Genomic DNA, 62,641 nt, shown 5'->3' on the forward strand with positions numbered 1-62,641 from the left:
ATTTTTGCTTTCTGCTTCAAATTGTTTTTGCTACCGTGTTTACTACGGTGACCTACTGTACACAACCCTAGCCAGACTAAACCAGGCCATAGCGGGCCGAAGTAGGCCAAAGCAGGCTAGAGGGCCTTGCAGTCTTAATAGGGCCTTGCTGTGTTAATATGCAGGGTTTTGGACCTCCCCAGGTCGAAAGTGCTTCCTTGTGTGAATCATTAGATGTTGGTGGTCGGCAGGGTTGTCCAGAATACCATTATGTTTTCTATAGCCACATCTGCCCGGGCAAATATAATAGTATCTGGGGATTAAGTTTAATAACAGTTAAACAGAGCTTCTTACTAACAGGCTAATAACACTCCGCCTCTCACTAACACTGGCCTCATTCATTCTCCTTTTTCTCCTCCAGTGACTTCCAATGTTTCTCTGATTTTCACTGGCAGAGTAAATTAAATGACTTGATTTACTGCACTTAACGTTTCTGAAAATTAAATCTGAACTCAATTAGATAACCATAAACAAGTAACAGACACACAAATATACTGTAGTTGTTCAAAGGCTGATGTTGGAGTGTTGTAACAGGGTTGTTACCGTGATGTGAATGTAAGTGACTCTAGGTAGTGTCGTCAATCATACATACACTACCGGTCAAAAGTTTTAGAACACCTACTCATTCAAGGGTTTTTCTTTATTTTTACTATTTTCTGCATTGTAGAATAATAGTGAAGACATCAAAACTATGAAATAACACATCATGTAGTCAGGCATCAGGAATCATGTAGTAACCAAAAAAGTGTTAAACAAATCAAAATATATTTTATATTTGAGATTCTTCTAATAGCCACCCTTGCCTTGATGACAGCTTTGCACACTCTTGGCATTCTCTTAACCAGCTTCATGAGGTTGTCACCTGGAATGCATTTCAATTAACAGGTGTGTCTTCTTAAAAGTTAATGTGTGGAATTTTTTTCCATCTTAATGTGTTTGAGCCAATCAGTTGTGTTGTGACAAGGTAGGGGTGGTATACAGAAGAAAGCCCTATTTGGTAAAAGACCAAGTCCATATTATGGCAAGAACAGCTCAAAATAAGCAAAGAGAAACGACAGTCCATCATTACTTTAAGACATGAAGGTCAGTCAATCCGGAAAATTTCAAGAACTTTGAAAGTTTCTTCAAGTGCAGTCGCAAAAACCATCAAGCGCTATGATGAAACTGGCTCTCATGAGGACCGCCACAGGAATGGAAGACCCAGAGTTACCTCTGCTTCAGAGAATAAGTTCATTAGAGTTACCAGCCTCAGAAATTGCATCCCAAATAAATGCTTCACAGAGTTCAAGTAACAGATACATCTCAACATCAACTGTTCAGAGGAGACTGTGTGAATCAGGCCTTCATGGTTGAATTGCTGCAAAGAAACCACTACTAAAGGACACCAATAAGAAGAAGAGACTTGCTTGGGCCAAGAAACACGAGCAACGGACATTAGACCGGTGGAAATTTGTCCTTTGGTTTGGAGTCCAAATTGGAGATTTTTGGTGCCAACCGCCGTGTCTTTGTGAGACGCGGTGTGGGTGAACGGATGATCTCTGCATGTGTATTTCCCACCGTAAAGCATGGAGGAGGAGGTGTTATGGTGTGGGGGTGCTTTGCTGGTGACACTGTCTGTGATTTATTTAGAATTCAAGGCAGGCTTAACCAGCATGGCTACCACAGCATTCTGCAGCGATACGCCATCCCATCTGGTTTGGGCTTAGTGGGACTATCATTTGTTTTTCAACAGGACAATGACCCAACACACCTCCAGGCTGTGTAAGGGTTATTTTACCAAGAAGGAGTGTGATGGAGTGCTGCATCAGATGACCTGGCCTCCACAATCCCCCGACCTCAACCAAATTGAGATGGTTTGGGATGAGTCGGACCGCAGAGTGAAGGAAAAGCAGCCAACAAGTGCTCAGCATATGTAGGAACTCCTTCAAGGCTGTTGGAAAAGCATTCCAGGTGAAGCTGGTTGAGAGAATGCCAAGATTGTGCAAAGCTGTCATCAAGGCAAAGGGTGGCTATTTAAAGAATCTCAAATATAAAATATATTTTGATTTGTTTAACACTTTTTTGGTTACTACATGATTCCATATGTGTTATTTCATAGTTTTGATGTCTCACTATTATTCTACAATGTAGAAAATAAAGAAAAACCCTTGAATGAGTAGGTGTTCTAAAACTTTTGACCGGTAGTGTAGCTGCAGGTGAGGCCTGATTTCCTGCCACTTGTGTTTAAATTAGCACTATCATGTGCTATTAGTGGTATTAACTAAAGTAATATGGTGTTAGAGGTTATAAAAACTAAACTGCTATTTAAGTGGCTCCACGGTAATCAGTTTGAATGTACAGAATTAAAGAGGAAAAAGTCTAACTAAAGATCTGGCAGACTACAATCAGATTACCATTAATCTAATTAGTGTGTGTGTGTGGCTTTCATTTAGTGTTTGTTTTTCTCTTCATTTTAAAAGCATCCACATTAACTGGATACACATGTCAACAGCTAGCCTTGTGTCCCCTCGCAACCTCTCTCTTTCCTCCTCTTACCCTCTTCTCAATCTCCTCTCCTCTCCTCTCTCTATACTCATGGAATTAGTGGTGACTTGAGGAACCCTGGAGATCCTCAAGGAACCCCTGGAGTTCCTCAATCAGATTACAATTTGCATCTTCGGTTAGTTGAGGGGTTCTTGGAGGAACCTTTAATGGTTCAATGTAGCAATGGGTTCCTGGCGGAACCCTGGAGTGGAGGCGTGGCTTAGTAGGGGCGTGGCTTTAACATCGATATTTTTTTGCCCAGCCGTTTGAGTAAATGTAATTCCTGTTCATCTGTTCTGTTGTATTGTCATTGCATGTTAAGGGTGAATACTGACAGTGTTTTACACTGTAAAAAGAAAAGGTTCCTGGAGTATCCTTTAGGGGTTCTTCAAACTGAAACTGTGGGGGAACCTCTAAGTTCTTCGAAGAACCCTTTAAAATGGTTCTTCAAAGAACCCCTTTTAATGGATCCTCGAAGAACCCTTTGAATAACCTTTTTGGGCACATTTTTTAACTCCCCCCTCCCCTATTATTAATAATAATACGCATAACAACAACACAATATTTCAGTTGTCAGTGTTTATTATGATTTTAGTGGCAGAGCAGAATTTTTAAATCCAAAGATGAGGTAAACTCCCAGCCGAGCCCCAAGTCCAATGGGTATATCCTCTGTCGTGTTGATGTTAATGTGTTGATGTTCTCCGTATCCATAGCCAGAATGATTTTGCAGTGCATGGTGATCGAACAGGTTTCCTGTTATATTCATCAGAGATGTAGGGAGGGTGAAGTGTGTGAATCAAAAAAATTGTAATTATACAGATGATTTAAAAAAACATGCACATGGCAGTATTCATACCTTGGTTTTTGTGGTAAATGTGAATGAAAAAAAAACTTCACTTTTGATAAAGGTTTTTTATACAAATACCTTGTCCATAATATAGAGGCCTCTGGGATTTTCACTGCTGTAACTGAGTCCTATAAGGTTTTAAAGAAACCAAAATTAACTGTAGATAATACATGTGATCTGCACAACATACCAACAATACCAATTGTACATACCTTTGTGTGCCTCCTGGTCAGTATACCTGCAGACTCAGACACACACAAAAGTGATCAGTTCAGTCATCTGCACCCAACGTAGCTATAGCCTTTAACATATTCTTACCTCTTTGTTGATTGATATCCATTGAATTGTCAATTTTCTGTTTTAGAAATAATTTTAAATAGGGAGAAAGTGTCAAACACTGCCATTTGTACAAATATGAAAAGATAGATGGTATCATCATAAAACAATATCAATTTAGATCATACAAGGGAGAAACCTTACCTTAGATTGAGGAGATCTTTAAATTTTTCAGTTAAGTGCCTGCACCTGCTGTCACCTCAAATTCAAATCCAAATGTTTCAGTTGGGCAGTCAGATTCCTGCAAGAACCCCCACCAACTAAGGAGGTTCCTCTGTGAACCCCACCTCCTTTGGGGTTCTTGGAAGAACCTTTTGGGGGCATTTTTCAGAGCCAAGTACACTGTTCTTCAAGGAACTTTTAGGATCTTAGAAGAACCCTTGTTGGACCCCTAATTTTTGTGTGTAGCTTCAATGAGGCTAACAGAGGTGTATGAGTTCCTCAAGAGCCTATGCAAATCCTGAGGTTGGAACAGTTACCACTTTATTACTGTATGGAATCAGCAATGTTACAATTATTAATATTATATTAGAATATGTAATATGCATAAATATTCAAGGAACATTTTAATTTGCGGTGTACAAACTTAACATGATGAACAGGAATGACATTTACGCTAACAGGTGACCAAATATTGAACCCCTCCCATCACAAAAATATTCCGGTTTGAACATTTACTCTGGGGTTCCTCGAAGACCCTTTTCAGGGGGGTTCCTCAAGGAACCTTTTTCAACTAGAAAGGTTCCACCAGGCACCTTTATTTCTAAGAGTGTAGTCTGAAAGAGAACTGATATAGTGTATATCAAGTATACAGTACAGTGAGGGAAAAAAGTATTTGATCCCCTGCTGATTTTGTACGTTTGCTCTCTGACAAAGAAATGATCAGTCTATAATTTTTAATGGTAGGTTTATTTGAACAGTGAGAGACAGAATAACAACAAAAAAATCCAGAAAAACGCATGTCAAAAATGTTATAAATTGATTTGCATTTTAATGAGGGAAATAAGTATTTGACCCCCTCTCAATCAGAAAGATTTCTGGCTCCCAGGTGTCTTTTATACAGGTAACGAGCTGAGATTAGGAGCACACTCTTAAAGGGAGTGCTCCTAATCTCAGCTTGTTACCTGTATAAAAGACACCTGTCCACAGAAGCAATCAATCAATCAGATTCCAAACTCTCCACCATGGCCAAGACCAAAGAGCTCTCCAAGGATGTCAGGGACAAGATTGTAGACCGACACAAGGCTGGAATGGGCTACAAGACCATCGCCAAGCAGCTTGGTGAGAAGGTGACAACAGTTGGTGCGATTATTCGCAAATGGAAGAAACACAAAAGAACTGTCAATCTCCCTCTGCCTGGGGCTCCATGCAAGATCTCACCTCGTGGAGTTGCAATGATCATGAGAACGGTGAGGAATCAGCCCAGAACTACACGGGAGGATCTTGCCAATGATCTCAAGGCAGCTGGGACCATAGTCACCAAGAAAACATTTGGTAACACACAACGCCGTGAAGGACTGAAATCATGCAGGGCCGCAAGGTCCCCCTGCTCAAGAAAGCACATATACAGGCCCGTCTGAAGTTTGCCAATGAACATCTGAATGATTCAGAGGAGAACTGGGTGAAAGTGTTGTGGTCAGATGAGACCAAAATCGAGCTCTTTGGCATCAACTCAACTCGCCGTGTTTGGAGGAGGAGGAATGCTGCCTATGACCCCAAGAACAGCATCCCCACCGTCAAACATGGAGGTGGAAACATTATGCTTTGGGGGTGTTTTTCTGCTAAGGGGACAGGACAACTTCACTGCATCAAAGGGACGATGGATGGGGCCATGTACTGTCAAATCTTGGGTGAGAACCTCCTTCCCTCAGCCAGGGCATTGTTAATGGGTCGTGGATGGGTATTCCAGCATGACAATGACCCAAAACACACGGCCAAGGCAACAAAGGAGTGGCTCAAGAAGAAGCACATTAAGGTCCTGGAGTGGCCTAGCCAGTCTCCAGACCTTAATCCAATAGAAAATCTGTGGAGGGAGCTGAAGGTTCGAGTTGCAAAACGTCAGGCTCGAAACCTTAATGACTTGGAGAAGATCTGCAAAGAGGAGTGGGACAAAATCCCTCCTGAGATGTGTGCAAACCTGGTGGCCAACTATAAGAAACGTCTGACCTCTGTGATTGCCAACATGGGTTTTGCCACCAAGTACTAAGTAATGTTTTGCAGAGGGGTCAAATACTTATTTCCTTCATTAAAATGCAAATCAATTGATAACATTTTTGACATGCGTTTTTCTATCTCTCACTGTTCGAATAAACCTACCATAAAAATATAGACTGATCATGTCTTTGTCAGTGGGCAAACGTACAAAATCAGCAGGGGATCAAATACTTTTTTCCCTCACTGTATATCTGGCCCAGAGGAGAGAAGAGACAGCAGAACGTGGAATGTGAATGGATTTGGACAGAAAACTATTTTCCCCTGGAGAACATTTTACACTATAAACGTCCATTCCATCAGGATTAAGTAGTTTAGATATCTCAGTCCATGCAATCTCTGGGCTCTGAGAGGATACGGCCAGCAGTGGCTGTGTGAAAACAGCCAGGATAGAAACACAACTGCTTGATTATTATTGTTCTCTGTACTTCCTGTCGACTGGAACATTTTTCAGACTTTAGCGAGCCATGAGCTGAGAAACTGTCCCTCAAGGTAAGTCCCTAAAACACCCTCTCACTTTTTCTTACACACACATAAAGTACACCACACACACACACACACAGTAATTAAAATACACAATATACTTCAGATTCCAGTAATAAACATGTCTAATTCTTTCACCCATTCAATCCCTCATTCACCCCTCTGTTACTTGATACTTGTCCATGGGACTGGCTGAATTTACTCGCTCACCCATTCACTCTTTTCCTCACTCACTCACTCACTCACTCACTCACTCACTCACTCACTCACTCACTCACTCACTCACTCACTCACTCACTCACTCACTCACTCACCAGGGGTGGAAAGAGTACTGAAATATTGTACTCAAGTAGAAGTAATGTTACTTTAACTAAATTTTTCTCAAGTAGACTTTGAAAAATACAAAAAAAAGTACAAGTACTCGGAAAAGATACTCAATTACAGTAACGAGAGTAGTTGTAATGAATTACTTTACACCTCTGCACACAAACACCCTATCCTTATTCACACCTCAATCACCTCATATAAACAGGCAGATCAGAGGAGAAGAACTTCAAAGCTGTGCGTTTAGCTACACTTTCACTGCTGAGGAGAACGGAGAGGAGAGGAGAAGATTAACAGAGTGGAGGACACACTTTTAAGAGTCCAGTATATAATGGCCATGGTCCCAAAATGTAATTTCCATGTGCTCTCTTTCCTCCCTGCTCTCCCCTCTTTTCTCTCCCTATCTGATCTCCACCTCTTCTCTCCCCCTCTCTACTCTCCCTCCCTCCCTCTCTCTCCCCCTCTCTAAAGTATCCAGGTGGTCACATTGTAAAATAAATCCTGTCATTTTTACAGTAAATTACTGGCAGCACAGTAGCCAGTAGGTTACTGTAAATGTTCCATACATTACTGGCAGCACAGAAGCCAGTAAATTACTGTAGATTTACAGGACCTTTACGGTAACACAAATTTACAGCATATTCCTGGAACACCTGATTACAGTAACATGCTGTATTTCTAGAATGTACTGTGCATTACTGGAAGCACAGTGGTTAGTAAACTGTTGCAGACTTACAGTGCAGGTAACCTATGCAAACGACGGGCAGTATTTCTGTTAGATTTATTTGATATAGGTATTTCAATACTTTCAATACCTATTTTGCAATTTGTACTTCACCATCCTGATCTACAATTCACGTAGCCTATTTCAAAACAAATCAAATTTTATTTGTCACATACGTGTTTAGCAGATGTTGTGGCATCTGTACTTAGTACTGTACTAAGATACAGTAGAATATTATACAGTATATACAGTTGAAGTCGGAAGTTTACAGTGAGGGAAAAAAGTATTTGATCCCCTGCTGATTTTGTATGTTTGCCCACTGACAAAGACATGATCAGTCTATAATTTTAATGGTAGGTTTATTTGAACAGTGAGAGACAGAATAACAACAAAGAAATCCAGAAAAACGCATGTAAAAAATGTTATAAATTGATTTGCATTTTAATGAGGGAAATAAGTATTTGACCCCCTCTCAATCAGTAAGATTTCTGGCTCCCAGGTGTCTTTTACACAGGTAACGAGCTGAGATTAGGAGCACACTCTTAAAGGGAGTGCTCCTAATCTCAGTTTGTTACCGGTATAAAATACACCTGTCCACAGAAGCAATCAATCAATCAGATTCCAAACTCTCCTCCATGGCCAAGACCAAAGAGCTCTCCAAGGATGTCAGGGACAAGATTGTAGACTTACACAAGGCTGGAATGGGCTACAAGACCATCGCCAAGCAGCTTGGTGAGAAGGTGACAACAGTTGGTGCGATTATTCGCAAATGGAAGAAACACAAAATAACTGTCAATCTCCCTCGGCCTGGGGCTCCATGCAGGATCTCACCTCGTGGAGTTGCAATGATCATGAGAACGGTGAGGAATCAGCCCAGAACTACACGGGAGGATCTTGTCAATGATCTCAAGGCAGCTGGGACCATAGTCACCAAGAAAACAATTGGTAACACACTACGCCGTGAAGGACTGAAATCCTGCAGCGCCCGCAAGGTCCCCCTGCTCAAGAAAGCACATATACAGGCCCGTCTGAAGTTTGCCAATGAACATCTGAGGAGAACTGGGTGAAAGTGTTGTGGTCAGATGAGACCAAAATCGAGCTCTTTGGCATCAACTCAACTCGCCGTGTTTGGAGGAGGAGGAATGATGCCTATGACCCCAAGAACACCATCCCCACCGTCAAACATGGAGGTGGAAACATTATGCTTTGGGTGTGTTTTTCTGCTAAGGGGACAGGACAACTTCACCGCATCAAAGGGACGATGGAAGGGGCCATGTACCGTCAAATCTTGGGTGAGAACCTCCTTCCCTCAGCCAGGGCATTGAAAATGGGTTGTAGATGGGTATTCCAGCATGACAATGACCCAAAACACATGGCAAAGGCAACAAAGGAGTGGCTCAAGAAGAAGCACATTAAGGTCCTGGAGTGGCCTAGCCAGTCTCCAGACCTTAATCCCATAGAAAATCTGTGGAGGGAGCTGAAGGTTCGAGTTGCCAAACGTCAGCCTCGAAACCTTAATGACTTGGAGAAGATCTGCAAAGAGGAGTGGGACAAAATTCCTCCTGAGATGTGTGCAAACCTGGTGGCCAACTACAAGAAACGCCTGACCTCTGTGATTTCCAACAAGGGTTTTGCCACCAAGTACTAAGTCACGTTTTGCAGAGGGGTCAAATACTTATTTCCCTCATTAAAATGCAAATCAATTTAAAACAATTTTGACATGCGTTTTTCTGGATTTTGTTGTTGTTATTCTGTCTCTCACTGTTCAAATAAACCTACCATTAAAAGTATAGGCTGATCATGTCTTTGTCAGTGGGCAAACGTACAAAATCAGCAGGGGATCAAATACTTTTTTCCCTCACTGTACATACACCTTAGCCAAATACATTTAAACTCAGTTTTTCACAATTCCTGACATTTAATCCTAGTAAAAATTCCCTGTCTTAGGTCAGTTAGGATCACCACTTTATTTTAAGAATGTGAAATGTCAGAATAATAGTAGAGAGAATGATTTATTTCAGCTTTTATTTCTTTCATCACATTCCCAGTGGGTCAGAAGTTTACATACACTCAATTAGTATTTGGTAGCATTGCCTTTAAATTGTTTAACTTGGGTCAAACGTTTCGGGTAGCCTTCCACAAGCTTCCCACAATAAGTTGGGTGAATTTTGGCCCATTCCTCCTGACAGAGCTTGTGTAACTGAGTCAGGTTTGTAGGCCTCCTTGCTCGCACATGCTTTTTCAGTTCTGCCCACACATTTTCTATAGGATTGAGGTCAGGGCTTTGTGATGGCCACTCCAATACCTTGACTTTGTTGTCCTTAAGCCATTTTGCCACAACTTTGGAAGTATGCTTGGGGTCATTGTCCATTTGGAAGACCCATTTGCGACCAAGCTTTAACTTCCTGACTGATGTCTTGAGATGTTGCTTCAATATATCCACATAATTTTCCTTCCTCATGATGCCATCTATTTTGTGAAGTGCACCAGTCCCTCCTGCAGCAAAGCACCCCCACAGCATGCTGCTGCCACCCCCGTGCTTCACGGTTGGAATGGTGTTCTTCGGCTTGCAAGCGACCCCCTTTTTCCTCCAAACATAATGATGGTCATTACGGCCAAACAGTTATATTTTTGTTTCATCAGACCAGAGGACATTTCTCCAAAAAGTACGATCTTTGTCCCCATGTGCAGTTCCAAAACGTAGTCTGGCTTTTTTATGGCGGTATTGGAGCAGTGGCTTCTTCCTTGCTGAGTGGCCTTTCAGGTTATGTCGATATAGGACTCGTTTTACTGTGGATATAGATACTTTTGTACCTGTTTCCTCCAGCATCTTCACAAGGTCCTGTTCTGGTATTGATTTGCACTTTTTGGACCAAAGTACGTTCATCTCTAGGAGACAGAACGTGTCTCCTTCCTGAGCGGTATGACGGCTGCGTGGTCCCATGGTGTTTATACTTGCGTACTATTGTTTGTACAGATGAACGTGGTACCTTCAGGCGTTTGGAAATTGCTCCCAAGGATGAACCAGACTTGTGGAGGTCTACAATTTTTTTTCTGAGGTCTTGGCTGATTTCTTTTGATTTTCCCATGATGTCAAGCAAAGAGGCACTGAGTTTGAAGGTAGGCCTTGAAATACATCCACAGGTACACCTCCAATTGACTCCAATTATGTCAATTAGCCTATCAGAAGCTTCTAAAGCCATGACATCATTTTCTGGAATTTTCCAAGCTGTTTAAAGGCACCTTCAACTTAGTGTATGTAAACTTCTGACCCACTGGAATTGTGATACAGTGAATTATAAGTTAAATAATCTGTCTGTAAACAATTGTTGGAAAAATTACTTATGTCATGCACGAAGTAGATGTCCTAACCGACTTGCCAAAACTATAGTTTGTTAACAAGAAATGTGTGGAGTGGTTGAAAAACAAGTTTTAATGACTCCAACCTAAGTGTATGTAAACTTCCGACTTCAACTGTACATATGAGATGAGTAGTGCAAGATATGTAAACACTATTAAAGTGACTAGTGTTCCATTTCTTAAAGTGGCCAGTGATTTCAATAGGCAGCAGCAGCCTCTAATGTTCACTGGACCTTATGATCACTCAGCTACACAGCTGATGCCTGCTGGACTGTTCCTTTATACGGTACCCCATCCTGTTGATCTGTTTAGCCTCAGCTCAAACTTTCATCGCCATTACCAGCTGTTGTCTTAGCTCTCTCGAATAACACCTGTGACTGCTTTATGCCTATCTCCCATGTCAATATGCCTTGCCTATTGCTGTTTCGGTTAGTTCTAACTGTACTTTTTCAATGTAGAGCCCCCAGTCCTGCTCAACCTGTCCCACCCCTCACACACGCGGAGACCGGCTCAATCGGTGCCTCCAGTGATGCTCTCTCTTTCATCTTTACCCAACGCTTAGGTTTACCTCCACTGTACTCATATCCTTCCATATCCTTGTCTGTACATAATGCCCTGAATCTATTCTACAATGCCCGGAAATCGGCCCCTTGTTTTCTCTGTACCCAACGCACTAGAAGACCAGTTCTTAAAGCCTTTAGCCGTATCCTTATTCTACTCCTCCTCTGTTCCTCTGGTGATGTAGAGGTTAACCCAGGCCCTGTAGCCCCCAGTATCACTCCTGCTCCCTAGGCGCTATCATTTGTTGACTTCTGTAATCGCAAAAGCCTTGGTTTCTTGCATGTTAACATCAGAAGCCTCCTCCCTAAGTTCGAGTTATTCACTGCGTTAGCACACTCAGCCAACCCTGATGTTCCAGCAGAGTCTGAATCCTGGCTTAGGAAGGCCACCAAAGATTCTGAAATGTCCATTCCCAACTACAACATTTTCAGTCTAGATAGAACTGCCAAAGGGGGCGGAGTTGCAATCTACTGTAGAGATAGCCTGCAGAGCTCTATCATACTATCCAGGTCTGTGCCCAAACAGTTTGAGCTTCTACTTCTAAAAACCCACCTTTCCAGAAATAAGTCTCTCACTGTTGCCACTTGCTACAGACCCCCCTCAGCCCCCAGCTGTGCCCTGAACACCATATGTGAATTGATTGCCCCCCATCTATCCTCAGAGTTCGTATTGCTTTGTGACCTAAACTGGGATATGCTTAACACCCCGGCTGTCCTACAATCTAAACTAGATGCCCTCAATCTCACACAAATTATCAAGGAACCTACCAGGTACAACCCTAAATCCGTTAACATGGGCACCCTCATAGATATCATCCTGACTAATTTACCCACTAAATACAACTCCGCTGTCTTCAACCAGGATCTCAGCGATCACTGACTCATTGCCTGCGTCCGTAATGGGTCCGCGGTCAAACGACCACCCCTCATCACTGTCAAACGCTCCCTAAAACACTTTAGCGAGCAGGCCTTTCGAATTGACCTGGCCCGGGTATCCTGGATGGATATTGACCTCATTCCGTCATTAGAGGATGCCTGGTTGTTCTTTAAAAGTGCTTTCCTCTCCATCTTAAATAAGCATGCCCCATTCAAAAAATGCAGAACAAAGAACAGATATAGCCCCTGGTTCACCCCAGACTTGACTGCCCTTGTCCAGCACAAAAACATCCTGTGGCGTACGGCATTAGCATCGAACAGCCCCTGCGAAGTGCAACTTTTTAGGGAAGTCAGGAACCAATATACACAATCAGTTAGGAAAGCAAAGGCTAACTTTTCAAACAGAAATTTGCATCCTGTAGCACTAACTCCAAAATGTTTTGGGACACTGTAAAGTCCATGGAGAATAAGAGCACCTCCTCCCAGCTGCCCACTGCACTGAGGTTAGGAAACACTGTCACTACCGATAAATCTACGATAACCGAAAATTTCAACAAGCATTTTGCTACGGCTGGCCATGCTTTCCACCTGGCTACCCCTACCCCAGCCACCAGCTCTGCACCCTCCGCTGAAACTTGCCCATGCCCCCCCCCCCGCTTCGCCTTCACCCAAATTCAGATAGCTGATGTTCTGAAAGAGCTGCAAAATCTGGACCCCTACAAATCAGCTGGGCTAGACAATCTGGACCCTTTCTTTCTAAAATTAGTCGCCGAAATTGTCGCAACCCCTATCACCAGCCTGTTCAACCTCTCTTTCGTATCGTCTGAGATCCCCAGAGATTGGAAAGCTGCCGCGGTCATCCCCCTCTTCAAAGGGGGTGACACTCTAGATCCAAACTGTTACAGACCTATATCCATCCTGCCCTGCCTTTCGAAAGTATTTGAAAGCCAAGTTAACAAACAGATGACCGACCATTTAGAATCCCACCGTACCTTCTCCGCTATGCAATCTGTTTTCCGAGCTGGTCATGGGTGTACCTTAGCCACGCTCAAGGTCCTAAACGATATAATAACCACGATCGATAAAAGACAGTACTGTGCAGCCGTCTTCATTGACCTGGCCAAGGCTTTTGACTCTGTCAATCACAGCATTCTTATTGGCAGACTAAATAGCCTTGGTTTCTCTAATGACTGCCTTGCCTGGTTCACCAACTACTTCTCAGATAGAGTTGTGTCAAATTGGAGGGTCTGTTGTCTGGACCTCTGGCAGTCTCTATGGGGGTGCCACAGGGTTATATTCTCGGGCCGACTCTATTCTCTGTGTATATCAATGATGTCGCTCTTGATGCTGGTGTCTCTCAGATCCACCTCTATGCAGACGACACCATTTTGTATACATCTGGCCCTTCATTGGACACTGTGTTAACAAACCTCCAAACGAGCTTCAATGCCATACAACACTCCTTCCGTGGCCTCCAACTGCTCTTAAAATGCTAGTAAAACTAAATGCATGCTCTTCAATCAAACGCTGCTTGCACCTGCCTGCCCGACTAGAATCACTACTCTCGGCGGCACTGACTTAGAATATGTGGACAACTACAAATACCTAGGTGTCTGGTTAGACTGTAAACTCTCCTTGCAGACTCACATTAAACATCTCCAATCCAAAGTTAAATCTAGAATCGGCTTCCTATTTCGCAACAAAGCCTCCTTCACTCATGCTGCTAAACATGCCCTCGTAAAACTGACTATCCTACCGATCCTTGACTTCGGCAATGTCATTTACAAAATAGCTTCCAACACTCTACTCAGCAAATTGGATGTAGTCTATCACAGTGCCATCCGTTTTGTCACCAAAGCCCCATATACTACCCACCATTGTGACCCGTACGCTCTCGTTGGCTGGCCCTCACTACATATTCGTCGCCAAACCCACTGGCTCCAGGTCATCTATAAATCCCTTCTAGGCAAATCCCCGCCTTATCTTAGCTCATTGGTCACCATAGCAACACCCACCCGTAGTATGCATTCCAGCAGGTATATCTCACTTGTCATCCCCAAAGCCAACACCTACTTTGGTCGCCATTCCTTCCAGTTCCTGCTGCAAATGACTGGAACGAACTGCAAAAATCTCTGAAGCTGGAGACACTTATCTCCCTCACTATCTTTAAGCATCAGTTGTCAGAGCAGCTTACCGATCACTGCACCTGTACACAGCCCATCTGTAATTAGCCCACCCAACTACCTCATCCCCATAATGTTATTTACATTGTTATTTATGTTGCTCATTTGCTCCCCAGTATCTCTATTTGCACATCATCTTCTGCACATCTATCACTCTAGTGTTAATACTAAATTATTATTGTAATTATTTTGCACTATGGCCTATTTATTGCCTTACCTCCATAACTTACTAGATTTGTACACACTGTATATAGATTTTCTATTGTGTTATTGACTGTACGTTTGTTTATTCCATATGTAACTCTGTGTTGTTGTTGTTTTTTCCGCACTGCTTTACTTTATCTTGGCCAGGTCGCAGTTGTAAATGAAAACTTGTTCTCAACTGGCTTACCTGGTTAAATAAAGGTGAAATAAATAAAAAATAAATAAAACATGTGCTAGTGATTGCTATTTAACAGTCTGATGGCCTTGAGATAGAAGCTGTCTTTCATTCTCTCGGTCCCAGCTTTGATGCACCTGTACTGACCTCGCCTTCTGGATGATAGCGGGGTGAACAGGCAGTGGCTCGGGTGGTTGATGTCCTTGATGATCTTTTTGGCCTTCCTGTGACATCGGGTGCTGTAGGTGTCTTGGAGGGCGGGTAGTTTGCCCCCGGTAATGCGTTCAGCAGACCGCACCACCCTCTGGAGAGCCCTGCGGTTGCGGGCGGTGCAGTTGCCGTACCAAGCGGTGATACAGCCCGACAGGATGCTCTCAATTGTGCATCTGTAAATGTTTGTGAGGGTTTTAGGTGCCAAGCCAAATTTCTTCAGCCTCCTGAGGTTGAAGAGGCTATGTTGCGCCTTCTTCACCACACTGTCTGCGTGGGTGGACCATTTCAGTTCGTCAGTGATGTGTACGCCAAGGAACTTGAAGCTTTCCACCTTCTCCACTGCGGTCCCATTGATGTGGATAGGGGGGTGCACCCTCTGCTGTTTCCTGAAGTCCACAATCATCTCCTTTGTTTTGTTGACGTTGAGTGAGAGGTTATTTTCCTGGCACCACACTCCCAGAGCCCTCACGTCCTCCCTGTAGGCTGTCTCGTCATTGTTGGTAATCAAGCCTACTACTGTTGTGTCGTCTGCAAACTTGATGATTGTTGGAGGCGTGCTTGGCCACCCAGTCATGGGTGAACTGGGAGTACAGGAGGGGGCTGAGCACGCACCCTTGTGGGGCCCCATTGTTGAGGATCAGCAAAGTGGAGATGTTGTTTCCTACCTTCACCACCTGGGGGCGGCCCTTCAGGAAGTCCAGGACCTAGTTGCACAGGGCGGGGTTCAGACCCAGGGCCTCAAGCTTAATGATGAGCTTGGAGGGTACTATGGTGTTGAATGCTGAGCTATAGTCAATTAACAGTTAAATTAGAATACATGTACTTTGTATTTTCTAATACAAATATATACTTGTAAGTAGCCCACTTAACTACAACATTCTCGGTAATGGTAACAATGTTTTTACTTGCTATTACTGTGGTATATTCTTGTATACCTTTGTTTTAATACACTGACTGTAAGTCACTCTGGATAAGAGTGTCTGCTAAATGACCAAAATGTAAATGTAAAAATGAACACTTGCAAAGCACACTGCTTGGGTATTATTCCAATGACCTCTGCCCCCAAACAAGGCCACATTTGATCAAAATACAAATAGTTTGAGGGCGGAGCTCATTAGAATAATACCAAGCAATGTGCTTTGCAAATGTTTAAATTTTAACATTTCCATTTTGGTAATTTAGCATATGCTCTTGTCCAGAGAAACGCACAGTCAGTGCCTTCATCAGAGGTTGATAAAAAAAACACACATCACAGTCATAGCAAGTAAAACGTTTATGTAACCATTACTGGGAATGTTGTTGTAGTTAAGGATACATTGGTCTTCAAAATAACCTCAATTTCTAGTAAGATACCTTTTGGATGTACTGTATCTTTGCCCATCTCTGGCTAGTGCTAAGTATTTTACTGTAATATTCACAGAAACTTGCCACCAGCTTCCTGTAAATTACTGGAAAATGCAGAGCAATGACACAGTACAATACTGTAAAATTAACCTACTATACTGTAATAAACTGAATGCTACTGTAATCACATTGGTATTTTACTGTAATTACATAGGATTAGTGCAAGCAGGTTGGCTGCTAGGTATTTGTATATTACAGCATATTTATGAATGTTTGGTGTTTTATATCATTTGTACTTCTTTCAAGAGGCCTAAACAAAGGCTTCCAAACTGGCTGGGATTACAGGGTAAAACAGATCAAAAGGACATGGTTTAATATTCAACAATTAAAGGTTTAAGACCACTGTCACTCTGATATTTCCCCTATATACACAAACTTAAATTAGTTTTACCTAATTTCTACAAGCATGTCACGTGTGCAACCAGAGGAAAAAAAACTCTAGACCACCTTTACTCCAGACACAGAGACACGTACAAAGCTCTCCCTCGCCCTCCATTTGGAAAATCTGACCATAATTCTATCCTCCCGATTCCTGCTTACAAGCAAAAACTAAAGCAGGAAGTACCAGTGACTCTCTCAATACGGAAGTGGTCAGATGAAGCGGATGCTACGCTACAAGACTGTCTTGCTAGCACAGACTGGAAAATGTTCCGGGATTCATCCAATGGCATTGAGGAGTATACTACATCAGTCACCAGCTTCATCAATAAGTGCATCGATGACGTTGTCCCCACAGTGACTGTACGCACATATCCCAACCAGAAGCCATGGATTACAGTCAACATCTGCACCGAGCTAAAGGCTAGAGCTGCCGCTTTCAAGGAGTGGGACACTAATCCGGATGCTTATAAGAAATCCCGCTATGCCCTCAGACAAACCATCAAACAGGCAAAGCGTCAATACAGGCCTAAGATTGAATCCTACTACACCGGCTCTAACGCTCGTCGGATGTGGCAGGGCTTGCAAACTATTACGAACTACAAAGGTAAACTCAGGCGCGAGCTGCTCAGTGACGCATGCCTATCAGACGGGCTAAATGCCTTTTATGCTCACTTCGAGGCAAGCAACACTGAAGCATGCATGAGAGCACTAGCTGTTCCGGGCGACTTGTGATCACTCTCTCCATAGCTGATGTGAGCAAGACCTTTAAGCAGGTCAATATTCACAAGGCCGCGGGGCCAGACGGATTACCAGGACGTGTACTCAAAGCATGCACGGGCCAACTGGCAAGTGTCTTCACTGACATTTTCAACCACTCCCTGACCGAGTCTGTAATACCTACATGTTTCAAGCAGACCACCATAGTCCCTGTAACCAATAAAGTGAAGGTAACCTGCCTAAATGCCCCTTAGCACTCATGTCGGTATCCATGAAGTGCATTGAAAGACTGGTCATGGCTCACATCAACACAATCATCCCAGAAACCCTAGACCCACCCAATTCGCATACCGCCCCAACAGATCCACAGATGACGCAATCTCAATCGCACTCCACACTGCCCTTTCCCACCTGGACAAAGGGAACACCTATGTGAGAATGCTGTTCATTGACTACAGCTCAGCGTTCAACACCATAGTGCTCACAAAGCTCATCACTAAGCTAAGGACCCTAGAACTAAACACCTCCCTCTGCAACTGGATCCTGGACTTCCTGACGAGCCGCCCCCAGGTGGTAAGGGTAGAAAACAACATCTGCCACGCTGATCCTCAACACGGGGGCCCCTCAGGGGTGCGTGCTTAATCCCCTCCTGTACTCCCTGTTCACCCACGACTGCGTGGCCAAGCACGATTCCAACACCATCATTAGGTTTGCTGACGACACAACGGTGGTAGGCCTGATCACCGACAACGATGAGACAGCCTATAGGGAGGAGGTCAGAGACCTGGCAGTGTGGTGCCAGGACAACAACATCTCCCTTAACGTGAGCAAGATAAAAAAGGAAATGATCGTGGACTACAGGAAAAGGAGGACCGAACACGCCCCCATTCACATCGACAGGGCTGTAGTGGAGCTGGTCGAGACATTCAAATTCCTTGGTGTCCACATCACCAACAAACTATCATGGTCCAAACACACCAAGAAAGTCGTGAAGATGGCACAACAATACATTTTCCCCCTCAGGAGACTGAAAAGATTTGTCATGGGTCCCCAGATCCTCAAAAAGTTACACAGCTGCACCATCGAGAGCATCCTGACCGGTAGCATCACTGCCTGGTATGGCAACTGATCGGTATCCGACCGTAAGGCGCTACAGAGGGTAGTGCGTACAGCCCAGTACATCACTGCGGCCAAGCTTCCTGCCATCCAGGACCTACAGTGAGGGAAAAAAGTATTTGATCCCCTGCTGATTTTGTACGTTTGCCCACTGACAAAGACATGATCAGTCTATAATTTTAATAGTAGGTTTATTTTAACAGTGAGAGACAGAATAACAACAAAAAAATCAAGAAAAACGCATGTCAAAAATGTTATGAATTGATTTGCATTTTAATGAGGGAAATAAGTATTTGACCCCTCTGCAAAACATGACTTAGTACTTGGTTGCAAAACCCTTGTTGGCAATCACAGAGGTCAGACGTTTCTTGTAGTTGGCCACCAGGTTTGCACACATCTCAGGAGGGATTTTGTCCCACTCCTCTTTGCAGATCTTCTCCAAGTCATTAAGGTTTCGAGCCTGACGTTTGGCAACTCGAACCTTCAGCTCCCTCCACAGATTGTCTATGGGATTAAGGTCTGGAGACTGGCTAGGCCACTCCAGGACCTTAATGTGCTTCTTCTTGAGACACTCCTTTGTTGCCTTGGCCGTGTGTTTTGGGTCATTGTCATGCTGGAATACCCATCCACGACCCATTTTCAATGCCCTGGCTGAGGGAAGGAGGTTCTCACCCAAGATTTGACGGTACACATGGCCCCGTCCATCGTCCCTTTGATGCGGTGAAGTTGTCCTGTCCCCTTAGCAGAAAAACACCCCCAAAGCATAATGTTTCCACCTCCATGTTTGACGGTGGGGATGGTGTTCTTGGGGTCATAATCAGCATTCCTCCTCCTCCAAACACGGCGAGTTGAGTTGATGCCAAAGAGCTCCATTTTGGTCTCATCTGACCACAATACTTTCACCCAGTTCTGCTCTGAATCATTCAGATGTTCATTGGCAAACTTCAGACGGGCCTGTATATGTGCTTTCTTGAGCAGGGGGACCTTGCGGACGCTGCAGGATTTCAGTCCTTCACGGCGTAGTGTGTTACCAATTGTTTTCTTGGTGACTATGGTCCCAGCTGCCTTGAGATCATTGACAAGATCCTCCCGTGTAGTTCTGGGCTGATTACTCACCGTTCTCATGATCATTGCAACTCCACGAGGTGAGATCTTGCATGGAGCCCCAGGCCGAGGGAGATTGACAGTCTTTTGTGTTTCTTCCATTTGCGAATAATCACACCAACTGTTGTCACCTTCTCACTGAGCTGCTTGGCGATGGTCTTGTAGCCCATTCGAGCCTTGTGTAGGTCTATAATCTTGTCCCTGACATCCTTGGAGAGCTCTTTGGTCTTGGCCATGGTGGAGAGTTTGGAATCTGATTGATTGATTGCTTCTGTGGATAGGTGTCTTTTATACAGGTAACAAACTGAGATTAGGAGCATTCCCTTTAAGAGTGTGCTCCTAATCTCAGCTCGTTACCTGTATAAAAGACACCTGGGAGCCAGAAATCTTTCTGATTGAGAGGGGGTCAAATACTTATTTCCCTCATTAAAATGCAAATCAATTTATAACATTTTTTACATGCGTTTTTCTGGATTTTCTTGTTGTTATTCTGTCTCTCACTGTTCAAATAAACCTACCATTAACATTATAGACTGATCATTTCTTTGTCAGTGGGCAAACGTACAAAATCAGCAGGGGATCAAATACTTTTTTCCCTCACTGTATATACTAGGCAGTGTCAGAAGAAGGCCCAAAGATTGTCAAAGACTCCAGTCACCCAAGTCATAGACTGTTCTCTCTGCTACCTCACGGCAAGCGGTACCGGAGCGCCAAGTCTAGGTCCAAAGGCTCCTTAACAGCTTCTACCCCCAAGCCATAACACTGCTGAACAATTAATCAAATGGCCACCCAGACTATTTGCATTGTTTTTACACTGCTGCTACTCGCTGTTTTTTATCTATGCATAGACACTTTACACCTACCTACATGTACAAATTACCTCGACTAACCTGTACCCCCGCACATTGATTCGGTACCGATACGCCCAGTATATAGCCTCATTATTGTTATTTTATTGTGTTCCTTTATTGTGTTCCTTTTTTTTTTTTTTTTACTTTAGTTTATTTAGTAAATATGTTCTTAATTCTATTTTCTTAAAACTGCATTGTTGGTTAAGGGCTTGTAAGTAAGCATTTCATGGTAAGGTCTACACCTGTTGTATTTGGCGCATGTGACAAATAACATTTGATTTGAACAAAAATATAAATGCAACAATTTCAAAGATTTTACTGAGTTAGGCCCTATTCTATGGATTTCACATGACTGGGAAAAAAGGTAGGGGCATGGATCAGAAAACCAGTCAGTATCTGGTGTGACCACCATTTGCCTCATGCAGCGCGACACATCTCCTTTGCATAGAGTTGATAAGGTTGTTAATTGTGGAATGTTGTCCCACTCCTCTTCAATGGCTGTGTGAAGTTGTTGGATATTGGCGGGAACTGGAACACGCTGTCTTACACGTCAATCCAAAGCATCCCAAACATGCTCAATGGGTGACATGTCTGGTGAGTATGCAGGCCATGGAAGAACTGGGACATTTTCAGATTTTCAGCTTCCAGATGACGCGCACACAGATGAGCTTTCCTGAGACAGTTTCTGACAGTTTGTGCAGAAATTATTCGGTTGTACAAACCCACAGTTTCATCAGCTGTCCGGGTGGCTGGTCTCAGACGATCCCGCAGGTGAAGAAGCCAGATGTGGAGGTCCTGGGCTGGCGTGGTTACACGTGGTCTGCAGTTGTGAAGCCGGTTGGACATACTGCCAAATTCTCTAAATCGACGTAGGAGGCGACTTATGGTAGAGAAATTAACATTCAAATTAACGCTCCCTCAAAACCTGAGACATCTGTGGCATTGTGTTATGTGACAAAACTCTACATTTATTGTCCCCAGCACAAGGTGCACCTGTGTAATGATCATGCTGTTTAATCAGCTTCTTGCTATGCCACACCTGTCAGGTGGATGGATTATCTTGGCAAAGGAGAAATGCTCACTAACAGGGATGTAAACAAATTTGTGCACATAATTAGAGAGAAATAAGCTTTTTCTGCATCTGGAACATTTCTGGGATGTTTTATTTCAGCTAATGAAACCAACACTTTACATGTTGCAATTATACTGAACTAAAATATAAACGCAACATTTAACAATTTAAAATATTTCACTGAGTTGCAGTTAATATATGGAAATCAGTCAATTGAAATAAATTCATTAGGCCCTACTCTATGGATTTCACATGACTGGGAATACAGATTTGTATCTGTTGGGCACAGATAACTTTTAAAAAGGTAGGGGCGTGGATCAGAAAACCAGTTAGTGTCTGATGTGACCATAATTTGCCTCATGCAGCGTGACACATCTCCTTCACATATAGTTGATCAGGCTGTTGATTGTGGCCTGTGGAATGTTGTCCCACTCGTCTTCAATGGCTGTGCGATGTTGCTGGATATTGGCGGGAACTGGAACACGCTGTCATACACGTCAATCCAGGTCATCCCAAACATGCTCAATGGGTGAAATATCTGGTGAGTATGCAGGCCATGGAAGAACAGGGACATTATCAGCTTCAAGGAATTGTGTACAGATCCTTGCGACATGGGGCCATGCATTATCATGCTGAAACATGAGGTGATGGCGACGGGTGAATGGCACAATAATGGGCCTCAGGATCCCGTCACGGTATCTCTGTGCATTTGAATTGGCATTGATCAAATGCAATTGTGCTCATTGTCCTTAGCTTATGCCTAACCATACCATAACACCACCGCCACCATGGGGCACTCTGTTCACAACGTTGACATCAGCAAACCGCTCACCAACTAAACGCCATACATGTGGTCTGCGGTTGTGAGGCCAGTTGGACGTACTGCCAAATTCTCTAAAACGTTGTGGGAGGCGGCTTATGGTAGAGAAATAAACATTACATTCTCTGGCAACAGCTCCGGTCGACATTCCTGCAGTCAGCATGCCAATTGCACACTCCCTCAAAACAAGAGATATCTGTGGCATTGTGTTGTGTGACAAAACTGCACATTTTAGAGTGGCCTTTTATTTTCCCCAGAACAAGGTGCACCTGTGTATTGATCATGCTGTTTAATCAACTTCTTGATATGCCGCACCTGTCAGATGGAAGGATTATCTTGGCAAAGGAGAAATGCTCACTAACAGTGATGTAACCATATTTGTGCACAACATTTGAGAGAAATAAACGTTTTAATGCTTATGGAAAATTTCTGGGATCTTTTATTTCAGCTTATGAAACATGGGACCAACACTTTACATATTGCGTTCATATTGTTGTTCAGTGTACATTAAATTGTTAGGGCACTACTACCACATATCACTTAAATTGGTACAGCACTCTCACTAACGGGTGCAACAAGTATAGCGTCTTACAAGGCACCCACCAAAATGTGTTAATGAGACATAACAATACCATGCACCCACAAAAACTTTTTGGAGCTCCAACATTACAGTATGGTACTGTATTCTGTGGGGCGGTACTGAATTACAGTAAATTACTGGCAGCACAGTAGCCAGTAAGTTACTGTAGATTTATAGGACAAATATTTATTTAAAAATACAGTATGGTACTGTATTCTGAGGGGTACAGCATTCTCACTAATCGGCGCAACAAATATAGCCTCTTACACGGCACGCCTCCAAATATGTTAATGAGCCAGAGATTCTTTCGCCGACCACAACGCACCATAATTCACAGTACTTTACTGTAAAATTGTACAGCAATGTAGTGGAATGCCATTGAGCCCCCATAATGCATTGCTCTTTACAATACTGTACTGTAAAATAGACTTAAAGTAGGAAATGTACAGCAATTTCTTACAGTGTAATGGTAAATGTTGGTCTGCTCCCAGAGCCCAGCACTACTAAACAATCTGTCTGCTGTTTGTCAGGCCAGTTTACATCATGATGAAGCAGCATTTCATCTGTTCTTATATAAAAACATATTTCTCAAGAGACTCCAGGAGACCTGCATTGCATAAGCCAGTTAGCCCTCTCTCTCCAAATCTAGAGCTCAACTCTCATATTCATCAATGTCTAAGGTCCCCAGTAAGCGAATGGGAAAGTCTTGATAACAGCTGTGGGTTTTATAGTTATACTTTGGAAAAGGAGCATGAAATCTGTTCCAGCTCTGCTTGACTGGAGGTAAAAGCCTGTCTCACTCCTCTGCCAGGATCTAATGATAACAGTGAGAATATCTATATTGTAAACTCTGTACAGCCTGGGGTGGGTGGGCTTCCCAAAGCCTCATCTCTCGACAACCCAGACTCACGCATGTCCTAGAACAGCAAAGTGCTTCATTTTATGAAGTATGTTTGCTCACGCATAAAATATTTTATCGGTTTTATAACGATTACTCTCTTGCGGATTGGAGTGAAATAATGAACTACTTTAGCCATGAAGGCTTTGGGAACCCTCACTAGATGCTAATAGAAGTAACAGTGGTGAAAATAGAGGGTCCTAGCAAGAGAGGTGATCATATCTCAGAGACAACGCTTGATACTGTCAGGTGTCAAATCAAATCAAATTGTATTTGTCACATGCTTCGTAAAAAACAGGTGTGGAATAACAGTGAAATGCTTACTTATGGCCCTTCCCAACAATGCAGAGAGAAAGAAAATAGAGAAATAATAGAAAAGTAAAACACGTAATAATAAAAGTAATAATAGATACACAATGAGTAACGATAACTTGGCTATACACACAGGGTACCAGTACAGAGTCGATGTGCAGGGGTACGAGGTTATTGAGGTAGATATGTACATATAACTAGGAATAAAGTCACACATAGTAAGCAGTAGCAGCAGCATATGCTATGAGTCAAAAAAGTTAGTGCCCCTTGACTTTTTCCACTTTATTACATTACAGCCTTATTCTAAAATTGATTTTTTATCTCTCAGCAATCTACAGACAATACCCCATAATGACAAAGCGAAAACAGGATTTTAGAAATTTTTGCAAATTAATAAAAAATAAAAAACAGAAATATAATATTTACATACACTACCAGTCAAAAGTTTGGACACACCTACTCATTCAAGGGTTTATCTTTATTTTGACTATTTTTTACATCGTAGAATAATAGAGAAGGCATCAAAACTATGAAATAGCCACCCTTGCCTTGATGACAGCTTTGCACACTCGGCATTCTCTCAACCAGCTACATGATGTAGCCACATGGAATGCATTTCAATTAACAGGTGTGCCTTCTTAGAAGTTAATTTGTGGAATTTCTTTCCTTCTTAATGCGTTTGAGCCAATCAGTTGTGTTGTGACAAGGTAGTGGGGGTATACAGAAGATAGCCCTATTTGGTAAAATACCAAGTCCATATTATGGCAAGAACAGCTCAAATAAGCAAAGAGAAACGACAGTCCATCATTACTTAAAGACATGAAGGTCAGTCAATACGGAAAATTACAAGATCTTTGAAAGTTTCTTCAAGTGCAGTCGCAAAAACCATCAAGCGCTATGATGAAACTGGCTCTCATGAGGACCGCCACAAGAATAGAAGACCCAGAGTTACCTCTGCTGCAGAGTATAAGTTCATTTGAGTTACCAGCCTCAGAAATTGCAGCCCAAATAAATGCTTCACAGAGTTCAAGTCAAAGACACATCTCAACATCAACTGTTCAGAGGGGACTGTGTGAATCAGGCCTTCATGGTCAAATTGCTGCAAAGAAACCACTACTAAAGGACACCAATAAGATGAAGAGACCTGCTTGGGCCAAGAAACACGAGCAATGGCAATTAGACCGGTGGAAATTTGTCCTTTGGTCTGGAGTCCAAATTGGAGATTTTTGGTTCCAACCGCAGTGTCTTTGTGAGATGCGGTGTGTGTGAACGGATGATCTCCGCATGTGTAGTTCCCACCGTAAAGCATGGAAGAGGATGTGTTATGGTGTGGGGGTGCTTTGCTGGTGACACTGTCTGTGATTTATTTAGAATTCAAGGCACACTTAACCAGCATGGCTACCACATCATTCTGCAGCGATATGCCATCCCATCTGGTTTGGGCTTATTGGGACTACCATTTGTTTTTCAACAGGACAATGACCCAACACACCTCCAGGCTGTGTAAGGGTTATTTTACCAAGAAGGAGATTCAAGGACTGCTGCATCAGATGACCTGGCCTCCACAATCACCTGACCTCAACCCAATTGAGATGGTTTGGGATGAGTAGGACGGCAGGGTGAAGGAAAATAAGCCAACAAGTGCTCAGTATAGGTAGCATTCCAGGTGAAGCTGGTTGAGAAAATGCCAAGAGTGAGCAAGGCCTGATTCACACAGTCTCCTCTGAACAGTTGATGTTAAGATGTGTCTGTTACTTGAACTCTGTGAAGCATTTATTTGGGCTGCAATTTCTGAGGCTGGTAACTCAAATGAACTTATCCTCTGAAGCAGAGGTAACTCTGGGTCTTCCATTCCTGTGGCGGTCCTCATGAGAGCCAGTTTCATCATAGCGCTTGATGGTTTTTGCGACTGCACTTGAAGAAACTTTCAAAGTTCTTGACATTTTCCGGATTGACTGACCTTCATGTCTTAAAGTAATGATGGACTGTCATTTCTCTTTGCTTATTTGAGCTGTTCTTGCCATAATATGGACTTGGTCTTTTACCAAATAGGGCTATCGTCTGTATACCACCCCTACCTTGTCACAACACAACTGATTGGCTCAAACGCATTAAGAAGGAAAGAAATTCCACAAATTAACTTTTAAGAAGGCACACCTGTTAATTGAAATGCATTCCATGTGACTACATCATGAAGCTGGTTGAGAGAATGCCAAGCGTGTGCAAAGCTGTCATCAAGGCAAAGGGTGGCTATTTGAAGAATCTCAAATTTGTTTAACACTTTTTTGGTTACTACATAATTCCATATTTGTTATTTCATAGTTTTGATGTCTTCACTATTATTCTACAATGTAGAAAATAGTAAAAAAATAAAGAAAAATCCTTGAATGAGTAGGTATGTCCAAACTTTTGATTGGTACTGTAAGTATTCAGACCATTTGCTATGAGACTCGAAATTGAGCTCAGGTGCATCCTGTTTCCATTGATCATCCTTGAGATGCTTCTACAACTTGATTGGATTCCACCTGTGGTAAATTCAATTAATTGGACATGATTTGGAAAGGCACACACCTGCCTATATAAGGCAAAAACCAAGCCATGAGATCGAAGGAATTGCGGAGACAGGATTGTGTCGAGGCACAGATCTGGGGAAGGGTGCCAAAAAATGTATGCAGCATTGAAGGTCCCCAAGCACACAGTGGCCTCCATCATTCTTAAATGGAAGAAGTTTGGAATCACCAAGACTCTTCCTAGAGCTGGCCGCCTGGCCAAACTGAGCAATCGGGGGAGAAGGGCCTTGGTCAGGGAGGTGACCAAGAACCCGATGGTCATTCTGACAGAGCTCTAGTTCCTCTGTGGAGATGGGAGAACCTTCCAGAAGGACAACAATCTCTGCAGCACTCCACCAATTAGGCCTTTATGGTAGAGTGACCAGACGGAAGCCACTCCTCAGTAAAAGGCACATGACAGCCCGCTTGGAGTTTGCCAAAAGGCACCTAAAGACTTTCAGACCATGAGAAACAAGATTCTCTGGTCTGATGAAACCAAGATTGAACTCTTTGGCCTGAATGCCAAGCGTCACGTCTGGAGGAACCTGGCACCATCCCTATGGTGAAGCATGGTGGTGGCAGCATCATGCTGTGGGGATGTTTTTCAGTGGCAGGGACTGGGAGACTAGTCAGGATTTAAGGAAAGATGAACGGAGCAAAGTACAGAGAGATCCTTGATGCACACCAGCTCCAGAGCGCTCGGGACCTCAGATTGGGGCGAAGGTTCACCTTCCAACAGGACAACAACCCTAAGCACACAGCCAAGACAATGCAGGAGTTGCTTCCGGACACGTCTCTGAATGTCCTTGAGTGGCCCAGCCAGAGCCCGGACTTCAACCCGATCGAACATCTCTTGATAGACCTCAAAATCGCTATGCAGCGATGCTCCCCATCCAACCTAGCAGAGCTTGAGAGGATCTGCAGAGAAGAATAGGAGAAACTCCCCAAATACAGGTGTGCCAAGCTTGTAGAGCAATACCCAAGAAGACTCAAGTCTGTAATCGCTGCCAAAGTGCTTCAACAAAGTACTGATTAAAGGGTCTGAATACTTATGTAAATTTGCAAAGAAATCTAAAAACCTGTTTTTGCTTTGTCATTATGGGGTTTTGTGTGTAGATTGATGAGGGAAAAAAACAATTGAATCAATTTTAGAATAAGGCTGTAAAGTAACAAAATGTGGAAAAAGTAAAGGGGTCTGAATACTTTCTGAATACATTGTCCGGGTAGCTACAGTATTTGGTTAACTATTGAACTATCTATTTAGCAGTCTTATGGCTTGCTTGGGGGGTAGATGATTTTCAGTGTCCACCTCAGAGACACTGTTTCAGTGTCCACCTCAGAGAGCTGTCTGTGCATGTTGAGTTTGTATCCGTTTTAGATCAGAGTCTGCAGCCTGCTGCCTATAACCCAGAGAGGAAGTAGAGGTGGGACAAGGTCCAGGAGGAGAAAACAGAGGGACGTACAGATCCTTCTATCATCCAACATCCAACCCACCTCACATACAGTGGGGAGAACAAGTATTTGATACACTGCCAATTTTGCAGGTTTTCCTACTTACAAAGCATGTAGAGGTCTGTCATTTTTATCATAGGTACACTTCAACTGTGAGAGACGGAATCTAAAACAAAAATCCAGAAAATCACATTGTATGATTTTTAAGTAATTAATTTGCATTTTATTGCATGACATAAGTATTTGATCACCTACCAACCAGTAAGAATTCCGGCTCTCACAGACCTGTTGGTTTTTCTTTAAGAAGCCCTCCTGTTCTCCACTCAATACCTGTATTAACTGCACCTGTTTGAACTCGTTACCTGTATAAAAGACACCTGTCCACACACTCAATCAAACAGACTCCAACCTCTCCACAATGGCCAAGACCAGAGAGCTGTGTAAGGACATCAGGGATAAAATTGTAGACCTGCACAAGGCTGGGATGGGCTACAGGACAATAGGCAAGCAGCTTGGTGAGAAGGCAACAACTGTTGGCGCAATTATTAGAAAATGGAAGAAGTTCAAGATGACGGTCAATCACCCTCGTCTGGGGCTCCATGCAAGATCTCACCTCGTGGGGCATCAATGATCATGAGGAAGGTGAGGGATCAGCCCAGAACTACACGGCAGGACCTGGTCAATGACCTGAAGAGAGCTGGGACCACAGTCTCAAAGAAAACCATTAGTAACACACTACGCCGTCATGGATTAAAATCCTGCAGCGCACGCAAGGTCCCCCTGCTTAAGCCAGCACATGTCCAGGCCCGTCTGAAGTTTGCCAATGACCATCTGGATGATCCAGAGGAGGAATGGGAGAAGGTCATGTGGTCTGATGAGACAAAAATAGAGCTCTTTGGTCTAAACTCCACTCGCCGTGTTTGGAGGAAGAAGAAGGATGAGTACAACCCCAAGAACACCATCCCAACCGTGAAGCATGGAGGTGGAAACATCATTCTTTGGGGATGCTTTTCTGCAAAGGGGACAGGACGACTGCACCGTATTGAGGGGAGGATGGATGGGGCCATGTATCGCGAGATCTTGGCCAACAACCTCCTTCCCTCAGTGAGAGCATTGAAGATGGGTCGTGGCTGGGTCTTCCAGCATGACAACGACCCCGAAACACACAGCCAGGGCAACTAAGGAGTGGCTCCGTAAGAAGCATCTCAAGGTCCTGGAGTGGCCTAGCCAGTCTCCAGACCTGAACCCAATAGAAAATCTTTGGAGGGAGCTGAAAGTCCGTATTGCCCAGCGACAGCCCCGAAACCTGAAGGATCTGGAGAAGGTCTGTATGGAGGAGTGGGCCAAAATCCCTGCTGCAGTGTGTGCAAACCTGGTCAAGACCTACAGGAAACATATGATCTCTGTAATTGCAAACAAAGGTTTCTGTACCAAATATTAAGTTCTGCTTTTCTGATGTATCAAATACTTATGTCATGCAATAAAATGCTAATTCATTACTTAAAAATCATACAATGTGATTTTCTGGATTTTTGTTTTAGATTCCGTCTCTCACAGTTGAAGTGTACCTATGATAAAAATTACAGACCTCTACATGCTTTGTAAGTAAGAAAACCTGCAAAATCGGCAGTGTATCAAATACTTGTTCTCCCCACTGTACAGGACAACAACCCTAAGCACACAATTTGATTTGATTTGAATTTGAACATACCTTCATCTGTCTGGATGGTTCATCACTTACTGGGATTGCAGTAACAGCACTCCTCTCCTAGAAAGGTGCCTCGTATGTTTTCTGCAGAGTCAAGTTTAGCAGACCAATGATCTCTGAGACATTGTAAACTACTGAGGCCAGTGTGCTAGATAGAGTATGATTCACTGACTGCAGAGGGAAATCATCAGCATGTGTTAATCTCTGTACAGTATAAACACAAAAACATTTGTTGAACTAATACATCACAGTTTCATTCCCATCTCTCCTCACTCCCTCTCAACTCTACTCACTCCCCCTCATCTCCTCACTCCCTCTCCTACTTTCTCATTCCTCTCCTCTCCTGCCTCTCTCTCTCTAGCAGGGTCTGCTGTGTCTGCCAGAGAACTGAGCTGGCTTTACATCCAGTTGTAGGTGGGGTGCAACACACACGCAAGCATGCACACACGCACAAACACACACACACACACAGTCAGCAGCCTTCCAGTGTTAATTTCGTCAACAATAACTACAAAAATAAAACACTCGTCAACAACCAATTATTCCTGACAACAACAAAAAAACTATGACCATAATGAGACGCCCTGGAAAAAAACGATAACTATTACAAATTATTTTTCATTTTAGGTGACGAAAATGTGACACCAGAATTCCACATGAGAGTAACAGACATTTAATTTGACATAACACTCTTTTAAATTATTTTGTCCAATTCTAAACATGCATGCATGCAGAATATTTTATGCAATCCTCTCATTGGCAGAATTGACATCTTTCTGTTGGCGGTCTGATCGGGGGTGGAGAACATAATCCACAGTGTTTTTCATACCGTATTAAAAAACAAATCACAACAGCTGTGATGGAAACAGGAAGTTTCGGCACAATTTTATAAATGCAGACATAAAAAAATATTGAATGAACAAATTATTTTATTTTTGTCTGTAAAATTAATTATACGAGAAATGGCGGTGCACAAATATTGATTTAAAAAACATAATATCAAAGTAAACGTGGAGTCACGCGGTCCTCCCACTTGGTCCTCCCACTACGACTCCGGAAACCATGCAGTTTATTAGGCTAATGATAAAATAAGTTATGATGAACTTCACAGGGTGGTGAAAGTGCACAGTAATCTTGATGCTCCTTTCCAATAAATATTGAGGGTCTTATTCTGGTGGCATCATGATCGATGCTTGACTGCTGTTAGACAAATACAAATATTATTGCTCTTATCCATAATAATCTCATCATGTGGACTAGCCTACCCACACAGCCTACCCGCACTGTCTCTGCGAGATGTTGGCTAACGTGCAAAGACCAAAGTAGGCACAGTTGCTATTTAACGCAAAAGTTTTTGTGACAAACTATCAGTAGAGTTGAAAATGCGATGGAAACACATTGAACTTTAGATTTTTATTCTGTACATGAAAACTTAAGTGAAGAAGTACATTTTGTGTAAATTCGCAAGTGTCTGAATCTCACCGGAGAAATCATCTGAGTGAGGGAAACAGCGCCCCTCTGTCTCAGTATGTGTAGCCCATGTATCAGATGCTGTCTGGACCAAAAGAGCATAACATGTTGCCGCAGCAGCTTTTGATTGATTGATGCCAGCAAGCGTTTGGCCTCCCTTGATAAAAAAAACGTATAAAATAATTAGCCAATCAGCGTTGAGCTGAGCTCAACTATGGGTTGTCCTGGTGCAGCAAAACGCCCCCCAAGGGAGGCCAGTTTGGATTTGGCTTTAGACCAATCAAATAACTTCCTAAGCAAAATGTAATTTTAGAAAAACTTGTCTGTTTCTGGTCTGCTTGTGTTGATGTCCTGCTGTAGTTAGCTTGCTAAATCTTCCCTTTCCTAAGCCAGAGATGGGGATTTGGACTTGTGGTTTTGACTTAATTCTCTGTACAGGCCAATGATTATGATGGCAATTCTGATCTCACCATAAATGAGTATGTTGTGCCACTGGCTTGAGACGATTGAAGTTCAATATGTTGCCTAGATGTAGTCTAGTAGTTGTTAAGTAAACTGTTAACATTAACTTGCTTGACCATGCTGCAGGTAATATAACTGTTTGTTACATGCAATATTTGCTTTGTGGACTTCACTGGACAGATGTTGCTCTCCAGTTTTGTGATGAAACAAATGTGTAGGTGAATTTATTCCGCCACTGTGTGACTGTAGTCTTTCTGTTGTCACTTCCTCATTTGTATATCACGGTGGCGTATGAATGAATGGGTTGTAGAGCAAACAACGCAATTATCACAACATAGGTTGTAATATGGCTGTTTTACTGGTTTGGCTTCCTCAGTGATTTTACCTATGCACTGCTACTGTTTGTGTGCACTACGTCATCACGCACTGATTTTTATCCCAACAAGTCCTTTGGTGGAAACACACCACTGGTGGGAAATTGCACATTTTCTTTATGCAGATTTTAGAATATTCGCATGAAAATCAGTTGCAAATTGGATGGAAACCTAGCTAATGATGATGTTATTTTCTACACAGAATATCATACAAAATGATTGCCTGATGATCTTCTGAACTTCCCAATAACTTTTCTGATGCATTTCAGTCACTTCAAACCATTTTTATAGATGGTCATACCCCCAATTAAAAACGTTAACATTGGCTGTTGATTACATAACTTTTTTTTAACATGGTGGGGTCGTAACTTTTTAAAAAATATCAATTATGGGGTCGCGGGCCAAAAAAGTTTGGGAACCCCTGAGGTAGTGTTGATAATACAAGTTTACTGGAGAACTGAGACCAAGTAGAGACTTTGGACAGGGTGGATAATGGTATAATATAAGGCAGTTTATTCAGAGGTAAAGATATCTGGAATCGCGTGCACGGACCCGTTCGTCAAACTCTTAGGGAGCTATCTGAAGAGAGCCCCGAAACATTGTGTGCTGACATTTTATGCATTAAAATGAAGTAGGTTGAATCTAGTAGTTCTGATCTTCTGATTGGTCCTGATGAGTTGGGCGAGGTCCCTTCCAGGCCAGTGTCACTGTTGCATTGGCTCTGAGTCGGGTTCTCTGTCTTCAGATGTTCAGCCTAAGAGAAGGGGATTTTTGTGTGTGTGTGTGTGTGTGTGTGTGTGTGTTTAACAGTGATGATGTGTGTGTGTGTGTGTGTGTGTGTGTGTGTTATCAGTGATGATGTGTGTGTGTGTGTGTGTGTGTGTGTGTGTGTGTTTAACAGTGATGATGTGTGTGTGTGTGTGTGTGTGTGTGTGTGTGTGTGTGTGTTTAACAGTGATGATGTGTGTGTGTGTGTGTGTGTGTGTGTGTGTGTGTGTGTTATCAGTGATGATGTGTGTGTGTGTGTGTGTCCTCAGAGCAAGAACTCGTGAGTTGGAAGAACTGAGAGACCTATGGCGTGGGTGTTGTCCTTGGCCACCTGCTGACAAGGCTGACAAGATAGGACTCTTTTGTCCATTGTATTGAAAACAAACGCCCAACACAAAATGGGTCATGCACAAGATTTTAGTCAGACCAAGCTATAACATTATATATTTACTACGACAGTAGTACCTGTCTTGACTGCTTCAAACCGAGAAGCAATTTAGCTAAAATAGTTAGCTAGGCTAATTGAGGCTGCATGCGCCTTCTCCCTGTCCTACAGTTACAAAAAACAACACCTCCATTCCGATGATTAAGTAGCAGCCTACCTGTTGGCTCTTCGTCATTGCACCATATCCTTCTCATTACATTTTTATTCCATAATTGTAATTCCATTTTCCATTGATTAGATAATCCAATAATCTCCTATTTTACTTTGCAACACATTGAGGCTCTATGATTGTTGTATAGGCTATTCTCGTTGAGCAGTGGCGACATACTGTTAACGTTTTATCCACAACGCTCTGTCCATCGCTGTTGTAATCTACTGTGAAGCCAAAATGTATGCAAATTGGAGATTTAAACAATGATGGAGGATCATCCAATTCTGGTTTATCGACCCCACCACTCTCCACCGTACATAACTAGTTCACGGGTGTGCCTCACAAAAGGATAGTTTGAAATGTGCCAGTTAAGATTATAACAGCGTCTAAACAGGGGAAACGAAACAACATCAATGCTGACACCGGGATCAAACAGAGGAATAGACAGCTATAGGGGAGGTAATTAACAAAGGGATGGAGTCCAATGAGCGCTGATGCGCGTAACGATGGCGTCGGTTGTGCATGAGGCGGAGCTGGAGCAGGCGTGACAATCCCCAAGAAGAATCGAGGCTGTAATTGCTGCCAAAGGTGCTTCAACAAAGTACTGAGTAAAGGGTCTGAATACTTATGTAAATGTAATATTTCAGTTCTTGATTTTCAATACATTTACAAAAAAAATCTAAAAACCAGTTTTTGCTTTGTCATCATGGGGTATTGTGTGTAGATTGAGGGAAAAAAACTATTTAATCAATTTTAGAATAAGGCTGTAAAGTAACAAAATGTGGAAAAAGTCAAAGGGTTTGAATACATTCCGAATGCACTGTATATACAGTACCAGTCAAAAGTTTGGACACACCTACTCATTCTAGGGTTTTTCTTAATTTTTTATTATTTTCTACATCGTAGAATAATAGTGAAGACATCCAAACTATGAAATAACACATATGGAATCATGTAGTAACCAAAAAATTGTAAAACGAATCAAACTATATTTTATATTTGAGATTCTTCAAAGTAGCCACCCTTTGCCTTGATGACAGCTTTGCACACTCTTGGCATTCTCTCAACCAGCTTCAGGAGGTTGTCACCTGGAATGCATTTCAATTAACAGGTGTGCCTTGTTAAAAGTTAATTTGTGGAATTTCTTTCCTTCTTAATGCGTTTGAGACAATCAGTTGTGTTGTGACAAGGTAGTGGGGGTATACAGAAGCTAGCCCTATTTGGTAAAATACCAAGTCCATATTATGGCAAGAACAGCTCAAATAAACAAAGAGAAACGACAGTCCATCATTACTTAAAGACATGAAGGTCAGTCAATACGGAAAATGTCAAGAACTTTGAATGTTTCTTCAAGTGCAGTCGCAAAAACCATTAAGCGCTATGATGAAACTGGCTCTCATGAGGACCGCCACAGGAATGGAAGACCCAGAGTTACCTCTGCTGCAGAGGATAAGTTCATTTGAGTTACCAGCCTCAGAAATTGCAGCCCAAATAAATGCTTCACAGAGTTTAAGTAACAGACACATCTCAACATCAACTGTTCAGAGGAGACTGCGTGAATCCGGTCTTCATGGTCGAATTGCTGCAAAGAAACCACTACTAAAGGACACCAATAAGAAGAGACTTGCTTGGGCCAAGAAACACGAGCAATGGACATTAGACCGGTGGAAATCTGTCCTTTGGTCTGATGAGTCCAAATTTGAGATTTTTGGTTCCAACCGCCGTGTCTTTGTGAGACGCAGAGTAGTTGAATGGATGATCTAAGCATGTGTGGTTCCCACCGTGATGCATGGAGGAGGAGGTGTGATGGTGTGGGGGTGCTTTGCTGGTGTCACTGTCAGTGATTTATTTAGAATTCAAGGCACACTTAACCAGCATGGCTACCACAGCATTCTGCAGCGATATGCCATCCCATCTGGTTTGCGCTTAGTGGGACGATCATTTGTTTTTCAACAGGACAATGACCCAACAAACCTCCAGGCTGTGTAAGGGCTATTTGACCAAGAAGGAGAGTGATGGAGTGCTGCATCAGATGACCTGGCCTCCACAATCACCCGACCACAACCCAATTGAGATGGTTTGGGATGAGTTGGACTGCAGAGTGAAGGAAAAGCAGCCAACAAGTGCTCAGCATATGTGGGAACTCTTTCAAGAGAATGCCAAGAGTGTGCAAAGCTGTCATAAAGGCAAAGGGTGGCTACTTTGAAGAATTTAAAATATATTTAGATTTGTCTAACACTTTTTTGGTTACTACATGATTCCATATGTGTTATTTCATAGTTTTGATGTCTTCATTATTATTCTACAATGTAGAAAATAGTAAAAATAAAGAAAAACCCTGGAATGAGTAGGTGTGTCCAAACTTTTGACTGGTACTCTACAATGTTCATTCGGGTTCACGGTGCGGACCGAACCGAGGTCCCCATACCGAACGGTTCATTACAAATACAAATGTAACCCTTACCCTAAACCTAACCCCTAATCTTAAAATAGCCATTGTCTTCATGGGGACATGGGAATGAGGGAGAATCTTCCTTGTTTCTATCCTTGTGGGGACTTTTGGGGATTTCAGGTCCCCACATGGATAGAAGAATAAGACCACACACACACACACACACACACACAAACTGTGCCTAATGGACCAGCTGGGTAAAGGGTTGGAGAACACACACCTGCTTATCCTTGGGATTGAAGCTCATTCACACACTTCATATCTTCCCTGATGCCAACCTGCTGTTAGCCTGAGCCTTGTATGAGGTGCCATTTTGGGGTCTGCTTCAGCATGCATGTTTACCATATAAGATCCATTAGGGGTTTGGGTTAAGGGTTTGGGGGTTAGGGATTAAGGTTAGGGTTAGATTCTGCTCCTTCATACATGTTTGAGTGTTTGTGTCCATGGCAGCCTGTCATTAGCATGCAGAACACACCTTTTTCTGCTTGCTAATATGTTGCTGAACACGCCTCTCTATGCTTGTTAGTGTGTTTACTGTGTTTTTACTGTGTTCCACCTTTCAATCAGGCCAAGCCCTGGAGCCACAGCACAGCACCCCGATGTGACAGACTGAACATTACCTCCCCAGATCACTGCTTCACCCTGTCACACACACACACACACCTCCCAAGCATCTCCTACTCCTCACCCTAATCAACAAATAACCTTCAATTCATTGCATTTTCATCTCTTATCAAAATGAAAAGATACCAGTAAATACATTTACACAATACAATTGTATTTTTCGAATTATCTTTCTTAAAAACGTTTGTATATTGTCCCATACAATAATCTGTACTCTAAAATGTTGGCGACCCCACTGGGTCGCGATCACGACTTTGAATATAATTTCCCTAACCTCATCCTTGTCCTGGGAAAGCTGTGACTGAGTTTAATATGTGTTTTCCACTCCACACAGTGTTCCAGCTTTTACAGCCTCCTGGCTCCATGGAACAGACTTGTGAGGCCCACTGACCAGTCTAATGGGATGGACTGTAGCATACAAATATCTAGAGCAGGAGAACACATTCAGACTGGAGAAGTGATGTGCACTTATAAGGAGTCGGTTGAGGAATCAACTGTATTTGACAGTCCTCTGGAGGAAGTCGAGCCTAAAGTATGACAACATTGGTTCCTATTGCTTTGTTCTCCATATCTGTGATTGGCTGGCTGGTGTTTCCAACAGATCTCTCTGTGAGGCTTCCTGTTGTTCCTGGTGTAATGACGACCATGTGGAGTCATCAGTTCTGTCACCAGCTCCATCTGGACACTAGCTGAGACCGGGACTGGGACATATGGACACATGGACACGTGGTGCCTGTCCCAATTACTGTTATTACTGTATTGCTACTATATTACTGCTATCACAATAGAAGCAGAATATGTCATGTAATCATGTAATAATTTGAGTATGGCCATTAAACACAAGGTCAGATCCTATGAAACCAATTTGTGATGTTAGTTATGGCAGAGAACAAAGAGTATTCAACTGAGAGTGAAAATACAACTGTCCAAACTGTCTGTCTGACTGTCTTCAGCTATAATACATCCACAACAATGAATAGTGCATTACTGGGCTATTAGACTGGAAGAACTTGACTAGACTCTCTCTGTCAGTGTCGTCGTCCTCTGTTGTCATTATGTTCTTCCTCTCAGTGTTTCAGTGAGGACAGTCTCTGTTTCAGCCTCTGGGAAATCACTTCCGCTGTTTCCCATTGTCCCAGATGTCATAATTCTCTGTTTTTATGGCCATAATACCCAGGCCTCCATTTAGTTAATAGAGCTGGAATCCCTTTCATGTTAAAAATGAAATTCTTAGGAAATTCAATGTGTTTAATTATATCAAGACTGGAGCACAATGTGTCCGTAACAATTAACTTCTGTCCTATAGGCTGAATCCATGCTACAGCCTACATCTGTAGACTACTACAGAGCCCAGTTATTGCTCTGTAGACTACTACAGAGCCCAGTTATCGCTAAACGACCCACATTAAAAAGTAGCCTTATTCACAGCATTCTGTTCAAACCGATTAAAGTGAAGTGTTGACTCACTTAAATGTTTATTTTCTTTAAACCTGGAAGGCAGGGCTGTAGTTAGACTCAGACCAACATAGACAGACAGCGGAGCCAACCGAGCTACTCCCTAGTTGTTCTCCCTGCTGTATAACTGTGACCAATGCTGCATTGTCACATCAGTATTGTCAGTATAGAGCAATGTGTCTGCTGTAGCCCCAAAGCCTCACTGTTATGTGTAACTAGTTGTTGTCATGCTGATTTAAGACTGTGTGATAGGGAGGACATGACTAAAGGAAGCCTGACCCCATGGAGCCAGAGGCCCCCAGGCAGACCTCCAGCCTGATCCCCCCACTCCTAACCCTGTCCCAGCCTGACCCCCCTACTCCTACTCCTGTCCCAGCCTGACCCCCCTACTCCTACTCCTGTCCCAGCCTGACCCCCCTACTCCTACTCCTGTCCCAGCCTGACCCCCCCTACTCCTACCTCTGTCCCAGGCTGACCCCCCCTACTCCTACCTCTGTCCCAGCCTGACCCCCCCTACTCCTACCTCTGTCCCAGCCTGACCCCCCCCTACTCCTACCTCTGTCCCAGCCTGACCCCCCCTACTCCTAACCCACTTCCCTGACCCCAGACTAACCTTCACTCCCTGCCCCAGCCACGGAGACCACTGACCCAGCCTTACACACTTCTGGAACCAGGCCTCTGACTCCTGCCTTTCACCTTTACAGCCAGGCAGACTCCCAGCCCTGACCCCCCCTACCCCTTCCCTTTTCCAGCCTAATTGAGCAGGTGGACTCCCAGCCCTGACCCCATGTAGCTCCAAACCCTGACTACCAGCCCTGACCCCATATTCGGACCATGCCCCATCTGAACTATCACAAACTACTGATTCAGACGATGCCTAGAAACCCCTCAGAGGGAAATGAGCCCATACTTTATTTGCCACTGCTCTGCTCTGTTCTGTTGACATCATGCCATTACAGCATGCAGGCCAGACAGTCAGACACTAATATGAATTCCAGCAGCATTTTGATAGTAACCTCATATTATAATGGTGACTGTGTTGGACTGAGTGGGACTGGGTCGCTGCTTTGCTGTTATGTAACAGTGTGGAACTGAGGGACAGTCTGAATGGGTTTGGGCCTAATGCTTTCTACAGCCTGACTGGATGAATTACACAAGAACAGGAAAACAGCTACAGAACTACTGGTATCTACAACAGAGACGTCTCAGACAGAAAAAGAAAGAAAGAAAGAAAGAGTCAGAGCTGGGACAGAGAACAGAGAAATAAAGGACACACACCCACCTGGCCCAGGCCCCTTTTAGCTCTGTAGGCCCCCAGGCAGACCTCCAGCCTGATCCCCCCTACTCCTACCCCTGTCCAACAGAATTTTGCCGGTAGCCCTGTGTAGCTCAGTTGGTAGAGCATGGCGTTTGCAATGCCAGGGTTGTGGGTTCGATTCCCACGGGGGGGCAGTATGAAAAATGTATGCACTCACTAACTGTAAGTCGCTCTGGATAAGAGCGTCTGCTAAATGACTAAAATGTAAATGTAAATAATGGTGACTGTGTGGGACTGCCCCCCAACCCATCTGCATCTTCTCATTCTCAGCTGGATGTGGTTGTAGTGAAGAATGTTTTTGCCATGCACAATGCACAGAGCCAGGGTGGGTAACAGGTAAAAGTCTCACTTTCCATTGCAGATATAATTTTAGAGCTCCTTACATGTATATTCATTTGGACTATTCAAGATGTTACTGATACACTGTGAAAGTCACTCAAAATATTAAATGTTTTTTACGTTTCTAAAAGAATGAAAGGCTACACACAGTTATTTAAGATTTAGGAGTCTGTTTCAGAGTTTCACTTCTTAGTCTCCAGCACCGCCCCTCCTCAGCTCTCCTCCTCTCCTCTCCAAGCGTCACCCACTCAGACACCCTCCTCCCCAAATAGTTTTTACCATCCATTATTTCTTATCCCTTCCCTTCCTTTCAGCTGCACAGGGGAACAATAGTGCTCTGTCGGAATACCAAGAACATTTTTATATATTCGTTATTTTATCCAAACAAATTAAAATATATATATTTTCACAAAAGCAAGGATTTTGACTTTTTTCGGATTGTTTTCACCTCTTATTTTCAATGGATAAAGTTGTAGCCTATTGAAACGTCAGTAACGTTTTGAATGCCAATAGTATATAATTAAACAAACCTGGAATTACATGAATGCGAAGGCGCCGAATCATCATTTGGATCAAAATGAGCACTTGAAGGGATTTTGTCTATAAAGAAATGAAGAATCTTGATATCGTCGGTTTGAAGGATTGCGAGGTAAATTGACAGTTATCATTCTGAGCTCCCAAATTAAATGCCTATCCTACTATTCATATTATGACGGGGGAAATTGCTGTGAAATTGCCGCCAGGTGCAAAAACGTTTTTCAACTAAGTATTTCCATGCAATGCAAAGTTGTAAAGTTGTATCATACATATTTAAGCACCGAGGAAAAAGTATGATTGTCTTCAATTTCATCACTCTCTGTGGCAGCTGGTTTAGCAGTCAGTCAAATAATAGAGAAAGGTCAGTATCCGTATAGAGGTCAGTATCCGTATAGAGGGAGCTCAGTATCCGTATAGAGGTCAGAGGATGATCGTTAACTGCTCGCCTGTGGATTATTAAAGGACAGGTTCTATGAAGCAGATTCGCGCGCAAAACAATAGGAAACAGTTGTCGTAGCCGCTCGGATTTGATGCGTTAAATTCAGCCTATTAGTTGCTGACTTTAGATAACTCATTCTTCTCCTTTGTGAAGGATAACTTGAAATGTCAGAGCAATGTCAAAGATAGCGTGGTCGTTTTCACTGCTGGTCAGGATGTTAGAAAAACCAGACTGAGACTGTAGCCTAATTTGCACGGGAATGTCAGCACAAGCCTTGAGAATGTGTATCAGTGCTGTGTGTGTCAGTGCCATCATGCCCTCTGTAGTACACTGGACAATTGAACACAATTATTGACCCAGTGTTTAGGAATGCAGAAACTATAGCTGCATTATAGTTGTTACTGCAGAGACTGTGTGTGTGTGGCATTCCATGAATGCATGCATGCCTTTGTGTTTGTGTCACACTGATGTATATATTTCTATATCGGCAGTGAGGGTCCCTCCTATTGAAGATGGTTCCCAGTGTGTGTGGTGTGTCTCTTGCTGTGGTGGTGGTGTTGGTGACCCTGGTGTCTCCTGGTGGTGCCTGCCCTCGGCCCTGCTCCTGCTACCAGCCCACTGAACTACACTGCACCTTCAGGTCCCTGCTCACCATACCACAGCCTCTACCGCAACACACACTACACATCAACCTAGGGTAAGGCTTGCGCACAAATGCACACACACACACACACAAAGGCATTCCATTGGCTGATGCTGTTTCTCTCTGGTATCTGATAGGTTCAACAGTATCAACAGGATCCCAGACAGCTCATTGGCCGGTCTGAGGAGGCTGGAGCTGCTGATGCTTCATGGGAATGACATCTGTGAGATTCCTGATGAAGTGTTCCAAGATCTGTCCTCCCTTCAGGTACTGAGGCTTATAGAGTTGCCATGGAGAGGAGAGGGGTCGAATGAGCTAATAATTGGAAGCAAATGTCCATAGTTCTATTGAGCTTAGACACACTCTGCTATTGTATTGTGTTATTGTGTTCATTTGACTCACATTGATGTGTATGTAGGAGTGCTGGAGGAGTTTATACCATGTATTTTCAATTATCATACATCCCTCTCTTCCCCCCAGGTCCTGAAGCTGAGCTATAACAAGCTGAGGGAGATCTCAGCAGAGAGCTTCTCAGGCCTGTCCTCACTACTGCGCCTCCACCTGGATCACAACCGGCTGCAGTTCCTGCACCCCCAGGCCCTGCTCTGCCTCCCCAACCTCAGACTGATCCGACTGCAGGGGAACAGGCTCCACCAGCTGCACCCCCAGGCCTTCTGCACTCTATCCCTGCTGCAGACATTCTGCTACTCCACCCTCAGGTGGGTTTTCTTTTGCCTTAATTGTGCATTTATTAATCTATTCACTCTTAGTCTTAGGTCACACCTAACAGTAGTGCACTAGAGTAGTGCACTACTTAGGGAATAGGGTGTCATTTGTGACTGGACTATCCCTCTCCTCTCCCAAGGCATCTGGATGTGTCCAACAACAGTCTGACTATCCTGCCTAGGGACACACTGAGGACTGCCCCTCTTCTGGAGTCCCTGGCTCTGCAGGCCAACCCCTGGACCTGCGACTGCAGCATGGCTTGGCTGCAGGCCTGGAGCATCTCTCACCCAGGTGACTATCACACTACACTAACCCCTAATCCTACACAGAGTCTTAGGGATGTAACATTCACCAATATGCATCGGTCGCCAGTCATATTAGTCCGCGGGATCCCAAACCATAGCTGTGGGAAGATATTTGAGGATGGGGGTGCTACAGACGGCTATATTGACGCACTACAGATGGCTATATCGGTCCGCTAACATAGGACTAGTAAAAGCCAGTGCACTACTTTAGTCTTTTTATTTTTTGTATATATTTTTTTATTCCGATTTCTTAGTGGGTGCTGCAGCACCGTCAGCACCCCTACTTCCCACGGCTATGCCTCAAACCGATCCAAATGTAACATTTTTGCCTCAAATTACTTTCTTTCTACCTTCCGAAAAACCTCTCATCTTTTGTGACAACTGAGTCATTCCACCTCAAAAAGCACAAGAAAGAGGATTTCGACAACCACCATCTCAGATTGTTCTGGAATCATTTCTGTTAGAAAGAGAAGATTAGCATTCCTGAAACATTATTTTGTTTAAATATAATTTGATCTCTGAGAAATTAAGCTAATTGATTGCACCCAAATTCGCAATTTTAATTTAAAGGATTCATATCAGAGGAGGCTGGTGGGAGGAGCTATAGGAGGATGGGCTCATTGTAATGGTTGGAATGGAATTAATGGAACGGTATCAAACGTTTGACTCCGTTTCATTTATTCCATTCCAGTCATTACAATGAGCCCCTCATCCTATAGCTCCTCCCACCAGCCTCCTCTGTTTCACATACTCTTCAATAAATATAGAAGTAATCCCACCCTAACAAATCAAATCAAATCAAATCCAATTGTATTGGTCACATGCGCCGAATACAACAGGTGCAGACATTACAGTGAAATGCTTACTTACAGCCCTTAACCAACAGTGCATTTATTTTTAATAAATATAAAACAACAACAAAAAAAGTGTTGAGAAAAAAAGAGCAGAAGTAAAATAAAATAACAGTAGGGAGGCTATATATACAGGGGGGTACCGGTGCAGAGTCAATGTGCGGGGGCACCGGCTAGTTGAGGTAGTTGAAGTAATATGTACATGTGGGTAGAGTTAAAGTGACTATGCATAAATAATTAACAGAGTAGCAGCAGCGTAAAAAGGATGGGGTGGGGGGGCAGTGCAAATAGTCCGGGTAGCCATGATTAGCTGTTCAGGAGTCTTATGGCTTGGGGGTAGAAGCTGTAGACTTGGCACTCCGGTACCGCTTGCCGTGCGGTAGCAGAGAGAACAGTCTATGACTAGGGTGGCTGGAGTCTTTGACAATTTTGAGGGCCTTCCTCTGACACCGCCTGGTATAGAGGTCCTGGATGGCAGGAAGCTTGGCCCCAGTGATGTACTGGGACGTACGCACTACCCTCTTTAGTGGGTGATGGTGATTTCAGATCAAAAGTGGGGGGCACAGCTAAGGTGCCTACATACACCACAGACATATACATCATTTACACACATGCACGCACCCATTTACATTTACATCATTTAGCAGACGCTCTTATCCAGAATGACTTACAAATTGGAAAACACGCACACACACACACACACACACACACACACACACACACAGAAGTCAGCTCAGACAGACTCCCAGCCCTGACCCCATATTCGGACCATGCCCAATATGAACTATCACAAACCACTGATTCAGACGATGCCCAGAAACCCCTCAGAGGGAAATGAGCCCATACTTTCTTTGCCACTGCTCTGCTCTGTTCTGTTGACATCATGCCATTACAGCATGCAGGCCAGACAGTCATACACTAATATGAATTCCAGCAGCATTTTGGTGGTAACCTCATATACAGTGTATTCTGAAAGTATTCAGAACCCTTGACTTTTTCCACATTTTGTTATGTTAGTCTTATTCGAAAATTTATTAAATTGTTTTGTTTTTTTCTCATCAATCTACACACAATACCCATAATGACAAAGCAAAAACAGTTTTTTAGAATGTTTTGCAAATTTATAAATAAAATAAATAAACTGAAATATCACATTTACATAAGTATTCAGACCCTTTACTCAGTACTTTGTTGAAGCACCTTTGGCAGCGATTACAGCCTTGATTCTTCTTGGGGATAATGCTACAAGCTTGGCACCCCTGTATTTGGGGCGTTTCTCCCATTCTTCTCTGCAGAACCTCTCAAGCTCTGTCAGGTTGGATGGGGAGCATCACTGCACATTTATTTTCAGGTCTCTCAAGAGATGTTCGGTCGGGTTCAAGTCCGGGCTCTGGCTGGCCCACTCAAGGACATTCAGAGACTTGTCCCAAAGCCACTCTTGCATTGCCTTGGCTGTGTGCTTAGGGTCATTGTCCTGTTGGAAGGTCACCTTCGCCCCAGTCTGAGGTCCTGAGCTCTCTGGAGCAGGTTTTCATCAAGGATCTCTCTGTACTTTGCTCTGTTCATCTTTCCCGAGATCCTAACTAGTCTCCAGTCCCTGTCGCTGAAAAACATCCCCACAGCATGATGCTGCCACCACCATTCTTCACAGTAGGGATAGTGCCAGGTTTCCTCCAGACGTGACGCTTGGCATTCAGGCCAAAGAGTTCAATCTTGGTTTCATCAGACCAGAGAATCTTGTTTCTCGTGGTCTGAGAGTCCGTCTACCATAAAGGCCTGATTGGTGGAGTGCACTGTATCTGAGAGAGAGAGAGAGAGAGAGATAAAGAAAGGAGACACACCCACCCAGCCCTGAGAACAACAGCCGCTGTACATACAGTGAGGGAAAAAAGTATTTGATCCCCTGCTGATTTTGTACGTTTGCCCACTGACAAAGAAATGATCAGTCTATAATTTTCATGGTAGGCAGAATAACAAACAAAAAATCCAGAAAAACGCATGTCAAAAATTGTATAAATTGATTTGCATTTTAATGAGGGAAATAAGTATTTGACCCCCTCTCAATCAGAAAGATTTCTGGCTCCCAGGTGTCTTTTATACAGGTAACGAGCTGAGATTAGGAGCACACTCTTAAAGGGAGTGCTCCTAATCTCAGCTTGTTACCTGTATAAAAGACACCTGTCCACAGAAGCAATCAATCAATCAGATTCCAAACTCTCCACCATGGCCAAGACCAAAGAGCTCTCCAAGGATGTCAGGGACAAGATTGTAGCCATACACAAGGCTGGAATGGGCTACAAGACCATCGCCAAGCAGCTTGGTGAGAAGGTGACAACAGTTGGTGCGATTATTCGTAAATGGAAGAAACACAAAAGAACTGTCAATCTCCCTCGGCCTGGGGCTCCATGCAAGATCTCACCTCGTGAAGTTGCAATGATCATTAGAACGGTGAGGAATCAGCCCAGAACTACACGGAGGATCTTGTCAATGATCTCAAGGCAGCTGGGTCCATAGTCACCAAGAAAACAATTGGTAACACACTACGCCGTGAAGGACTGAAATCCTGCAGCGCCCGCAAGGTCCCCCTGCTCAAGAAAGCACATATACAGGCCCGTCTGAAGTTTGCCAATGAACATCTGAATGATTCAGAGGAGAACCTTCTGATCACCAGGTGGCGAATCGCATCTCTGCATGTCTGGCAGACATATCAGTATGGATGACGGATCACCACCTCAAGCTGAACCCTGGCAAGACGGAGCTGCTCTTCCTCCCCGGGAAGGACTGCCCGTTCCATGATCTCGCCATCACGGTAGACAACTCCGCTGTGTCCTCCTCCCAGAGTGCGAAGAGCCTAGGCGTGACCCTGGACAACACCCTGTCGTTCTCCGCCAACATCAAGGCGGTGACCCGCTCCTGCAGGTTCATGCTCTACAACATTCGGAGAGTGCGACCCTGCCTTACACAGGAAGCGGCGCAGGTCCTGGTCCAGGCACTTGTCATCTCCCGTCTGGACTACTGCAACTCGCTGTTGGCTGGGCTCCCTGCCTGTGCCATTAAACCCCTACAACTCATCCAGAATGCCGCAGCCCGTCTGGTGTTCAACCTTCCCAAGTTCTCTCACGTCACCCCCCTCCTCCGCACACTCCACTGGCTTCCAATTGAAGCTCGCATCCGCTACAAGACCATGGTGCTTGCCTTTGGAGCAGTGAGGGGAACGGCACCCCTGTACCTTCAGGCTCTGATCAGTCCCTACACCCAAACGAGGACATTGCGTTCATCCACCTCTGGCCTGCTGGCTCCCCTTCCTCTGCGGAAGCACAGCTCCCCCTCAGCCCAGTCAAAACTGTTCGCTGCTCTGGCACCCCAATGGTGGAACAAGCTCCCTCACGACGCCAGGACAGCGGAGTCACTCACCACCTTCCGGAGACATTTGAAACCCCACCTCTTTAAGGAATACCTGGGATAGGCTAAAGTATTCCTTCTAACCCCCCCCCCCAAATTGTAAAGTGGTTATCCCACTGGCTATAGGGTGAACGCACCAATTTGTGAGTCGCTCTGGCTAAGAGCGTCTGCTAAATGACGTTAATGTGCCCTTGAGCAAGGCACTTAACCCTAATTGCTCCTGTAAGTCGCTCTGGTTAAGAGCGTCTGCTAAATGACTAAAATGTAAATGTAAATGTAGAACTGGGTGAAAGTGTTGTGGTCAGATGAGACCAAAATCAAGCTCTTTGGCATCAACTCAACTCGCCGTGTTTGGAGGAGGAGGAATGCTGCCTATGACCCCAAGAACACCATCCCCACCGTCAAACATGGAGGTGGAAACATTATGCTTTGGGGGTGTTTTTCTGCTAAGGGGACAGGACAACTTCACTGCATTAAAGGGATGATGGACGGGGCCATGTACCATCAAATCTTGGGTGAGAACCTCCTTCCCTCAGCCAGGGCATTGAAAATGGGTCGTGGATGGGTATTCCAGCATGATAATGACCCAAAACACACGGCCAAGGCCACAAAGGAGTGGCTCAAGAAGAAGAACATTAAGGTCCTGGAGTGGCCTAGCCAGTCTCCAGACCTTAATCCCATAGAAAATCTGTGGAAGGAGCTGAAGGTTCGAGTTGCCAAACGTCAGCCTCGAAACCTTAATGACTTGGAGAAGATCTGTAAAGAGTAGTGGGACAAAATCCCTCCTGAGATGTGTGCAAACCTGGTGGCCAACTACAAGAAACGTCTGACCTCTGTGATTGCCAACAAGGGTTTTGCCACCAAGTACTAAGTCATGTTTTGCAGAGGAGTCAAATACTTATTTCCCTCATTAAAATGCAAATCAATTTATAACATTTTTGACATGCGTTTTTCTGGATTTTTTTGTTGTTATTCTGTCTCTCACTGTTCAAATAAACCTACCATTAAAATTATAGACTGATCATTTCTTTGTCAGTGGGCAAACGTACAAAATCAGCAGGGGATCAAATACTTTTTTCCCTCACTGTAGAATCACTGGTCACTTTAATAATGGAACACTGGTAATGTTTACATACTGTTTTACTCATTTCATATGTACTGTATTCTAGTCAATGCCATCCCATTCAACTAACGCTGTATATATACTATTCTATCCTATGTATTCTACAGATATACTAAATATTCTATCCACATAATGTCTATACACACACACACACACAGAAGTCAGCTCAAACAGATCCAGCTCAGAGGCCCAGCTCATGACTTCCATCAGCAGCAGATTTGAATTTAGAATGGAAAATGAATGTGTTTATGCAAGAAATTTTAGTGCATCAAACTGTATCACATCAATCTGAATCACATCGATTCATTCCTCTAATCAAACCGAATCACACTGAATCGTTTGAAAATAAAACGTATCGTTCCTGTACCGTATCGGAGCCCATGTATCTAGATACTTGTAACGTATACGCAGGGAGTCAGGAAGCAGGTGCAGAAGGTGAGTTTAATAATAATAATCATCATCATCATGAAGATAATGAAAAACAGGAGAAGCATACTGAACGTCACCAAAACCAATACTGCCTGATGACAGAGGCTACTGAGGGCTATATGAAGGGAGAGTAATCAGGGTGGTGATGAAGTCCAGGTGTGCGTAACGATGGGGAGCAGGCATGCGCAATGACGGTTGCCAGGTGTGCAAAATGTGGGTTGCCAGGACCGGTGGTTAGTAGACCGGCGAAGTCAAAACGCCAGAGGGAGGGAGCCGGAGTAGGCGTGACAATACGTATCGAGTATTCATGAAAGGGAAAGATGCAAATCAAATTCAGATATGTTTATCCCCGTTTCGTTCCATTTGCTTCCATTTAAGAAACGTTTTTCAACAGAATCGGTGGAATGAATACACCTCTGATCACGTGTAAACACAGTTCACTTTCATAGCAGCCACGTTGTATTTCTTCTCGCATCTATGTGGTCTCCTCCTCTCACCTTTTCCCTTCGCTTGTGGACTTCAATGCACAACACATCAGCTGTATGTGACCAGGCGAAAAAACCTTTCTAAGCCAAACCATATCATAACCTACACACAGCCTACATCGTTGACACCATATTACCTAAAGAAACGTCATAGTCAACATAGCTAATAGAACTAACGTGTTAGTAAACCCGCCACAATCATGCAGTAACGTTACAGTGTACAGTCAGTAAGCAGTTTAGCACTTACACCGGTGGGCCCCAGTGGCAATACATTTGTAAAACCAAAAGCTTACCTTGACTTGGAAGAGTTCCAGTGTTGTGTTGGATAGTCATAGCCAGCTAGCTAACATAGCATCCCTCTGTTTGAGCAGGGTGTTGGAGTAGGCTAAACTAGCTAGCTGCATTAGTGAAGTGAAACTGAAAGTGAAAAAAATACGAAATTTCTCTATCTCTCTCTTGCTTCTCCTTCATTTTGGAATAGATACATTTGTTCAAAACTGTTCAACTATTGTTTTTGTCTCTCTTTGAGTCAACTACTCACCACATTTTATGCACTGCAGTGCTAGCTAGCTGTAGCTTATGCTTTCAGTACTAGATTCATTCTCTGATCCTTTGATTGGGTGGACAACATGTCAGTTCATGCTGCAAGAGTTCTGATAGGTTGGAGGACGTCCTCTGGAAGTTGTCATAATTACTGTCTAAGTCTATGGAAGGGGGTGAGAACCTTGAGCATCCTAGGTTTTGTACTGAAGTCAATGTACCCAGAGGAGGACGGAAGCTAGCTGTCCTTCGGCTACACCATGGTGCTACCCTACAGAGTGCTGTTGAGGCTACTGTAGACCTTCATTGCAAAACAGTGTGTTTTAATCAATTATTTGGTGAGGTGAATATATTTAGTATAGTTTTATCTAAAACTGATGTTAAATGTTTTACAATTTTAATTTTTATGGAATTCACTGAGGAGGATGGTCCTCCCCTTCCTCCTCTGAGGAGCCTCCACTGCTACCTACTGAGTCTCAATCAGAATCAATTGAATTGGGATGCTTATTTGGGTGAGGAAATACTGATTCTTCTCTTCTCTCTCAGGGGTGTTGAAATGTCCAGGGCCGCAGTGCCCGGTCTGTGCCTCACCCAAACACATGAAGGGTTGTGGCCTTTTGCAGCAGAAAGACCTATCCTGCACCCCGCCTGTAATCTCCACCAATCCCAGAGCCTCATCTCAGGAGGATGGCGAAGTTCAACCAATAGAAACTTTTAGAGAAGCTTTAGGCGATGCCTCCCTGGGGATGTCCGACCAACAGGGGAATGCCGTTGATCTGAAGTGTAACATCACACACTCCTCACAGACTCCTGACATTACCTCACCACACCTTTCCTCCTCCTCCATCCCCCTCTCCCTCTCCCTCTCTCTCTCCCTCTCTCTGGACTGTGGGGTGGATGTGCACAGCTATGAGAGGCTGTGGAGGCTGCTGGCCTACTACAGTGAGACGCCTGTCAGGCTTCAGAGAGAAATCATGTTGAGTAAAGCCCCAAGACTTGCCTACAGGTATGAAAATACATAAACACACAAGACACAATCCTGTGTTATTATCCTCTTTACCTGTACAATTTTGTTTTAACCCTAACACATAGATCAAATCTGTCCTTTCTTGTCCTTCAGGTACAGGCAGACAGCAGAGAAGGAGGGCTACTACCATACAGGGGTCAAGGCCAATCTCCAAGCCCAGCCTGCCTGGTTACTGCAGCCCCATGTCAGTCTAGAGCTCAACAGAGCTCAGTCCAGTGCCCACAGGGTTAAACTGACCCTGTCCACCCTGGTATCTGCCCCCCCAGACCCCCCATCCCCACACTCCTGGGTCCTCATCCAGACCAACCACACCCACACAGCTTTTACTGCAGCTGCAGACAGCCAGATCCACCTGCCCTGCCCTGTCCTCAGCTCTATTGCAGACCTAAGCTCTCGAGACCCCAGGCTCCAATGGGTTTTCCCAGATGGTTCAACAGTCTCCTCTCCCTACCGCAGCTCAGATGGTAGGATCCGGGTGTCTGGCCAGGGGCTGGTCCTGCAGAGAGTGGATCACTCTGATGCTGGACTGTACTACTGCGTGGCCCGGGCGGGGGGAGATGTTGATGTTCTCCCCCTCCGTCTGGCGGTGGTAGAATCATCCAACCCTCCCCCAGGGGAGGAGCTTGGCCCTGCTGTGACTGGATTGGTTGGAGACCCTGTCAGTCTGCCGTGCGAGGCCTCTGGTACACCGAGGGTTGAGGTGAACTGGGTTCTTCCTGGCGGGAGAGTGGTAGGGAGTAGGAACAAGGGGAGGAGAAAGGGGGCGGCAGGGGTGAATGTCTTGGCCAACGGTACCCTGTCTCTCCCCCTCCCTGCGCTGGGAGACGCAGGCCTGTACCGGTGTGTAGCGGTGAACCTGCACGGTGCTGACTCTCTCTCCACCAGACTGACGCTCATCCCGCATCCTTCTGACACCTCATCACGCATGAGATATCCCATGAGGCCACAATCTGCGTTGGGGGTGTCCAACAGGGTACCAGCCCCTTTGAGTGAGGAGGTTGAAGAGGGGGGGTCAGGAGATGACGAGGGGGAGGAGGAGAACATGCTGCCCACCAGGGCAGGTTACAACAGGACACGGCGCCCCCCCATCAGATCCCACACGGTGAGGATGGAGGGAAGCAGACCACCCCAAAAGGGCAAGAGGCCCTTGAGGAGAGGCTTCCCTGTGGAGCAGAGGAGGAACAGGCTGGAGGGCCGGCGGAGCTTTAACCTAGCCAAGCACAAGATAGACCCTCAGAAATGGGCCGACCTGCTGGCTAAGATACGTGAAAGGACTGCCCCTAAAGACTCCCTGTATGTACCACCCCCAACGAGATCACATACTACCACCTCAGCCCCAACTGAAGCACAGACAACCACCCCAACTGAAGCACAGACAACCACCTCAACCCCAACTGAAGCACAGACAACCACCTCATCCCCAACTGAAGCACAGACAACCACCTCATCCCCAACTGAAGCACAGACAACCACCTCAACCCCAACTAGAGCACAGTCAACCAGAATACAGACAGATAGCAGACATAGAGAAAACAATGACACAACCAGAACGCAGACAACCAGAACAAATCCAGGCAGCACACAGCCAGAAAGTACACAGACAACCAGAAGAAAGCCAGGCAGCACACAGCCAGGCAGCACACAGCCAGACAGAATACAGACCGAGAGAATACAGACAACTAAAACACAGACAACCAGAATACAGCCAGACACCACACTACCAAACAGCACACCAGAGGTAACAGTGGGAAGAAACTCAGATCAACGTCCTGTATTGGACTCAGAGGCTGATTCCTCAAAGAGTTCTTCCATAGATGTCCCCAGTCTACAGGAAGAGGGGTTAAACGCCGTCCACACATCACTATTCCCAGACCTGCTAACAAAGGATAGAGTGGCCCCAGAGACACCAAACACTGCAGATCCGAGCAATAACTTCCCTCAGACCCCTCAGTCAAACACAGAAACAGAGACAGGGACAGAAACAGAGACAGAGAGTTCTCCTAAAAGCACAAAGCCAACCTACAATGTCAATGACATTAGCACAGAGGAAAGGAGACAGAGTGTTACTCCTGTAAGGACCACAGGTGAGGGGGAGAGGACTGGAACACCAAACTCTGGAAAGGTAATATTCTCCAATTCTGATCCGTCACGACCCAGAAGCCCCTGGAATGCCAGCAATAGGCCTGGCCAGAGGAGACGCATCAACAGACCCAGAGGACGACCCACGCCCCGCCAGAGCACCCCAGGTCCAACCTCCCCTCGCCAGAATACCCTAAGTCCCACTACCACCAGAGCAGCACTTACAAAGCTCAGCGAACTGCCAGTAGCTACTACTACCATTACTATAAGCACTATTACAACTACAACTACTACTCCATCCTCTACTAGGATCACTGCTCCATCAAGCACATCTGTCTCCCCCCCTGCCTCCCTTCCTGCCTTGCCCCCTTTGCCCCAGACACACACAGACAGGGTGACTCACTCAGCAAACACTGCTGCTCAGCTCCCTGACAGGTCCCAAACGACTATCACACACACAGGCAAACATACACCCACAGTTACTCACAGTCACACAGAAAAACAGAGTTATTCTGAAACAGAGGGTCAGGTCGGGGCCACTCCAAAAGAGCAGGATCCATCTGTCTTCAACCAACACAACCCAGAGGATGTCAAAGCAACATCCCCTCGGTCTGGAACCACACCAGGTGGAACAACACCTACTGGTACTGAGAAAGAACCCAGTGAGATAGAATCCAGTGAGATAGAACCACTCTACCCAGAAACTGAGGAAGAACTCAGTGAGATAGAACCACCAGCAACTGATGAAGAAGAACCCAGTGAGATAGAACCACCAGCAACTGATGAAGAAGATCCCAGTGAGATAGAAACACCATCAACTGATGAAGAAGAACCCAGTGAGATAGAACCACCAGCCTCTGAAGAAGAACCCAGTGAGATAGAACCACCAGCAACTGATGAAGAAGAACCAAGTGAGATAGAACCACCAGCAACTGATGAAGAACCCAGTGGGATAGAACCACCAGCAACTGATGAAGAACCAAGTGGGATAGAACCACCAGCAACTGATGAGGATCCCAGTGAGATAGAACCACTCTACCCAACCACTGATGAAGAACCCAGTGTAATAGAGGGTGTCAAAGCAACTCCCCCTCAGTCTAGAACAACCACACCAGGCAGAACAACACCTACTGGCACTGAGAAAGAACCCAGTGATATAGAACCAGTCTACCCAGCCACTGAGGAAGAACCCAGTGAGATAGAACCACCAGCCATGGATGAAGAACCCAGTGAGATAGAACCACTAGCAACTGATGAAGAACCCAGTGAGATAGAACCACTAGCAACTGATGAAGAACCCAATGAGATAGAACCACCAGCAACTGATGAAGAAGAACCCAGTGAGATAGAACCACTAGCAACTGATGAAGAAGAACCCAGTGAGATAGAACCACCAGCAACTGATGAAGAACCCAGTGAGATAGAACCACCAGCAAGTGATGAAGAACCCAATGAGATAGAACCAGCAGCCACTGAAGAAGAACCCAGTGAGATAGAACCATCAGCATCTGATGAAGAACCCAGTGAGATAGAACCACTCTACCCAATCACTGAGGAAGAACCCAGTGAGATAGAACCAGTCTATCTAGCACCTGATGAACCAGAGGAGAGACAGCCAGAGTCAGACATAGACAGCTCTTTTTCATCTACAAAACAACTACTGCCCCCAACTACAGCTAATACAGCAGCTACCACGGCTTCAGCCATCACCTCCTCTACAGTCATCACCTTTATTAGAAGAACTACCACTATAACTATTCCTACAACTACAACTACTACCACTAGTCCTACAACTGCTACCACTATTCCTACAACTACTGCCACTATTCCTACAACAACTACCACTATACCTAAAACTACTATTACTATACCTAAAACTACTATTACTATACCTACAACTACTACCACTAATCCTACAACAACTGTTTCTACAACTACCACTACTATTCCTACAACTACTACCACTATTTCTACAACTACTACTACTATACCTACAACTACTATTTCTACAACTACTACTACTACTACTACTACTACTACTACTACTATTCCTACTACTATTCCCACTACTACTACCACTCCTACTAGTACAACAGTCTGGAGGAAACCAGGAGTAAACTCCATCTCAGACTCACATGGTAGTCGCTACCGCCCCCCATCTTACCCCACCTACTCACAACACTCCAGCAGCCGGCACCCCTATGTCATCACTAGGCCTGACCCAGTCAGAACTCCACTTCAAACTCCACCCCCTATAAAACACGCACCCTCTCTACCACACCCTGTCAAGCCAAAACTTCTTCTCCCAGATGTTTTAGAGACCCCTTCCTCTGCAGTCCCCACCAACAGAGCTCCCTCCAGCCCCCCAAAGGCCTCCCCACCCACCACAGGCACTCAGGCTGTGCTCAACCCTGCCTCCACCCCTCCTCATTCCCTTCCAGCGTCTCCAGACCGTAGTATGACTGCCCAACGCCCCCCTCAGCCCTCCGTCTTGCGTGTCCGGCCCCGTATCGCTCCCCCTCACATGCGCCCCATGTCTGTCCCAGCTGAGATTGATGCCCTCCTGCCCTGCGAGGCCATTGGACAGCCTCCTCCAACAATCACCTGGACCAAGGTCTCCACAGGTACGCTATACACTCTACTCTCAGTTATACACACAATACATGCTACTGTCACTCACATACACACAATATGTACTTTGTCATACACACACGTTACTCAATACACTCACTACTGTCACTCTTACACACAATATGTACTTTGTCATACACACACGTTACTCAATACACTCACTACTGTCACTCACATACACACAATATGTACTTTGTCATACACACGTTACTCAATACACTCACTACTGTTACTCACATACACACAATACGCCACTCAATATGTATTTCTGTCTGTCCTAGGAGCTGTGATGTCACTGGACTCCAAGGCAGAGCGTTTCCAGGTCCTACCCAACGGAACCTTTCTCATCCGGAGTGTGCAGGTCCAGGACCGGGGGACATATATCTGCAGCGCACAGAACTCTGTGGGCCTGGACCGTGCCATGGTGACCCTGGAGGTCTGGTCCCGCCCACCCCACATTCAGCTACCCAACCACAGAGATGCAACGGTGCACCAGGGGGGTGAGGTGAGGTTGGAGTGTCGGGCTCAGGGGGTGCCGGTCCCTCTGCTGTCCTGGGTGCTACCTGACCGCTCCGTCCTAACCCCCGACCCTAACCCCAACCCGGACCTTGGCTCTCACTCCCGGGTGTCTATATTCCCTAATGGTACTCTGCGTATCTTGGTGGCCGGCCCAGCAGACAGAGGACTGTATCGCTGTGTAGCCTCCAACCCATCAGGGGCTGGCAGTCTGTCAGTCCGACTCCATGTGTCCTCCCTGCCTCCAGCCATCCAGCAGCCCAGAGAGGAGAGGATAACCCGGCCCGCTGGTATGCCTCTCTACGCCCAATGCTCTGCCCGGGGAGCCCCCGCTCCCTCCATCCGCTGGAGGACCCCTGACGGCACCCTTCTGCGCCCATCTCAATTCCTCAACGGGAACCTGTTTGTCCTCCCCAATGCCACCTTGCTGATACGCAAGCTGGCCACTAAGGACTCTGGGAGCTACGAGTGCCTGGCGACTAATGCGGTGGGTGGGGATAAGAGGACGGTGAGGGTGGAGGTGACTGGAGATGGAGGAGTAGGAGGAGGAGAAGTTGGCTCCACGGATAAAATGACCTTCTCTTCCATTAACAGTAACTTTGAGCTTCCCCCCTCCTCCCCTGTCCTTAACCCTCCCCTCCCACCCTCCTCCCCCCTCAGTAAGGCTAGGATTCTCTCCACCTCTCCATCCAGTTCTATAGTCATATATGGTGAATCTCTGCTCCTTCACTGTTCAGCAACCGGCAACCCAGAGCCTAGAGTGGTCTGGAGGACACCTGGCAAGAAACGAGTGGATGCCCACTACAGGTGTGTGTTTGTCCATATTGATTACTGATCTGTTTTTCTGACAAAACTATCGGTAGAGTTGAAAATGCGATGGAAACACATTGAACTTTAGATTGTTATTCGGTACATGAAAACTTAAGCGGAAAATTATATTTTGTGTGCACTGTCATCACGCACTGATTTTTATCCGCAACAAGTCCATTTGGTGGAAACATGCCACTGCTGGGAAAATGTACATATTTTCTTTATGCGGATTCTAGAATATTTGCATGAAAATCTGTCGCCAATTGGATGGAAACCTAGCTACTGTCATGGAAAGAGCAGTTGTTCCTAATGTTTTGTACACTCAGTTTCTGTGTCTTGTGCTTATCTAACCTTATCCTCTCTGGGTTGTATTTACAGTTTTGACAAGCGGATGAAGGTGCACAGTAATGGAACCCTGTATATCCAGTCCGTGACGGAGAAAGACGGGGGGGGCTATTTATGTGTTGCGCGAAATAAGATGGCTGACGACTACCGCATCCTCCAGGTCACCGTGGTCACAAAGCCTGCTAAGATTAAGCCAAAGCAGCCATCCAATCAGAAGGTGGTATCGTATGGAGCAGCTCTAAAGGTAGACTGTCTGGCGACCGGCCAGCCCGACCCCGCGGTAAGATGGAGCCTGCCGAATGGAACCTCAGTGAAAAGTGTCCTGTTGCAGGTGGAAGAGAGAAGGGGGCGCAGTCGGCGACTGGTGGTGTTTGACAATGGAACACTGTTCCTCCCCTCAGTGGAGATGGGGCAGGAGGGGGAGTATGTCTGCCATGCTGAGAACCATGGGGGTAGGGACACTATGAGGGTGATGGTCAAAGTCCTCACCTCACCCCCCTCCTTCCCCAGCACCAAATATGAGGTAATCAAGGTGCAACAAGGGGGCCAGGTGGCTCTGAACTGTGGGGCCAAAGGACAGCCCGTCCCTACGATCACATGGCTCTCTCCAATGAATCGTGTCCTCCCAGTGGAAGGATCAGGTCCGGTTGGGGTGCGGCAAGATGGGTCCTTGGTGATCCAGGGGGCTAGAGGGGCTGACGGAGGAAATTACACCTGCCGAGCCAGCAACGCTGCTGGGGAGAGGAGCAAGGTGATGGGGGTGGAGGTGATGGTGACCCCACCCAGCTTTACTCTGAATGGGGCTGGGGGTGGGATCAATGGGGCAGACAGACAGACAGCTGTTGTTAGTGGTAGTGGACTCAGTGCTGTGATCTCCATCAGTCAGTCTGCAGGGAGGGATCATAGGGTCAGTGCAGGTAATTGTGTCAATAATAATGGAGACAGGAATGTAGGGGACCAAAGGGTCTCAGCAGTTAGAGGCCAGACAGTTATTCTGCCATGTCCATCCCAGGGCTTCCCTCCACCCCGCCTGGCCTGGTTGCTGCCCGGTAACGGGGTTCTCCCGGTGCCCTACTATGGCAGCAGACTCACCGTGCACCGCAATGGAACCCTGGAGCTGAGGGGGGTGAGGGCAAGCGACGCCGGCATGTTGGTGTGTGTCAATCGCAGTGAGAGGGGCGAGGCTCGGATAATGGTACACCTGGAGGTCTCAGACACAAAGGACACACCTCACTCCAGAGGCTCAGTGACCACCGAGAAACCTTGCCCTGTAGGCCCAGTCAGCACAGAGCAACTTCGCACAGGAGGCCCAGACACAGAGGAGACACCAAGCCCCAGAGGCCCAGTGACCACAGAGAAATCTCGCCAGGAGACACCTCGCCCCACAGGTCCAGTCACCACTGAGAAACCTCGCCCCAGAGGCCCAGTGCCAGAGGCAGGAAGGAGTGTCGTCCTGGAAAGGAAGCCTGTGGTCACCAATATATCAGGCTCTCTGGTCAGCATCATCAACGGAGAAAATCTACAGCTACCCTGCCCCCAGACAGACAGCCCCAGTCAGGGCTCCAGCCAGACACAGTCTCTGACCTGGAAGTTGCCCAGCGGGGTGGTCGTGTCTCGGGGCCAGACAGCAGGGACGGGTCGGTACTCAGTCCTGGATGACGGGACTCTGACGGTGCAGAAGGTGTCTGTGTTCGACAGGGGGACCTACTCCTGCCAATCCACCAATCAGGACACGTCGTCTATCCTGACAGTTCCAGTGATTGTCATCGCCTACCCCCCTCGCATCACCAACGGCCCCCCTCCCCTCACCTACACCCGTCCCGGGGTTGCCGTTCAGCTAACCTGCTACGTCATAGCAACCCCCCGAGCGACCATCACCTGGGAGATGCCAGACCAATCCCAGCTCAGGGTCACAGGTCAGGCCCGTCTCTATGGCAACCGGTACCTGAGTCCCCAGGGTTCCCTGGTGATCCAGAACCCGACCAGCAGAGACACAGGGTTCTACCGTTGTTCTGCATGGAACGTCATTGGAGCCGACACCAAGGCCACTTATCTACATGTGATCTAACAGAACACACACACACACACACACACATCATTTTTGCCCAAAGAAACTGCAAAGTTGAGTGCAGAAAATACTGTTAAACTAAAGACTGAAGTGTTGATAAAAGGTTGTAAATAGAGAATTTAAAAAACACATGCATCTTATAGCCAGAGTGTGTTAAAGTTGGAAAAGCAATCAGCAGCTCTGAGAAGCACCAGCATCCATCAGTAATAAATAACAGTGTCAACACATACTATATCAGGCAGTAATAACATCAGCTGTTGAAATACACATCATGCAATACAACATATTCAGCTCTGTATTACAACCTGTATGTTTATGTGAACCTTTACCTCCATAATATCTTAAAGCGGCCTAATTTATCTTGCTGTATAGTTGTGTATTGATGAGCAGAGCAAATGTATGACAGTGGTCACAGAACTCCTCCAGTGATAGTTCTGTGGAGCCACAGGAGTCTGCAGTGCTCTGTTTCTGCAGCGCTCTGTGTCTGCAGCGCTCTGTGTCTGCAGCTCTCTGTGTCTGCAGCTCTCTGTGTCTGCAGCTCTCTGTGTCTGCAGCTCTCCAACCCTGCAGGCTCGACCACTCCTCCAGCCATAGGCTGTACATACATCCCAGATCATGTCAAATAAACACAACAGATGCCAAGTCTTTGAAGATGGTATTTGTAGTAATTACATATGTTTAATATACAGTAGCAAAGATTTGTGTGTGGCTCCAGTGTCACATCAAGCATGTGTAATATCCATGTGAAAGCTGATATCATTCATGTTTTTATAAACGCTCCTTTTGTGTTTTCATTTCATTTAAATTATTTGTCTTGTAAAGACTGTGATGTAAAGTTGTTATGTTGTGCTTCTAGTCATAAAGAGAGAGATGTACTGTATATCTAATCTCTCACTAGCCTTTTTTAAATTATGCTTTATTTTCAACTGCTTTATTTTACGCTCATCAAAGCGTGGTCTGTTGGGTGTGTGTGTGTTTGTGTGTATGTGTTTGTGTGTGTCCTGGGGGAGGACAGAAACAGTGGGTTTGTTTGGGAACATCAGGCTTTGTATCCCATGACTCTCAGCAGAAAAAACAGGAAATGGGTCTTAAGGACAGATAAGTCGTGCTTGTGACATCATCACACCAACGCTTCCCTGGGAGCCCATTTTCCAAAACACAGTTGCTTCCTATTCCAACTCCATTACTCTCTTATTAGACATGTATTAACTCCATTACACCGGTATTATAGAGATATTTTCTTTATTTCAAACAGTCTAAAATCTTTATCAAAAATCGCTATCTGTGTTCCTCTCACAGGACATTGCAGCTGCATTATAATACCAGTGCAATGCTGTTTCACCTATAGACAATATGTTACACTTATCTACATATTTGATGGGAAGGGTCTGTAGACATGACAAATGTAGATGTAACCAAATCAATCCAGGTGGATGAAAGTTTTTCATCAGTTTTGATAATTTCAGTCAGCAAGTGGTTTCAGACAGTCGGTCCACTAGACTTGACTCAGTCACCATGGGAACCCAGACGATGACTGAAACAATCCAAACATACCAAAGTCTATTGAATCCCATATAGCACTGATACCAAAACAGAGGAGTGAGAGGGTTGGAGGTGGTGGAGTGGGGGGATTTAGGGAAAACACACACGCACACAGTGAGACCTGGTCCTGCTTCTCCTTGTGTCTGATTGAGGTGGATGATTCCGGACCCTCCCTGACCCTGATGTCTCCCAGTGCTGGACTGTGTGGAGTGTGGTGCGTGCGTCCATGTGAGCGAATGTCTGTGTGCATGCTTGCGCACCTGTGTGTGTGTGTGCGTGTGTGTGTGCATGTGTGTCTGTGAAATGTTATATAAAATCTAGGATGTATCATATACGTGCAATATAAGACAGCCGGGTTGCATTATTCTACATCAAAACATGAGGATGTTTCACAACACCTGGGCCTTCTATAAGGAGGGTTCTGCTGTTGTTCTGGTATGGGGAGAGCAGCACACTGGGTTCTCACTGAATGGGCCAGGAGAAGACAACACCATCTCCACCATCTAAACCTCTAACACTTAGTTTAGGAAGAGATGGGTTAGTTAGGAGGAAATGGGTTAGTTTAGGAGTAGATGGGTTAGTTAGGAGGAAATTGGTTAGTTTAGGAGGAGATGGGTTAGTCAGGAGGAGATGGGTTAGTTTAGGAGGAGATGGGTTCATTTAGGAAGAGATGGGTTAGCTAAGAGAGTAGATGGGTTAGTTTGGGAGGAGATGGGTTAGTGTAGGAGGAGATGGGTTAGTTAGGAGAAGATGGGTTCATTTTGAAAGAGATGGGTTAGTTAGTAGGAGATGGGTTAGTTTAGGAGGAGGTGGATTAGTTTAGGAGATGGATTAGTTAGGAGAAGATGGGTTAGTTTAGGAGGAAATAGGTTAGTTAGGAGGAGATGGGTTAGTTTAAGGGGAGATGGTTTAGTTAGGGGATTAGTTGGGTTTAGTTGAAGAGGGTTAGGTATGTGACTGGGCTGTAGGATGAGGACATAGACACACACACACACACACACAGGGATAGTTTAGTATGTGGGTCAGGCAGGGGTGGGGCGTTACAGTTGGACAGGCAGATAGAACCGATACAGTCAAGGCTCTGGGAGTTATTACTGTATTATTACCGTGCATGTGAGTGTGTGTGTGTGTGTGTCATGGCTCTGCTAGTTATTACTGTATCACTGTCGTCCCCTCAGCTCCATAGAAACATCTGGAGACAACTGGAGAAACTTCCCCCCTGGACAGAGGGCCGAGGTTACTAGATACAGCCTACAGCTTTTTCACTATAATACTGGATTACAGATGTAATAGTGCACATCTCTGACATTACCACTGAACAACTTAAAATATCTATTGATCTAAATGTGCATTTCATAATCATGTATGACATTTACGACACTATAGATCTCTTCAAAAATGTGGTGAGGAACCAACATATTTTATTTACTGCAAAAACATATGGACCATCTCAACCCCATAATCTAAGTTATGATTTCCCTGTGAACAGCTGGTTTGGCAGAGACAGTAACACATAGACCCTTCTCCACTCTCAGAGACAGTAATCCATAGTCACCTCTCCACTCTCAGAGACAGTAACCCATAGTCACCTCTCCACTCTCAGAGACAGTAACCTCTCCCTTCTCAGGGAGATTCTATTTGGGCCTGGGGCAGAGCCTTGGTTGGCTTGGCTTCCCTGTGGAATCTGCTCAGCGGCCATGTTTATGTTACCTATCAATTCAATTAATCTACCGTTTCTGAAGCAGATCCCATGTGAAGACATCCAGCCCCAGGAATAATATTAAGGCAGGGGACCATAACCTTATAGGAACTCCTGATGAATAAGTAGCTACTGTTTAACCTGCTTGGAGAGGAGAGGAAAGAAGAGGAGAGGAGCCAGTACAGTCAGGAGAGGAGAGGAGCCAGTACAGTCAGGAGAGGAGACAGTACTGTCAGGAGAGGAGAGGAGCCAGTACAGTCAGGAGAGGAGACAGTACTGTCAGGAGAGGAGCCAGTACAGTCAGGAGAGGAGAGGGGCCAGTACAGTCAGGAGAGGAGAGGAGCCAGTACAGTCAGGAGAGGAGCCAGTACAGTCAGGAGAGGAGACAGTACAGTCAGGAGAGGACACTGTACAGTCAGTAGAGGACACAGTACAGTCAGGAGAGGAGACAGTACAGTCAGGAGAGGAGACAGTAGTCAGGAGAGGAGTCAGTACAGTCAGGAGAGGAGAAAGTACAGTCAGGAGAGGAGAGAGTACAGTCAGGAGAGGAGAGGAGCCAGTACA

The 62,641-nt window shown here is 44.9% G+C and overlaps 1 protein-coding gene across 1 annotated transcript; it reads left to right on the plus strand.

Annotated features, from left to right (window-relative positions):
- Window positions 1–41,368: 41,368 nt before the first annotated feature.
- On the plus strand, window positions 41,369–58,836 carry LOC311128843 (matrix-remodeling-associated protein 5-like; the record flags this gene model as incomplete). Its single annotated transcript, XM_084161065.1, has 11 exons — window positions 41,369–41,553; window positions 41,637–41,766; window positions 41,980–42,218; window positions 42,365–42,516; window positions 49,907–50,366; window positions 50,481–51,652; window positions 53,093–54,031; window positions 54,803–55,090; window positions 55,379–56,206; window positions 56,315–56,420; window positions 56,802–58,836. The coding sequence occupies 11 exons, from the start codon at window positions 41,369–41,371 to the stop codon at window positions 58,834–58,836; spliced, it is 6,534 nt and encodes a 2,177-aa protein (XP_084017191.1).
- Window positions 58,837–62,641: the final 3,805 nt, after the last annotated feature.

Source organism: Coregonus lavaretus (assembly GCF_964263955.1).
Source record: "Coregonus lavaretus genome assembly, chromosome: 5".
In the NCBI taxonomy this organism is placed as follows: Eukaryota; Metazoa; Chordata; class Actinopteri; order Salmoniformes; family Salmonidae; genus Coregonus; species Coregonus lavaretus.